Here is a 57,931-nt window from a genome sequence, read left to right on the forward strand (position 1 = left end):
TTATGCCACAGTTTGCGTGGTCAGGAGTCTAGGCTTAGCTTAGCGGGGTCATTTCTTTAGGGTTTCACAGGCTGCACTCAAGGTGTTGTCTGGGCTGCGTCCTTTCTGGAGCTTGGTCCTCTTCCAAGCTCATGTGGCTGTTGGCAGAATCCAGTTCCTTGTAGTTGTAGGACTGAGGCCCTCAGTTCCTTGTGACATGGCCCCCTCCATAGGCAGTTTATATCACCACTGTTTACTTTTCAAGGCCAGCATGAGAATCTCTCTCCAGTCTGCTAAGATGTAGTCTTATATGACATAATGTAATCATGGCAGTGATCGCATCATGGGAGGTTCCCATTGCTTTTGCCATATTCTGTTGGCTAGAATATGGGTCTAACCAAGTCATGGGTTCCTCCCACACTCTAGGGAAGGGGGTTATGCAGGGTGTGACTCATGGGGGGTTGTCTTATGGTGGGATGACACACCAGGTATTTTACAAATCTTATTATCTCAAAAGAGCTTGAGGAAGAGATTGGCAGAAGCATCAACAGAGTCAAATGAGGACGTGTCAGAGGAGGCAGAGGACCTGGAACCTCTGGAACCAGACGACAGTGGTAAGAAAGTCACCCCCTCCCTGCACTCCTGCCTCATTTCGGCCACTAACTCCTGGAGGGCAAGTCTTGGTCAAGATCTCAGGTTCTCCATCTGTACAGTGGATAGGAAGGTCCCTGCCCAATCATGCCCCAGGCAGAGCTAGAGCTGTGCAGGTATCAGGGAGACCAGATCACAAGGAACAAGCCCTGTAATGGTCATCTCGGCATCACACCTGTGCCACCTTTGTCTCAGGTACCTTCCAACAAGTCACAAACCTCCTCAACATCATGGACAGCGAGTCAACCAAAACGGGCGCTGCTGGGGCAGGTCCTGACATGCGGAAGATGCCGGCCTCAGTGATCATCAGGGAGAGGGCCGCCACTGAGCCCTCTGTGGTGATGGGCGCTCTCACCCGCTGCCTGCAGGTACCAGAGGTAGGACCTCCTCTCCCTCAGCCGTTCCCCTGAGCCTGGCCACCTGTTTGCGTGTCCGTCCACTGCTCAGCACACATTTACTGATTGTTGTGGATGTAGGCTAGGTTCTGGGGTACAGACAATGACCAGACTATGAGGGTCTCAGCCCTTGAGACCCAAGTGGGGCCTGGGCCACTCACAGGTTTTCAAAGCTCCTCAGTATTCTGACGCAGTGGGTTTGGGAGTCACCATTCTAGAGCAGGTGAGCTGAGTTGCAAAGATGTTGAGCAGGGGTGAAGCAGGTAGATGTGGGGGAACAGAGACACACCAGATGCAGGGTGCAGGGGTGCTTGGCCAGTGGGCAGGCTGTTTACTGGGGCAGAGGCTGGGGTAGAGGATGCTGATGGGGGTGATGGAAAATGTAACCGAGATCATGGTGGGCTTTGTATGACAGGGTAGAGTTTGGACCAGAGCATCGGTATCCCCTGAGGACTTGTTAAAACTTCAGATTTCTGGGGCCTATCGTGAGAGTTTCTGATTCAGTAGGTATGGGGTGAAGCCCAAGAATCAGCATTTCTAGCAAGGTCCCAGGTGACACTGTTGCTGGTCTGGGGACCACACTTGGAGAGCTGTTGAATTTTAGACTATTCTTGAGCATTTGAGAGTGGGTAGCAGAGCAGGTCCTTATAGGAATTCTTAATAGCAAGTTTTATTTTATAGAAAGAAGATACGTGGCAGCCTTGAGGGAGGTCGGGGTCCAGGAGCATAGACAAAGAATTTGCAAAAGTCTTTTTAAACATAGTTTTATTATTATTCGGGTATAGTGAGACCAACAGCTCAGGAGATGATTGCCCTTGAAAAGATGGTCTGTTACTCACAGATCCCAAGAGGCAGGGGCACGCCATGCCATGCAGGCCCACAAGGAAGAACCAGAGTCAGGCAGGAGGCAGAGGGAGCAAGGGGGAAATGTACGCAGGAGCGTTTATTGTGGCTTCTGTAGGGGAAGATCCAGCGAGGCAGGATGAGCAGATGTCGGATTGGCTAGCGTGGATAATTTCAGTGAGGTCTGGAGTGTAGGTGCCGCCCTGAGTCGTCTGGTGCCTGGCCCTGGGGTGATTAGAGCAGGTGTATAGTGGTCCAGAGCGTGAGAGCCTGATAGGAGAGGTGGCCAGTACGTGGAGCCTGGATTCCTTGCTTGTATTTGACAAGCTTGCTCGTGAGTGGGTGAGCTGTTTGCCATCTCTAGGAATTGACTAACCCTGGGCAGTCTCACCAGGGCCCACAAGGCCCCAAGAAGTCAAAGCATCAGGAAATATAGAAAATTTTAAAAACCATGGTTAATACCCAGGCCATGATAAATGATCAGTGGCAATAAACAGATGATAAACAAGTAGGCATATTTTGTAACTTGACCTGTGTTCAAGATTTTAGTTATTCTTTAATTAGTGAAGGAACCAGTAAGCTGTTAAAATCTTTTAAAATGACAATTTTACTTATAGAGATTTACATTCTTTACCAGACAAAATTCCTTTGCGTTGTCATGAACAGGAATCATTTTCAGCATCAGTTTCCTAAAACTTACCTTCTATCTCTGTGGAGACATAGCATAGCCTAGACTATCACAGGCGATCAAAGGCACACTCCCACAGGCCGGATGATCCTGCAGGGGCAGTCAGACAGCACCAAGCCCGCCTCTGGGAAGCCACCCATGCCTGTTTTATGCCATTTTCCAAGTCTTTGACAATTTTTCTCTTGCGCCCGTAAATATTCTCCAAAGATTAATTTCGATCGCTGAAATTAGGCTGGGCGTATTATAATTTGCCTGGCTGTTTACATATCTGCAGCAACAGTGTTAGCTACGCATCTAGGCTTCCTTGAGTTTGCCTTGAAAATCTAGAGCGTGAATTCTCAACGGGGTGATACTGCTCCAAAGCAGGTAAAATTGGTTCTCGCGGCAGTGGGGGCGGGAGTTGGCGTGTGCGAAGGGTATTTTAGTTTTTGATGTACAAAGCACTGATATGTATACTCAGCTATATTATATCTTTGTGGTATTACATTTTCATGGTGGGGGGCAATTAGGAAAAAACGCTTAAGAAGGCTCCTTAGGGGACAATAAAAAAGGAAAAAAAATGAAGAGGTTGAGAAAACAAGGGCCATCGGACTAGGCAGCGAAGGCCACACGGTTCTCTTCGGTCCAGGAGTTTTCATGAGGAATCTCTCACTGGAGTTTACACGCCTCTATTACTTGCTATATCGAGACTGGGAAAGAAAGGCCAAGACTCTCTGTACTGGATGTCATTCATAGAACACATAAATTTCATTGACTTCCTCTTCTCTTGAGGTCCCCAAATTTGCTAAGGTCTTGACTGTTGGTAAGTGACCTCCTTACCAGCCAGGGGAGGGGGCCATCTTCCCAGAGCGTTTTGCAGGTAACAGTCCCCGTGGAGAGGAGTCCACCCTTGTGACAAGAGCTATCTAAGAAGCAAAATAGATGATGTCCTCTTGCACTTGCAAGAGGGTCAGTGCCAAATCTGTGGAGGACCCTGTGTGCTGACCATTTGACACCTGCCTAGCTGAGTATGCTGGGCTGAAAACAGTGAGGAGAGGACAGATTTGCCGGCCACACTGACAGGGCCAGTTGCATGAGCCCGATGGGAGGAAGGGAGCGGGTGGCGTGAGAGATGGCGGAATCGGGGTCAGAGTCTTAGGCAGTTTCAGGATGGTGGGGTCATCGACCAGATGAGGCAATGATAATTCTGCATCCAAATCCAATGTGTGGGTGTTCCCCCCGCCACCAGATAATTCTCTGACACCAGCTAGGTGTGCTACAATTTAACTCAATTCTGACACTGTCTACCTGGAGATAGTGTCAGATCCCAGAGGTTAAGGGCTCAGTCCCATAAGACGACCCCACCCCCGCCCCTGCTTCAGATGCCAATCGTAAGTTTGGCCAACTGGTTATGGTTTGGAGGTTCCCATGACCTCCTCCTTGGGTTCAATTAATTTATGAGAGTGGCTCACAGAACTCAGAGAAACATTTTACCTACTAGATACTAGTTTATTTTAACAGGATATAACTCAGGACCAACCAGATGGAAGAGACATACAGGGTGAGGGTTTGGGAAAGGGCGCGAAGTTTCCAGGGCCTCTCTGGGCACGCCACTCCCGCCAAATCTCCTTTTGTTCACCAGTCGAGAATCTCTCCGAACCTGTCCTTTTGGGTTTTTATGGAGGCTTCATTATCTAGGCATGGTTGATGATATCACTGGCCATTGGCGATCGATTCCACTTCCAAAGCCTCTCTCTTCTCCCCGGAGGTCAAGTGGGTGGGAATGAAAGTTCCAATCCCCTAATCAGATGATTGGTTCTCCTGCCAACCAGTCCCCATCCTTAGGTGTGGACCGAAAATCATCTCAATATAACAAAAGACACCTTTGTCACTCTCATCACTTAGGAAATTCCAAAGATTTTAGGGGCTCTGTGCCAGAAACTGGATGAAGACCAAATATAAGTTTCTTACTATAAATCATAATCTCGCACTGTTTGGGAGGAGGACCCATAGGAGGGAGGGCGTGTGACTTCGTGTGCTCTGGCAGGGCCGGGTCCCTCGCAGCCTATACTGCCCCGTCCAGGACCTTCCCACCCGCCATACTCGTTCCCCAGATTTCCACTCAGGGCAAAGTCAACATCTACAGCATCCTGCAGGAGGTTCTCCAGCAGCAGGGGGAGCTGGAGGAGTGCTGCGTCCAGAGGCTGGTCACCATCGCCTCCAAGGAGATGAGGGAGATGCTGCAGGTAGTAGAGCCCTGCCTCCCACCGACCCAGGGGCTGGGCCTTGGTAGGTGCGGCCTGGGATGCCCGAGGCCCTTGTCCGGTTACCTCCTGGGGCAGGAGTACGCTGAGCAAGCCCAAGGGAGCCCAGCAGGGCTGGAGCAGGTGGTGACGCCACACATCCCTCTCCCGTCCCCTGGAGGTGGAGGGCTACGTGAGGGCAGAGGTGGCCAGCGACACCTTGGTGGCCCTGTCCCGAAACCACTTCAGCTTGGTTGTTTATGTGCTACAGCACTGCCTCAGACCCCTCAACCTCGCCGAAGAATTTGTCATCGTCACCCTGGCGAAGCTGGCCAATGGCAATGGTAGGGCCCGTGGGGCCTCAGCCCCAGTATCTGACCCCTTTAAGACCATCCCGTGTTCCTGCCGGGCCTCTGCCCTTGTCTCTGCCCCCACCTCCTTGCATTTCTTATTACCTTTCTCTGGCATTCCTCCTTTTCATCTCTGTGTGTCTCTCTGTCCCTCTTAGCCGCCAAGATTCTCTCTCTGTGTTTCCACCTCTCATTTCTGTGTCTTTATTCCTGTCATCCCTTCTCTTCGAAATCTCTCTCTCCTCTCTCCCTCTCTGGCCCCATTCTCTCACTTTCTGCTTCCCTCCCTCCCTTTCCATTCCACGAACATGTGCTGAGTGCTTGCTCCATGCAGGCCTTGGGGTGGGTGCTGGGCCACGGGTGAGTAAGACACCGTGAACCAGTAAACAAGAAAACAGATAATCATAATATGAGATGGCAGTTATGAAGAGGAAGCCAGGGGGCTTTTTGAGATCAGGATGAGGGCAAGAGGACCTCATCTCTGTGAGGCCCTCATGAAGGTGGCGATGCTTCAACTGTGACCGGAAGACTCACATGATGATTATCTGTGTGAAGAAGTAGATGAGGGAGCCATCCTGCACTGAATGTGCAAAGGCCCTGTGGCAGGAGAAAGCTTGGTTTCTCTGAAGAACTGAGAGGTCACTGTGTCCGGAGCTAGAGAGAGGGGGGTGGTGGGTGTAAAATGAGCTTGGAGAGTTAGGCAGGGCCTAGTGGGCGTGGCGAAGAGTCTGGACTCTATTTAAAGGCACTAGGAAGCTATTGAGGGATTTTAAGCTGCAGAGTTCCCTGATGAAACTTCCAGGAAGCCCATTCTTTTTTTTTTTTCTGGTACACGGGACTGTCATGGCTATGGCCTCTCCCGTTGCGGAGCACAGGCTCCGGATGCGCAGGCTCAGCGGCCATGGCTCACGGGCTTAGCCGCTCCGCGGCATGTGGGATCTTCCCGGACCGGGGCACGAACCCGTGTCCCCTGCATCGGCAGGCGGACTCTCAACCACTGCGCCACCTGGGAAGCCCCCCAGGAAGCCCACTCTTGCTGTGGTGTGGACGGAGGGGGGGGCAGGTGTGTATCTGTGAGGTGTCTGTGGCTCAGGCTGGGACTCATTAGGCAAGTGGAGGACAGACGTGAGTAGTAGATGGGGTTCTGGTCAGCGGACTTGCCCATGGAGTGTGTGTGAGAGACAAAGGAACAGAAGGACCCAAGAATGACACTCAGGTTTCAGGTTTGAACAGCTGCATGTATAGTGTGTTCATTTCCTGAGACCAGAAGCACTGGGGGAGAGAGAACCTAGGGCTCAGATGAATTTCTTTTGCGTGGATTGAGTTTGCATCCCTTGAGAGATGTCCAGGTGGAGAGGTCATCAAGGTCATTAAGCGGGAAGCAGAGTGCAGAGGGCAGGGGGCCTCGAGTGTACGTGGTGTCCAGAGTTGTTGTCACCAAGGGGGTGAAAGTACAGGGAGGAGAGAAGAGGGCCAGCACCTAGCCCTGAGGAACCCCGGAACCGAGGAGGCTCAGGGGGGACTGAACCGGAAGATCTAGGAGCAAACTGAGGGCAGTGTGGTGTCATGGAGCCTGCGAGAAGGAGAAGGACTCAGGAAGGGCCCAGGGGCCAGTCGTGGCCCATCCTCCTGGGGCGCCTGGGAAGATGAGGCTGGAGGCGGTGGCTTCCTGGGGACGGAGGCTGGTCGAGAGGGGGGCAGGCGAGGGATGGGGGCAGAGGCAGGGAAGGCAGGCGGGGAAAGAAATGAGATCGTGGCTGGAGGGGCTCTGGGGGCAGGGCGGGCGGGGCCTGTGTGTGGGCTGATGCCAGAGCCAGGAGAGGGGCAGAAATGGGGTCCAGCAGGCGAGGGATCTGAAAGGGGAGCTAGTGGGAGCGGGGCTGGAGGCGAGTGTGGTCTGTCACCGCTCCTCTTTCTCTCTCCCCCTCCCACTGCAGTTTCCCTTCTTTCTCTGCTTTCTCCTGATGACTGTTGCCTTTTCACTTTCTCACTCACAGCCTCTGGTTCTTCATCCCAGAACGTCTGTGGGACACCCAGAGGGGTCAGAGGCTGGAAGAGCCCACACTCTGCCTCCTCTCCCCCTTCCCTGCCTCCCCCTGCTCCTCCTCCCCCTCCCCCTCCTCCTCCTCCTCCCCCTTCTCCCTCCTCCTCCCCCTCCTCCCCTTCCTCCCCCTCCCCCCTCCCCCTCCTCCCCCTTTTCCTCCTCCCCCTCCTCCTCCTCCCCTCCTCCTCCTCCTTCCCTTCCTCCTCCCCCTCCTCCACTTCCTCTTTACCTCCTTTCTTCCCTTCTCACCCTCCTCCTCCCCCTTCTTCCCCCTCCTCCTCCCCCTCCTCCCTCCTCCTCCCCCTCCTCCTTCTCCTCCCCCTCTTCCTCCGCCTCCTCTCCCTCCTCCCCCTCCTCCCCTCCTTCCCCTCCTCCTCTCCCTCCTCCTCCTCCTCTCCCTCCTCCTTCTTCTCCTCTTCCTCCTCTCCCTCCCCTTCCTCCTCCCCCTCCTCTCCCTCCTCCTCCTTCTCCTCTTCCTCCTCCTCCACCTCTCTCCCCTCCTCCTCTCTTTCCCACTTCCTTCCCCCTTCACCGGCTTCCATCTCTTCTTACCTCCCCTGCCTCCCACTCTCCCCTGTGGCCCAGCCCGCACAAAGTGGCCCCCTGGCTCTGTGCCGGGGCTGGAGGTGCAGCTGGCGGGGCTGTCCTCTCTGCTGACTCTCCTGCCCTGACTCCTCGTGACCTCTGCCCGTGCCCCACAGAGTTTGAGTTCGTGCCATACATGGGCATCACCCTGGCTACCATATTCACCATGCTGAGGCTTGCCAAGGAAGCCAAGATGCGCCAGGTGATCTGCAGTGGTACGTATCCCACCTGGGCCCGCAGGTCCGGCCCAGTTGGGGTGCTGGGGGCTGGGGAGGTGGAGTAAACAGGTAGAGATGGAAGGGTGATGGGATTCACAGGAGGGGGCGACCGGGGACACGTTTCCAGGTTCGGCTTGACTTGGGCAGGTCTTTGATGCCATTTATATCTGATCACATTGCCCCAGGTTTTGATAACTTAATGTTTCTCTGGACCCAAATCCCCAATACCTGAGAAAATTAGGGCAAAATGTGTTTGCCACCCTCTGCAGTGGAATCCCCAGGATGTGAGTAAAAAGAGGTTTATTCCAGGCCCCGGCCTTGACCTCGGCACATGGGCATCAAGGGCTGGTGCCGAGTCACACCTGCTCTACCCCCTCCGGGGAGTCTTTCACACACAGACATGCAGGATAAACATTAGGGGGCTCTGAGGGAGTTGGAAGGGCAGAGAGGGAGGGACGCAGAAGAAGATTTTTCTAGCAGTGTCTGGCCATCTCAGTGACCTGCTAGTTATGGAAGTGCAGGAGGGCTCCCTCCTGAGAAGGTGGCCTGGGGAGACTTTGTCCTTCTTCCTGCCCCTCTGGGCTCACTGCACATCCCCACGGACAGCCATGGAGACCTTCTGCGAGACCATGCAGTTTCACCTGAGGCACCTAGAGGACAGTGTGTACCCCGTGATGACTGAGGAGCAGTTTGCTGTGAAGCTGTTCCCCATGTATCGCTATTTTGTGACCGTGTGGCTTAGGGACAACAACCCTGAGGTGAGACTGCCCTGCTCGGGGGTGGGGGGCCCGCATGGTCCCTGGGTCACGGCTCCTCAGCCTGCGGTGCTGGTGGGGCTGAGATACCGCGTGGTCCAGGGAGATGGGGAGCTGATTAATGGTGGAGCCACGTGGGCCTGGAGCCTCAGAAGGCGGCTTGATAAAGGTCCCTGGAGGTGCTGGATGAGGGTCCCTTTCACGTGCCTGCCAGGCGCTCTCCGAGTGGTGTACCTACGGGAGCGATTTCCATGCCAACTCTGTGCCATGGGATTGTTTCACAGCTGAGGAAAGTGAGGCATAGAGAGGGCAAGTGTCTGCCCAGTTACCTAAGTGACAGAGCCAGGACTTGGGGGAAAGTCTGGGTTCACTGCCCACCTCTGGGGCCCGGGGGAGGCCTGGACTCTACTTCCAAGGTCCCCTCTCTCTTGTGGATGGGGCTGACATCTCTGGGCCTTGCTGAGTCCTGGGCCCAGGGGTCTGGAGACGCCGCTTCTGTGGTAGGTGAAGCTGGGGCTCACCAAGTCCCTGAAGCCTATGCTGAACCTCATCCTGCCCAGCGACGACGTGCGTGAGCAGGTGTACGACTACGTCGCCCTGTTGCTGGCAGAGTACCAGGCCCACCTGGAGGCACTCTTCATCGCACAGGTGAGGGGCCGAGTGGGCAGCGGCCTGGGCTGGAGGCTTGAGTGTCCCGGGTGTCCCAAGAGTACCGGGTGGGGAGTGTCATCTGGGTGGGAGATAGAGCCGTGGGGCCTGGCACCTGTAGGGTTTCCAAGAAATGAACGCTGCCATTCCAGGTGGACAGGATGAGATCCCAAAGGGATCTAAAACAACAGAAATTTATTCTCTCATTGTTCTGGAGGCCAGAAGTCCGAAATCAAGGTGTTGGCAGGCTGTGCTCCTTCTGAAGGCTCTAGGGGAGAATCTTGCACCTTCCAGCTTCTGGTGGCCCCAGGCACTGCATCGCGGCAACCTCCTCCTCCATCTTCACATGGCCATCTTCTCTGTGTCTCTCTGTGTCCTCTCCACTTCTCGTAAGGACACCAGTCATTGGATTTAAGGCCCACCCTAAATTCAGGATGATCTCATCTCGAGGTCCTTAACTAATTACAAGTACCCTATTTCCAAGGGAGGTCACATTCTGAGGTTCTGGGTGGACACAAATTCTGGGGGGAACACCATTCGACCCCTGCCAGCCTTGAACTCCTGTGAGATGGAGCCTTTGCAAGGTTCTGAGTGGAGGCGTGACCTGGGCTGATGTATATTGTGCAAGGTGTCACTCATGTACAGACGAGGCGAGGCTCTTCGCTGTAAGAGCTGGGAGCAGAAATGAATGGCATGGGTTTGGGGAGCCATGTGTAGATCATTCGGTCTAAAGATGGGCTTCACCTCCCAGTGACTAGGAGAGAAAGGGGAAGAAGGCCTTGAATGTCACGCTTGGTGGCCCTAGTGCAGCCCTGCCCAAGCTTTACCGTGCGCGGGAATCACCGGGGGCTGGTTGAAACAGAGTTGGATTCAGAGGTCTGGGCAGGGCCTGAGACGTGGCATTTCTAACTAGCTCCCAGAGGAAGCTGATACCTCCGGTTGACGGAAAACACAGAGTAGCAAAGGTCTGGAGTTTGACCCTGAGTCGGTAGAAGGTCACGTGCCACCACTTCCCACCTTTTGCAGGTCTTGAGGCAGATCCTGGAAATGTCAGTGACCACTAACACCCCTGTCCCCCAAATGCAGCTGCACACCATCTTCACGGAACTGCATGTCCAGGTGAGGCTGGCAAGCTGTGCTGGGCGTGGCCTTCTCAGGGTGGGCCCATGGGAAGGGGGCCGTGGCAGGTGGCGTGGCCCACCAGGGCGAAGGGTGAGATGGTGGTGGGGCCCCCGTCCCGCTCACGTGTCTCCTACACCCCTCTGGGGGCGAGGCCGTGGTGCTCCTGCAGACTGCGTCCCTTGTCCGGCTGAGATCTCACCCACCCTCCCAGCGTGACCCCGCCCTAGGTGTGCTCCAAGGCCCCTGCCCAGCGGCAGTACAGCAGCCAGAGCCTGACAGAGGTGGTGCACTGCTTCATAGCCCTTGGTGAGGCTCCCCCAGCTCCGCTGTGAGCCCACGGGAGTCCCGGCCCCTCTGAGCACTGGGCCTGGGGCTGCCTCGTCCCGCTGCTCTGGCTCGGGGCACGACTAAAGCGGTCCTTCCCCCTGCAGCCCGCTCCTACCCCAAGGAGCTGATGAAGTTCTTCCTCAGCCAGATGGAGGTGAGCAAGGAGGCCATCTGAGTGGGGACCCTGACCCTGATTAGGGCAGCGGTGAGCACACATGGTGAGCGAGGGCAGGAAGTGGGACAGGGGTTAGGGGCGATGGGTCTCAGCCACATCTGCACCTCCTTCATTTCCTCTTTTATGGACACTACTGGGTGGGCCAAGAAATCACAGCTCCGGGTTGCTTCACGTTTTCTATGCTTGAACATAGCCCACCCTCCACACCCTCACCCCTTTCCTTAAATCCCGAATCCCAGCTTCCACCTGAGTCTGAATTTCAGGCTGTTTACCTGAATCCCCCAAAGCTAAGTCAAAGGCTGAATATAAAGCCTAGTTACACCACATAGACGTAGCCCTAAAGCTCTGTTGACCCAGTGCCGAACCTTAGTCTGAACCCCTGATTCTAAATCCCTAAGCCCAAATCCTAAACCTGGCCTTGATAAAGGGAAATACTGTCCCCAACAGCACCAGCTCAGAGAGCACCTTTGCGTGAATTTGAACAAGGTGCCTCCTACTGGCAGCATGTGGTCTTGCATGACTCGAGAAGAGCATGGGTGGCTTCAGTTCAGTCCTTCAGCTGGGTGCTCTTGCACGGTGCGCAAACTGGGCAACTGTACGTGAACACCTTCTGCTGCCAGTAAGCCCCTTTCTTAAAGAAATGCAAATTTAAGCAACAGTGAGACCCTTTTTACCCATCTGATGGGCAGAGATGATAAAGATAGTGACTAGTGTTGGCCTAGCCATTTTTCTGTAAAAGCCCAGATAACAAAAACATTTTCAGCTTTGCAGTCCACATGGTCTGTGACAATTATGCAACTGCATTGTAGAGCAAAAGCATGGTCTGTATAGACTGCAGAGAGTGGTGGTGTTCCAATAAAACTTTATCCACAAAAACAGGCTTTGGGCTGGATTTAGCCTTAGGGCTGTACTTTGCTAATCCCTGGTCTAGAATACAAGAAACAAGGCTTCTATACTTCATTGATGGGGGTGTAGATTGATTAAACCTTTCTGGGTTCTCAATTGGATAGGGCCCAAAACTTGGGCTCAAAAATCTAACATTTTGTCAATTGTCTGAAGGAAATAATTGCCCAAAAGCAACTGGATAAAGTTGTTCGTTATAACATTGGGCATAAAAGCCAAACATTAAAAACAACCTACATGTTCTTCTGTAAGGAATTTGTGGAATTAATGATAGTATAGCAACATGTGGAATATTATACAATCCACACTTTTTCATGGAAACGCTGCCCTTTATATATTAAGTATAATAATACAGTATGAGACAGTATATATAGCGTGACCTCGGTTATGTGAAAGAAGTCTAGGTGTTTATGCATAAATGAGTTTAGAAGGATACACCTAAACTGTTAAGGGTGGTTATCTTTTATTTTGATTTTACAATGAACAAATACTTTTTTTTTTTTTTTTTTTTTTTTTTGCGGTACACGGGCCTCTCACTGCTGCGGCCTCTCCCATTGCGGAGCACAGGCTCCGGACGCGCAGGCTCAGCGGCCATGGCTCACGGGCCCAGCCGCTCCGTGGCATGTGGGATCTTCCCGGACCAGGGCACGAACCCATGTCCCCTGCATCGGCAGGCGGACTCTCAACCAGTGTGCCACGAGGGAAGCCCAACAAATACTATTTTTATAATCAGAAAAAAAGTTTTCCATTTTGGAGATAAAAACTTTAAATTGTAACATTCTCCCTTTCTTTTTTTCTTTTTTATAATTTTTATCGGGATGTAGTCGATTTGCAATGTTGTGTTAATTTCAGGTGTACAGCAAAATGAATCTGTTGTACGTATACATGTATCCACTCTTTTTTAGATTCTTTGGTGCCTGAATACCTGCCACCTTCTACCCCAACCTCATTTCCGTCTGGACCCTTGGCGGACATGGTGTGTGCACGTGTACACGGGTGTGTGTACATGTGTGCATGCATGTGTGTTTACCTGTGTGTGTGTGTGTGTGTGTATATGGGGGGTCCTCCCCGGCCCCCTGGCCCACCACCCTACCCTGCCTGGCCGGGTCTCCCTGCAGGGTGTGATTCTGTGCTTTGGCCTGTGTGTCCGGGGCCAGGTGAAGACGGTGCTGAACGTGCTCCACGACTTTGAGGAGAGGATCCAGGAGTTGGAGCAGTCCTGGCAGATCGGCGCTTGGGGGGTGAGGCACCCTTGCTCCATAATCAGGTCTCCGGAGGCCTCTTGGAACAGCGTTCTCAGCCCCCAACCAAGGCTCTTACTAGATCTCAGTAAGAAATTGCCCTCTGTGTCTCCTTCACCAAAGTGAAGTGGGGAGTTGGACCCAGGCAGCCAGTGGCCAGCCTCTGGAGGCTGCTCCTCCCAGCCACGGGGCACAGTGCCCTGGGCTGGCTGAGCCCCCAGTGGGCAACCACCTGGAGTCACCGATGCCTCCAAGGTTTTGGCCTTGACCTCGGACCCTTGCCCTGGGGGTCTGGTAGTTTGGAAGGAGAGAATCAGGAGTGTCCAGGCTTTTCTTCGGCTTCTCCACAGAGTGGGACCTGAGGCCTGGATTTCTTCTACTCAAGGCCTGGAGAGCATGGGCAACCCTGCCCCTCCTTCCATGGTGGGTTGGGCGGCCTCTAGCACCTCCTCCCAGGAGAGCACGGCTGAGACTTTCTGTTCCCACTGGATCCCCAGCGACACAGGAACCCCTGGCCCAGAGTAGACGCTTGTCAGGTGAAGGTGTGAAGGAGGACACAACAGCCTCTGTTTAGGGGTTCCACACAAACCCCCTGCTAACGGGAGGTCATGGCCCTGGTCTGACTTGCTCATTACTGTACAGCCAGGACGTAGCATATAGTAGGTGCTCAATAAAGATGTGTTGAATGAATGAATAAATGAGCGAGCATTTCAGGCACCCAGGAAAAAGATGAAGGAACAGACCCCCCCCCCCCACCGCCAACACTTGTTCTTCCCCTTCTCATTGGCCTCACAGAAGGACCATCCCTGGAGGCGGGAGACAGTGAAGGGTGCCCTCATGGTGATGTACAGCTGCGTGGCCTCGTACTGCCACCCGCAGATGCTTCTAACCCACGTGGACAACCCCATCACTGCTAAGATCATTCTCCACTACTCCAGCAGCTGCCAGGTATAACCCCGGGACGCCATGGACCCACAGTGCCCAGGGGATGCTCTCTTTGAGCCAGGCTGGCGGAGAGTCGCTCTGTATCGTTATCTGGGCACTGCCATCCCCACCCAGGAGACAGCCAGGAGTCCTACCGGACACCCAGCATTTGGGAAGCCTATCGCCCCAATCTGTGCTGTTCTCTGCTGCAGTGGGAGTGGGGAGCAGCCCTCCCGCGAGCGCTGGGTGGGATGCTTGTGGGTCCCTGAAGACAAGCCCCCCCACTCTTCCCAGCCCCTCGCACTCCCTCCCTCACCTCTGCCCTCCACCCTGACACCTGACCCAAGCCCTTTCATAAGGGACAAGAATGGGCTTGTCTTCAGAGATGCAAAGGGACTGGCTACTTTCTTGGAAAGGCAAGGAGGAGAAAACACAGAGAATAAAGGAGAAATGACTTTATTATTATTGTTTTGAAAACTGTGGTAAAGTACACATCACGTGAAATTTGCCATCATAACCATTTTTAAGCATGCAGTTCACTGGTGTTAGGCACGTTCAAACTGTTGTGCAACTATCACCACCATTCATCTCCAGCACTCTTCGTCTTCTTAAACTGAAACTCTGTCCCCCTAACACCAGCTCCCCATTCCGCCTCCCCAGCCCCTGCCCCCCCCTTCTGCTTCCTGTCTCTATAAATTTGACACCCCAGGTATCTGGTATAACTGGAATCACACAGTGTTCATCCTTTTGTGACTGGCTAATTTCACTTAACATAATGTCCTCAGGGTTCATTCCTGCCTTAAAAGCAAAAACGATTTGATGTCCGTAACTTATTCTGCCTCTGTGGTGACGCACAGGGCTCAGAGCCCCTGGTCAGTGAAGGTGTCCCCTGACCGGCCTTGCTGTCCTCAGGCACAGCGTGGAGGGGTTCGGGCAGGCAGCACCTGCTGGGGGGCACTGGAGGGCTGTGCCCTGTCCAGCACCTGGCCCACATCTCCGCCAGGTGGCTGAAAGGCAGAATGGGGCTAGCCATCTCTCAGAGCGCTCCTGGCACCGCCTCTTCTTTGGCCTGGGGAAGGAGCATCCTATGCGGCTGCAGGGTCTGGGGGCGCAGGCTGGGGCTTGGGGTCTTCGGGGCTCCCTCACAGCCTGTCCCTCGTCATGGTCTGGGCACAGGACATCCGCCTCAAAATGGCCTTCATGAAGAGTGTGGTGCAGGTCACCGACGCCGTCAAGACCATCAAGGACCTGGAGGACTTCCAATTTGCCCCAAAGGCGACCCTTACTGCATTATCATGGTAAGCTGGGTTGGGGGGCTTCCTCCATCCTGGGCGGTTTGGGGGTTCTCACTCTGCTGACCGGCTTCCCCCTGGTCAGAGGTCCTGAGAGCATCTGAGGCACAAGGCGGCAGGCAGGGGTCTCTGAAGCCCCCCCGTCTCAGTTCTGCTTTGATCCAACTGAAGGAGTTCTGGGTATGACATGCGTATGTCCGATAAAGGGTTTCACGGCCAGGAAACATTCCGGAAGCCAGAGCTGAAGACCCTTCCCCTCTTGGGCCCTGATTTGCCACCGAGGTGGCTGGTTCAGGGCTGGGAGACAGAGGCCCACGGGCTCAGCCCTGAGGTTTCTCCATAGGCGGGACCAGGGGACAGGGCTCTGCTGTAAGCAGGACAAAGCTATTATTGCACAGAACTTTGTTAAGATCTAGAAAGTGTCAACTGTCCAAAGGCAAGAGGCGGTGGCAGGGGCCGATGAGACTGTGGGGCGACCACTGTCCCTCGTCCCCAGGCCTCCCCACTCCCTTGCAATGTCTTGGTCCCTGGAAATCGCTCCAGCTGCATTGGAAGCAGCCTGGACGGAAGAGAGATGCGGGTAGAACAGGAGGCGCTGAGAAGGAAACAAACATACCTGCTCGGGGCTGAGCGCTACACGCACGTGTAATTTCACGCCAGCCTGGCCCAGCCCTGTGAACCAGGCCCCCAAGTCCTCATTTTACACATCAGGACTCAGGCGGGGGACGTGATCTGCCCAAGGGCACACAGCCAGTAAATGCCAGACCTGAGTGAGAAGCGTCGGCCCATCTTCGCCCCACTCCTTCCACGAGACTTTGCTGCCTCCCCTAAAATGTCAAAGACCAACTGATGGTAAAAAGAATGGAAGCGATATGGGGTGTTAGAGCCCGTCATACAACGTCAGGTCCTCCTGGCTCTAACCCTGGGAGTGCGGCTGCCATCGTGGTCACTGTTGGCCCAAGCCCCTCTCTTGCCCATCCTGGGACTCTGGGTGGCTTGACGGCTCACTGCCCTGCTGTCTGGGCAGGTGATCATCAAGGCAGAACCAACTGACAGACTGGTTTCTCCAGTGTGGACCATGGCCATGGATGCCCTCTCGTACTTGAGGTGAGCTGGGCCCCTAACCAGGCCCCAAGTGCCTCTCTGGGGTGGAGGTAAAGTCTGAGACAACCCCTCAGTGCTTTTATGGGGAGGTTGTACCTCCTTTGCCCTCCCTTTTTGCCTTTGTAGCTGGAGTCTTGGGTGGCAGCTCCTGGGGCAGAGTGGGTCTTCCTAGGAGATGGGGGTCTGCTTCCACCTGCTCTTTTTTTTTTTTTTTTTAATAATTCTCAGCAGTATTTCAAGTTGGGCCCTTCTCCTTGGATTGGGAGGTGAATGGCAGGTGGGTGGGTTGTCCTTTGGTCCATCAGGGGATGTTTTGAGCTAGAAATCACACAGTGACACAGACTAGCACAGCCAGGAGATGGCATCCTTCAGGCCGGGGCGGGCTCCGTCAAGAAGTCTGTTTGTTGATACGGTATTGATACAGTTAATACAAAGTAACAGAATGCCTGATGGTTGTCTTCCTGGAATTGTCCATCCACTGGTGGGGCAGGGGGAGTGGGAAGAAGTCAGGCGTTTGTAAAATGAGTACTTGAGGTGGCTGGGTCGTTGCTAGGAATTCTTCTATTGGGGCAGATTCGTATTCATATTCATATTCGGCCCATAGCAGAACTATGTGTCGCTTTAAAAGGGTGTACATAGGCAGATTTTATTTTATTTATTTATTTTTGGCTGTGTTGGGTCTTCGTTGCTGTGCACAGGCTTCCTCTAGTTGCGGTGAGCGGGGGCTTCTCTTGTTGCAGAGCATGAGCTCTAGGTGTGCGGGCTTCAGTAGTTGTGGCACGTGGTCTCAGTAGTTGTGGCTTGTGGGCTCTAGAGCGCAGGCTCAGTAGTTGTGGTGCACGGGCTTAGTTGCTCCGCGGCATGTGGGATCTTCCCGGACCAGAGCTCGCACCCCTGTCCCCTGCATTGGCAGGCGGATTCTTAACCACTGCACCACCAGGGAAGCCCTAGGCAGATTTTAAATAAAATTCACATACATCCGTTTAGGGACTTGGAGATAAGAAATGCATACACAAGGAATTATAGGTCAGAGCTGAGTATTTGTAGGTGAACCACAAAGGAAAAAATCTAAGACCAAAAAGGGGGCTACTAACAAGATGTGATTCAGCTGATGGGCTGTCAAGGGGCTTAGCGTGGGAGTTGGCTTTTGACTTTTGACCTGGGCTTAAAAGAGATTACTGGATTTGGGAAGGAGCTGGAGGTCCCAGCAGGGTGAAATATAGGAGGCACAATAGAGCCAATGGGAAACCTGTGACAATTCCGATACCCTGCCCCACTGCAGACCTTTAAATGATTCCTGGAGCCAGGCATGGCACCTGGGCCCCTTAAAAAGCCCTCCTAGGAGTCTAACGTGCACGTAGGCTTGAGATCTATCTATGAAGGGGACAGAAAGAGAGAATGAGCTCGTGTGCATGAAGCAGCTAGCTACCGCCCCCGAAGGTTTATGAAGACACACGTGGCTGGGCTCCACTCCTGAGTTTTTGATTCAGTAGGTGCAGCCGTAGAATTTGCGTTTCTAATAAAAGCTCCAAGGGTCTGCTGCTGGTGGTCCAGGAATTACAGTTGAAAACTCCCGGGCTGGGACCAGCCTGGCAGGCAGAGCCTATGGTTGTGGTTCAGTGAGGACCAATGGAATGGTTCTGAATAGGAGAGGGGGAGGCTCACAGCAGGCAACAAGGAGAGAGGTGGCCTTGGACCCCTGAGTCTCCTGCTCAGTCACAGACAGTCCCTGGCCACCGGTGGGTGGAGCCGGGGCCCTTGGGGAGAGATGGTTGCCTGAACCCCCAACCAGAGGAGCTGGCCTCTCCCTCATTCTGTGACATGCCTCTACACCCCAGACTGGGCAGCGGGTGGCAGGGTCTCACCTCTCCACCGACCACTCCTCTTGTCACTTCTTTCCCTAGCAAACTGAAGCCTTTCTACTCCACAGAGGAAAACAGTGAGCTGGTGGAAACTAGTCTACACTCTGTCATTTCTCTCCAGCCCCCAGGAGAGAACGATGAGTCCATTAAGGTGGGTCCCTCTGGGCCACCTCATCTGCTGGGTCAGGACTTAGAAGTTTACGTTAACATGAGCAGTGCCGAGAGCCTACCATCCTGAACCTGTGAGTGGCCAGAGGCAGCGAAGTGCAGCAGGCTCTATCAGTAAGTGTAAGGTGATGCTAGCTGCTGTAACAGATAAACTCCGAAATCTTCATGGTTTTACGAGATGAAAGTGTATTTGTCACTCACGTGAAGTCCAGTTGGCAGCAGCAGTGGAGAGGGGGCTGCTTCGTGCAGTTCTTCAGAGACCTGGGCTGACAGAGGCCTCACCGTGTCTAGTGCATGGCTCCAAAGGTCCCTGTGGGTAGGGATAGCCAGCTTGAGAGAGAGGGCCTGGAGGATTTATGAGCTGTGTTGCCTGCCTTCCATTGGCCAGAACTCAGTCACATAGCTCCACCTACATGCAAGGGGTCCTGGGAAATGTAGTCCCTGACTGCATGGCTGCTTCCCAATAAGGCTGTGGAAAAGCAGGACAATCTTTTGTGGACAGGGAGCCATCTGTGTCTCAAGGTCCTGGCCCTGGATGAGGGGTCAGGAGAACTGGGCTCTGGGAATTCGGTTTCCTCCTTTGCAAAATGGGCTCCTCTTGAGGTTGTCTTATACGTCACATGAGAAGCTACGTATAAAGAGCTCGATCTGAGCAGAAATCAAAGGGCGGTTATCAGGCCATCTCACACTCCCTGGTGTGGACCGGCACAGAGTCCTGGTGTGTGGCTGTGTGAGCCCCCGTTGCCGCCCAGTTCTCCCCTCTCTTGGCCACAGACCCTGTATGTGAACGCCCTGTGTGCCCTGGAGCAGCTGATGGAGGGCCTTGTGCAGAGGCAGCTGGACCCCAAGGGGCTGCAGGAGATGGTGCACGTGAGTTGCCTGGCAGAGGGCGAGGAGCCAGGGATGGCCACCCCTCCCAGAACACTGGCCTGAGGGCCAGACTCTCAGTGGGAAACAGGGGTATGCATTAAAAATTGATTTGGTAATTTTATTTAGATAAAACTTCAAATTGGCTGAAAAGTTTTGAGAATACTACAAAGAACTCCTGTATACCTTTCACCCAGATCCACGATTCTTAAATATTTTTAATATTTATTTGTTTATTTATCTATCTATTTGGCTGCGTTGGGTCTTAGTTGTGGCATGTGGGATCTTCACTGCCGTGTGTGGGATCTTCCTTGCAGCATGTGGGATCTTTAGTTGCGGCATGTGGGCTCTTTTTTTTTTTTTAGTTGCAGCATGTGAACTCTTAGTTGCGACATGTGGGATCTAGTTCCCTGATCAGCGATCGGACTGGGCCCCCTGCACTGGGACCTTGGAGTCTTAGCCACTGGACCACTGGGGAAGTCCCCAGATCCATGATTCTTAATATTTTGTGACATTTTCTTTTTGTCTCTCTCTTTTTTTTTCTCATTACACACACACACACACACACACACACACCATTTTGAATCATGGAGAGTTAGCTGTAGACATCAACAACAAGAATGTTCTCATATAACAACACAATGTTCAAAATCATGAAATTTAACAATGATACCATGCTATATTCTAATCTACGTTCTATATTCATATTTCACTAACTGTCCCAATTATGTCCTTTACAGTTATTTCCTCCCAGACCCAGGACCCACTCTGGATTATGAATCACATTTCATCGTCATGTGTCTTTAGTCTTTCTCCGTCAGTCTGGAACAATTTCTCAGTCTTTGTCTTCATAATCTCGGTATGTTTGAAGTGTGCTGGGTGGGTTTTTTTTAAAAAATTAGACTGTTTGCTTTCTTATGATTGATTTTTCAGAGGTTGTACATATTCTGGAAACAAGCCCTTTATCATCTATATGATTTGCAGATATTTTCTCCTGGTCTGTGACGTGCCTTTTCGTTAATTTCACAGTGTCTTTTGAAGAGCAGAAGTTTCTAATTTTGATGAAGTCGAATTTATCATTTTTTTTCTTTTATGGATCATGCTTTTGGTGTCATGTCTAAGAAATCTTTGCCTAACCCAAGATTTTCTCCTAGTTTTCTCCTAGAACTTGGTATTTTCAGGTTTTACAATTACGTCTGTGATATATTTTGAGTTGGTTTTAAATATGGATCAAAGTTTATTTTACTTTAATTTTTTTTGGCATATGGATAACCAGTTGTTTCAGCACCATTTGTTGGAAAGACTGTCTTTTCTCCATTGCATTACCTTTGCATCTTTGTCAAAAATCAGTTGACCATATATGTATGGGTCTATTTCTGGACACCTATTCTGCGCTACTGATGTTTTTGTCTGTCTTTATACCAATGTCATCCTGTCTTGATTACTACAATATTATATAATAAGTCGTGGAATCAAGAGCAGAGAGTATAAGCCCACCAACTTTGTTCTTTGCTGCTATACCCCACAAATATTGATATGTTGTGTTCTAATTTTATTTTAGTTCAAAATGCATGTCAATTTCTCTTTCACTTCTCCTTTGACTCATGGATTATCTAGAAATTTCTAAATATTGGAGAGTTTTCCAGAGATCTTTTTGGTTTTAATTCCTGATTTAACTCCATTGCAGTCTGAGGACATACTTTGTATAATTCAAATTCTTTTAAATCGACTGAGACTTATTTTGTTGCCCGGGTATGGCCTATTGGTGAATGTTCTGTGTGTACTTGGAAAGTATTCTGCTGCATTGGGGTGGTGTGTTCCTAAATATCGGTTAGGCCAAGTTGGCTGGCAGTGTTGTCCAAGTTTTCTATATCCTTTCTGATTTTGTCTTCTTTTTTTTAAAAAAAAAATTTATTTAATTAATTAATTTATTATTTTTGGCTGCGTTGGGTCTTCATTGCTGCACGCGGGCTTTCTCTAGTTGCGGTGAGCAGGGGCTACTCTTCGTTGTGGTGTGCGGGCTTCTCATTGTGGTGGCTTCTTTTGTTGTGGAGCACAGGCTCTAGGCGCGCGGGCTTCAGTAGTTGTGGCACGCGGGCTCAGTAGTTGTGGCTTGCGGGCTCTAGAGCGCAGGCTCAGTAGTTGTGGCGCATGGGCTTAGTTGACCCGCGGCATGTGGGATCTTCCCGGACCAGGACTCAAACCGGTGTCCCCTGCATTGGCACCACAAGGGAAGCCCCTGATTTCGTCTTCTTGATCATCAGTTACCAAGAAAGATGTACTGAAGTCTCTATCATTGTGGATTTGTTTATTTCTCCTTTCGGTTCTATCAGTTTTTGCTTTGTGTTTTGTTAAGCTGTGTTATTAGATGCATGAACATGTAGGCCCTGGGGTGCAGGGTGGGCTGTGCTCCTGGCCTTTTTACCTCCAGACAAACATTTGGAACAAAGCCAAACACATCAGCCAAGCAGCTTCTTGGTGAGGATGCTGGGGCTGCTCTCTCTTTGCTCACAGCCTCATCTCCCTAGTGGGGCGGGGAAGTGGGGGTGGGCTGCTAAGAAATCAGAAGTATCTGGAACCTCCCAGAGCTTTGAAAGTCACACTCTGAGTGGGAAAGACAAGGAGAGCAGTGATGGTCAGGAAAGGGCTGGCCTCAGGATTTTAACGTCCTCTTCTGTGTTCCGGGCTCTCCCCATAGCTCCTGGAAAAGTTTATCTTGTCGGAGAAAGAATGGGAGCGGGAGAAGGCGATCAACCTCCACCTCCATCTCATGCACATCTACGTCCAAAGCGTCGGTGTCTGCGTGAGTCCAGGAGCCCCCGAGCCCCCAGCCTGCCGCCCTGACACCCACAGGGAAATGCCTGTCTGTATCCCAGAAGAGGAAACACTTTGGAAATCAAGTTCTGCCCCCTGGAGAGTCCCTTGGGAAGAGGCTGCCTCACTTGGCAATGGCGAAAGAGACCCTGGGAGATGCTGGCCCTGGGGCTTGGGGGTACTGAGGAAGAGGGTGGGCCGGGTTTGGTGTGGCTCCGGGTTCTGTGGGGCCTGAGGTTCACACGGGGTGAGGACTCTGTAAGGAAAAGGGGTACACAACTGTGAATACCATACTGCTTAGGAAAGTGAGTATTTACTTAGAATGAGAAAGTAAATCACTACAAAATCACAAATTTCACAAAGCTTGACAAATACCACTAATCTAGAAAAGCAACAAGGTTTTTTGCTGATCGAGCACGTGACACAGCTCCGTGAGACCTCTCTTCCTACATTTGCTGGCCTCATACTCTGACCGTCTGGTCATCAGGGGTGGCGTTGGCAGGAGGACGATGGTGTCCTGGAGCTGGGGTGTGGGGACAGGACTCGCATCTCGGGGCTGGTGAAGAGTGAGAGCAAGGTGGGCAGGACTCCAGTCCTGGAGCACCATTGAGTTGGGACCCAGGCCCAGTAAAGCGAAGCTGGGGCCAAGACTAGCGCTAAGTGACATTTGAGGCCAGGTCCCGTGCTGAGTGCACCACCTGGATTCTCTGTCGCAATTCTCAGGGCATTCCCTGAAAGAAGGGGCACCGTCATCATCTCTGAAGATAAGGAACAAGAGGACCCGAGGCTAAGAACCTACCCACGTCACACAGCTAGTGAGCGGGGAAGTCCAGATTTGAAGCCAGGGCTCATTTATAGGAGCGAGGCGGGTGCCCAGACATAGCACCTGGCCCCGGCCTGACAGGGTGCGTCCTGGGCAGACGCCTCAGATCTTGGCTGCTCGGCCTCCCGGGGCCCAGCTGTGGGACCTGGGGATGGAAGCTCGGGCTTCCCAGACGGGTGCTTTCAGAGCAGGGTTCACCCTCTCTGGCCACTGGTCGCACTGCCCTTGGTGTGCTCGGCTGGACAGAGCATGTGAGCCTTGAGGTCTCCCGTGCCTCAGATCCCTCTGCACCTGGGGCAGTTTGGCACTCTGGTTGGACTCATCGCCCCATGCACCTGTGACTCGCACAGAATCCGCCCGGCCTCCATGGAAGCCCTTTCCAGCCTCCTGGATCTTCATGGTACGGAGAGGGCACCGACACCAGGGGTGTCGGCTATGGGGCTGTCCTGGAGGGGAGTGTGTTCTCTCTGTGTAGACAAACAAGTGTGACCAGCAGGGATGGTGGAGGGGGTTCACAGCTCACTGGGAAGCCATGGAAGCTTCTGGAAGGAGAGCCTCCTTGGGTCACCTCGACTCACTGAGGGCATGTGCTGGGCACTGAGGGGCCCCAGTGGGACAGGGTCAGCTCACAGATACCAAGGATGCGGCAGAACTGGCCAGCGATGAGCTCAGAGGGGGATGCAGTGGGGAGACCTTCAGACGGGGAGAGTTGACCTCTGCGGTGGCTGCTGGAAGTTGGCAGAGCACCCACCTGAGCTGTGCACAGAGGGGCGAGGCGATGGGTTAGGATGCCCGGATGCTGGAGGGTAGTCCAGGCCTGTGGAACCAGGGCGCCCCGAGGGCTGGCGCAGGAGGCCCCCACGATGGGGACCCTTTGTCCTGACCGATCGTGTCTGAAATTGTATTCCCACCAGCAAGACAGACCTGCCCCTCCTGGCGTGCTTCCAAGGAGTTGGAGCTTGTGAAATGTAAGGCGGAGCTGCAGGGCTCGGACGTGGAGAAGATTTTCGGCGCGTCTTCCAGAATCGCCAAGGTGACGAGGGGAAGGTTGTGTGGGCCATAGTCTCTGGGGGCCTGGGCCACCTCTGGGGGCTGGGACCTTGCTCAGCCTGGCTGCTCAGCCCCCATCCTCTTCTGGGGGTCATGGCTTCCACGGCCCTTGGTCCACCTCACGCCATATGTATTTAAATGGCCTGTGATGTGTTAAGATCCCTACTGTGGCGCGTGGCATATGGTAGGTGCTTAAAGGACCCCAGCTCTGTTCTCGTTGTCCCTAGCATGTGCTACACTGAGGGGGCTCCACAAAGGATTGAACACGAGACCCTGCCCGCAGGTGTCAGCACACGGGCAGGCTGCTGGCACAGTGGTGACTGAAAGTGTCCAGAGCCATCCAAACTCTCAGGGTTGCAGAGCGATGAGGTCTCTTCTGCCTCAGGGGCCAGAGGGGGCTCTGTGCAGTGGGAGGCTTGTGCGTCGGCAGCGAGGCGCAGGGCATACCCCGAGGGAAGACAGCGAGGATCTGGGGAGGAGCTTCCTGCGTGGAGTTCAGTGGGGTGGGGGCAGGGGACGAGGAAAGGGAGGCGTTGGCATGCATCCCTGTGGCCTTGACGCTGAGTGACATCCAAGAAGGCCTGTGACTGAGACGCGAGAGGCTGGGGGGCTGGGCGGCGGGGAGGAGGCTGGAGCAGCGCTTTGAGAGAGGATGCAGCTGGGCTGGGGCTGTGACACGGAGCGGAAGAGCGGAGACTGGCGGGCAGGGGAGTCCTTGGGCTTGGTTGTCGGACCCCGGGAACAGCCTGCTCTGGTTGTAGGTGGCGCGCTTGCAGTTTAGCTGCGATGAGGTGGCCTCGCTCGTCCAGAAGCTCTATGAGAACCTCGGGGCCATGAACCTCCAGCATGACAAGGCCTCCGTCACCTGGATAGGCACCTTCCTCCAGATGCGGGCCAAGGAGCTGGAGGACACGGTGACAGAGCTGTGGCCGTGTCACCTGGGGCCTGCGGCTGCCTGGTGCACCCAACCTAGAGGGCCGGGCAGGGGCCCGGCCTCGTGTGCTGAGGATTCTCCAGCCCCGCCCCCAAGTCCATGGTTGTAAAGAGGAGGAGGAAGTAGGGTTCTAGAACAAGAAAGAATATGTTGAAGGTGACTCGGTCAGTAAGCAGACGATGGGCTGGAGGCCCGAGGCTCGCTCTCCTGGAGCACAGCCCCTCCTGCAAATTGGATAAAATCCTGGAAGGGACCAGAGGATGCATTGGAAGGGGTGCTGAAGGTTTAACCTACCCAGCGTCTGCTTGGGCAAGAGAAGGGGTGTGCGGTGGGGTGAGGGCAGGAGGTCCATGAGGGCCGGGCTGCCCGGTGATGCCCCACCCCTTCCCAGGTGGCGGAGATCCTGGGCGCCATCCTGGTCCACCTGCTGGTAGTGGATCACCTGGACGTGCGACACCCCCTTATCGAGGGCATCCTTCTGCTGGCGCGCTACCACCAGGAGACCGTCCTCACGTCCCTCCTGCCGCAGCCCCTGCCCATGGAGAGGTGGGTGCCCTGGGTGTGGGGTCACCCAGACTGTGCCCGACTCGCCGCCGCCGGCGTGTCCCAGAAGACCGGGGCCCGTCCGACCCTGGGGTGGGTCAAACCCTCTCCTTGCTTCTCCGTGGGAGGTGCAGCCTCTGGGAACCTCGGACCCGGAGCCTCAGCATTACAGCTGCATCCTATCAAGCTGGAGTTCGGATCCCATAGCGTCTTACATGTCCTGGTCCCCGGCTCTGGGCTCTCCCTTCTGCAGCCCTTTCCTCCCTGAGGAGGACAGAGCTCCGGGCCGGATAGACCACAGGACATGGGCCCCAAGGCCCGAGCAGACCACTGGAGAAGCTCCGCTCTGTCTTTCCTCCTTTCCAAATGGGGCCCTGAGAGGGAAGTGACTAGTCCAGGTGCCCAAGGGATGAAATGACAGAGCCTCAGGCCCCTCAGGTGGCCTCACAGTAAAGCAGTGCACACCCTCCTTCTTGCGTCATTTTGATGAACAGTGCCCAGTCGCTGTGTCTCTGTCACAGCACCGCACAGGCAGCTGGTAGGATCTCACCAGTCTAGGGAGTGAGTGTGCTGGGATGGAACTGGAATTCCCTGAGGAGGGCCCAGAAAGGGGTGGGCAGGTGTCCCCAGAGCAGCAGAGACCAGGGAGCAAAGGGCAGCCTTGAGACTTGGTGGAGAGAGACGTGGCAGATGGCACAGAAGATGCTGTGAGCAGAGAAAAAAGTTTCGAGCACAGGTGTCGGATCCAGAATCTCCCGGGCTGCCCTGTGTGAAATGCAGGCCTGGCTCTGCCGTGGAGCTGCTTCTCATAAGGTCAGCCCTGCCCCGGGTCCGGGTAGGATGGCAGTGCAGCAGGTGGCTTGATGTAAGGAGAGTTAGCTCCTCTCATAGCAGTGCTGAGTGGGGCCTCTGGCTGGCTGGCTTTCACTGTATTGGTTAGCTATCACTGCGTAACAAATTGCCACCAACTTGGGAGCTTGAAACTGTTAACAGCCATTTATCATCTCCTGGTTTGTGTGGTCAGGAGCCTGGGCTCAGCTGAGCTGGGGCCTTTGCTCAGGGTCTCAAGCCCGAGTCAAGGTGCTGGCCGGGCTGCGTTCCTTTCTGGAGCCCAGGTCCTCCTTCAAGCTCGCGTGGCTGTTTCTTGAGTTACAGGACTGAGTTCCCACTTTCTTGTTTCCTTACACTCCTATGTTTTCCTTCTGAGAAGGTGTTGTGAATGAGCGTGTTGTGCCCACCCTTCCATGCAATTCCTGCCACCGGGCCCCAGCTGCATCTCGCCTTCCCCCCTCAACAAAACTCACCTCCGCACTCGTGTATTTGGTTTTGTGGATTCAAACAGGCAGGTTGATCCTGCTGGACTCACGGTTTTAGCCCTTCAGAGCCCACCAGACCCCACCTGCCTGTACCTGTGCACAGAGGCTCATTGCATCGCTGTGCCGGGAGCCCTTCCCTTCTCAGCAGGGCCGTGGGCTTGGACTTGGGGATCGGGAAGCCGGCTTCAAGCTGTAGCCTGGCATGTTGTCTGACCTCTGCGGGCCTCATTTCCTCTTCTATGGAAATGGAGATGAAGGCGCCTTCCACATACATGTGTTGGGAGGAGTAAGTGAGGCACACCGGCAAGCTGCCTGGTGCCCGCCTGACACACCTGGGCACTGGGAGGCTATGAGCGGACATGTCCACAAAGTCATCACACAGCAGGCCCGGTGGGGACTCCCGGGGTCACCTAGCAGCAGAGCTGGGGCTCCAGAGAGGGGCTGTGGCTTTCCCGGGAGTACCGTGGGCGGAGGCATGTCTCTGAGCGTGGAGTCGGGACCAGGCTTCTGGTTGTGCACTCTTTGGCGGCTCATTCCACCTCCTTGAGATCCAGTCTTCCGAGTCCAGCCCCTACTCAGGGGGCCGCCTGGGAGTCCACAGGGGCTCTGACCTGCCAGGGCACATGGCCCCAAACCCACAGTCCTTGTCCCCTGTCTTTGGCTAGCCACCTGACGGAGGTGTGGCTGACTGTGGCTGAGAACTTGCCCTTTGCCCGGATGATGCTACACGTGCTGATGGGTCGGCTGCAGTCGAGGTTCACGCCCAGGGCCGACGCCACCTCCAAGGCTGACATCTGGCACCTGGCCGCAGTGGACACTCTGATGGTGAGTCACAGGGCGCGCCCTCCTTGGCGCCTCAGTAGGAGTCTTCACGCCTCCCACCCTTCTATCTGCAGACCCTGTGCACCATCCACCTTCTTATTGAGAAGATGGACCAGGATGACAAGCTCCTGGACCTCTTCCCGGACCTCATCTACACCCTCCTGCTGCAGCTCGGCAGCAGCCAGGGGCCGGAGGCCATGTCGCCTGTCCTGAAGATGTGGAGACTCGTCCACACGGGGACCCTCCCTGAGGAGATCAACCTGCAGAGGTGCTCTCGAGGGTGGGGGCATGCGTGGGGTGTAAGGCAGAGGGCCTGGGCTGGACGCAGCCTCTTAGAAGTCACTGAACTCCAAGCGTCACCTCCACCCAGAGGCCCTCATCTTCCCCTCCTGGTGGGGAGAACTTTCTGGAAGCTGATCTTTCGATCTTCCTTCCCATGAGTCCAGCATGGTGTGATTTTCGGAGTTTGCAGACCACCGTCTCACAAGATTGCTCTTGGCCCCTTGACCGAGGCCCTGCGTATATCGGGTGCCCCTTCACAGACCTGGGTGCGGAGCTTACCTGTCTGAGGTTCTGTGGGTGCTCCCGGCGGGGTAGCCGCGTCCTGATGGGGCCCTGCCTTCTTCCAGGATCACGATCAAATCCATGCAGCTTTTGTTCCGGAAACTCAACAGCGAGCCGCTGCCTCGCACCCTGGAAGAGCAGGGCGTGTGGACACTCCTGGAGAGCAGCTCCACATTCCTGCAGGGAGTGAGCCTGCTGGCCAGGTGGGCGCCCGGCTCCGCGGGGCTCCATGTCCTTGATGGAAGGTCTGGGTCGTGGCTGCATGCCTCGCTCCGGGGGGTTGCCACGTTGACCTGCATCCCAGGCTCTGGGTGGCAGGAGGGTGCAGGGCAGAGGGAATCTTTTCTTCCAGCCCTTCCTGCTCCAAGGCAAGAAAGTGAGGTCCGAGGTGGGTGGGGATGCCCGAGGCCACACGGGGCTTCTGAGCTGGGCCAGGATGGCAGGACTGGGAGCTCCTTCCCGGGTCCTGAGCTCTCCTGAGTGGCCCTCATTCTGGTGCCCTTTTATGAAAAGCAGATGGAGAGTCAGTACTTCAGTGACCCCATGGCCTAGGAGCTCTGCCCCCTGGGCGCCCTGCTGCAGAGCAGCTGTGCCCGGCAGGAGCTGAGAAGTCCCCACTGCGGTGCTGTCCCTGCAGGCTGTGCGTGCGGAACGCCGAGGGCTACCGGCAGAGGCTGTCGGAGCTGGTGCTCAGGGGCGTGGCCTCGGAGGCCCTGAGCTATCGCATCAGCAGCACGGCGGCCTGCGTGGAGGTGAGGCTGCGGTGCCGGCGCCGAGGACTGGGCGGGCGGGGCGGGGCGGGTTAGGGTGGCGCTGTCCTGGGGGCTCATCTCAGGGCAGGCGCACAGGCTCTGAGTCAGGGGTCGGGGGGAGGGGCGGGTGGGCAGGCGAACATCCGTCATTTGTGTGTTCGTTCACTCATTCACTCCTTCATTCGTTCATCACGTGGATAATTCGGGGCGGGCACTGTGGGGAAAGAAGGGCTGAGACCCGGCCTGTGCCCTCCAGCATGGCAGCCAAGGGATGTGTGACGTGGTGAGTGCCAGCAACACCCGGGGGCCAGAGGAGGTCTTCCCTGGGGAAGGCCTTGCACGAGGTCTCTGAGCGGCGAACCAGGCTTTGCCAGGCAGGAAGGCCGGGAAGGGAGTCAGAGCCACTGGGGCCCAGCTACCCTTCCACGCAGCTGCGGCACTTATGGGGTCCTGAGGGAACTGGCCAGAAACCTTTTAGGAGAAATTTTCTTGGCTGCCTGATGCCCAGTATGTCGTAAGAACCAACCTTTGGCCTGCTGCAGGGGCTGGCAGACATGCTCTGTAAAGGGCCAGAGAATCAATTTTCAATTTGAGGGCCACCAATTTGGTGTGAAGCTTTCTTACGTTTTAATAAAATACACTCATATGTGTGCGTGCACACACAAGACACGCATGCACACACGCGTGCCAGAGGGCTCCCTGTAGGCCTGAGTCCCTGGCATCTTGGGTGCTAGAACAGTAGCGACTCTCTGAGTCCCAGGTGAGTGGAATCCATGCTTCCTGTGCTTTTCTGCTCAAACACAGTGGGCGTGGCTCTTGTGCTCAGTGGCCATTCGCATCCTGTTAACTGAAGAAATAAATGACGGATGAGTGTATTAATATAGGTCACACTCACCTAGGATTTCCCACGTATTTCCTCATCGGATCCTCACAGCGACCCTATGAGGCAGGTACTGGTGTCGCCCTCTTTTTACAGATGGGGAAACTGAGGCTCAGAGGGGTTGAGGCACTTGCCAGGGCCCCACAGCTGGCAGGCGGAGGAGCCCAGAGCTGGTCCTGGGAGTTGGGGCTCAGAATCCTCTCCTGTTCACAGAGAGACAATTCCGCGCACTGAATGTCACCACACGTCCTGTTTTGTGGCTGAGAAATGGGCCTCTCTGAGGGGTAATTGTAAGAAGTTCTCCTTTCCAGTTCATGAGTGTCCCGATCCTGTACCAGGAGAAACTGCTGAAGCCGGCAGTGCTGATGCTGGAGAAGGGCGTGGACCAGGACGAGGCCCTGCGGGTGCTTTCCCCACGCGCCCTCGGCAACATGGCCCTCCGTGCCCCCAAGAAGGTCTGAGGGGCCGATGCCGGTGTGTCCCGGGGAACCAGGCTCGGGCTGATGGCTCCCGTGCCCCCCAGGTGAGGCAGTACCAGAAGCTTTTACTGGAGAAGTGCCTGTGCCCCCTGAGGGGGCCTGTGAGCACCAGCGTGACCTCTGAGGGCATGGAGACCCTGGCCAAGGTCCTGGCTGAGCTGCGGGAAGGGGACGTGGGGTCCTTCCGTGCCATCTCTGAGCGGTGCAGAGCCTTCTTTGACCACGTGAGTCCGCACTGGAGCCTTGCTCAGCCCTGGCCCTCATGGGGGCCCCTCAGAAATGGCTGCTGAGTGGATGAGTGGCCACTTCTAATCCCCTAAAGAAGAGACGCACCCTGGAACAAAAAGGGGCACAAGGTCTGACTTGTTGCTGATGTTTCGATTGGCTGATCATGGCATCCGATAAAAAATAAAAGATCTTGTTCTAGAGCCCATGGGACCCTTCTCCCCGATTTTAATTCCTTGCAGCCACAAATGCTCTTTGGACAGCTGTGGCATGCGAGATGGGGACTCCGCTAGTCGGCGGTGGGCAATCAGATCCGGCGCAGCCCTCATCTAGGGAAGAGAAGATCACAAACACCAGAATAACGCCCAGTCCCGAGAGCCCTGCAAGCGAGACTCCATCCTGATGGAATGACCCAGAAGGCTTCGCAGGGCCCGAGGCATTTAAGAGGGTCCACCCCTTAGTGGCTGTGGTTTTGTTGGGCTTCCTGCTTCCCAAGTTTCAGAAATTGTTTGTCCACCTCTGCTGCAGGAGAGCGAGCTACTGCGTTTAAAAGCCTTCGTCCTCTTCGGGAAGCTGGCAAAGGTGGTCAGGATTTCCAAGAAGCATTTCTTCAAAGAGGAAGTGAAGAAAGCCTGGGTCCCCCTCATGCTGCAGGATCCCTGCTCCAGTGCAGCCCAGGTGAGACACACCTGGGCTTTGTGTATAAAGTCCAGGGCCCGCTGTCCCCAAAAGGAACACACGCTTTGGGGCTGCCAGCCCGGCTAGCTGGGGTGCCCCCTTCCTCGCTCAGTCTTCCCGAGACCCCAAAGGCCATGATCTGCTGGTTCCTCGCACCAGGCTGGGAAAGGCACCAGTCGAGATGACCCACACACCGGCTTATTGAGGAATCTGGGCTCTGGGGCGGGGGGAAGCATGGTGGAGTTTCCTTCTTCTCCAGGGGCCTTCACCAGCCGCCCTTTCTTTTACCAGATTCTATAAGTTGCTTTCCCTTTTGGGAATTATGACTCAGTCAGGTTTAACACTCCCCTTAAATCTGTCCTCTCTGGCTCCCTGTGGGGCAGGCTCGTGCTGAGGTTGCCGGGAGGACTGGAGGGTGCCTAGCTTTCCCACCCCTTTTCTCCCCCTTCTCCGAGGCCCGGCTGCTCTGTTGCTTTGGGGTCGGGGGAGGCCCACACCCCCTCGCTTAGCTCCCGCCTCTCAGGCTAACACGGCTGCCTGGGGACACACGTGTACGGAGCCCCTCGTCCCCTGTGCCGCCCATGACCCTGACCTCTGTCTCCCTGCTCCCTGTCTCCATGTGTGGACTGGGGAGGGGATGGTGGCTGAGATGAGGGGTGGTCCTGCCGCCCCTCAGGAGCCGTGGGGATGCGGCTGGCCCCAAACGAGGCGTCCTCAACAGAGCGTGTTCAACTACCGTCTTAACCCCGCTTCTGGGGCCACAAGCTTAGTCCCCTCAATCTTGCTGCTGAGAGCTGAGGCTTCCACGTAGGGGTGGGGATCGAGGTAGGAAGTGACAGCACACCCAGAAAGGTGACCGAGAGGGTTTCATGAAGGGGCCACAGAGAGGAGAGACCAACACGGCTTGGGGCCCCAGCGGGTGCTGCCCGTCCTACTCCCGGGGGAATAGAAACCCCAGCCTCCCTCCCGGCCCTCCAATCAGCATCTTCCTGTGCCTAACCCCGCCGGAGGCCGGAGACTGGGGGGCCTGGTTGCTGCAGGGCACAGGGACAGGCAGAACCGGTGGAGGGGATCCGGGGGGATGAGAGAACTCACTCCCATCGTGGCAATCGCAGCCAGGCCCCTGACCCCCAGTCTCCTGGAGGGGCAGGTCCCCGGCGGGGCTGCTGAGGGCACCAAGGCACTGGCCGATGGCTGAGGGGGCGAGTGTGGCTGCACCGCTCCCAAGGGGTTTTAGTAACTGTGCACACAGGCATGACATGGGCTGGTGGGCCTGGGTCCCAGCATCCTCCCAGGGCCCACCAGCCTGCCCTTCTTTGGCTCTCTGAGGCTTTTGGGGGCCGCCCTCGAGTTTACTGACGGAACGCCAGTCCTGGCAGCCCCACCCCTTGTGTGAACCCCCTGGGTCTGCCTGACACCTCCCCTGCTGTCCTGTCCTGTGTCCCTCTAGGCCTGTGTGGCTACCATGTTTCAGTGTGTGCACTTCTGGGGCTGGAAGGCCCTGGAGAGCTCCTCGGACCAAAGTGATGCCATTGCCCCCAAGGACATGACCAGTTTCCAGATAATCCTGTGCTCTGTCTTGGTGAGGAAGCTGAGGGGGAATGGCCCCATGGGAGGTGGCCCCCGGGGGCTTGGGGTTTCATCCTGTGACCTTGCGTTCACCTTCTGGACGTGCGGTGTTGAGACCAGCTCTGTCCAGCAGAAAGAGAATGCAAACCACGTACATACCCATTTTTAAGATTTCTGTTAATGTGAAAAGAGGTGAAACCAAATTTAATAGTAGATTTTATTTAACCCAGTAGATCCAAATCATCATCATTTCAACATGCAATCAATATAAAATTATAAATGTCATGGTTTACCTTCTTGGGGTAGTGTCTTCAATATCCAGGAGGCACTTTACACTTAATTCAGACTAGCCACATTTCAGGTGCTCAAGGACCAGGTGTGGTCAGTGGCTACCATATTGGACAGTGCAGGTTGTGGGCAAATGTAATCTCTCTGGGCCAGAGAAGAATAACTGAAGACTGAAGGTCCTTAAGTTGCTCAGCTACAAATCTGCTGTGTGACTTTGATATGTGCACTTGCCCTCTCTGGGCAGACCCTTCAGCCTCAGACAGATAGGACTGCTCTTTGTGAGCAGCTGGTCTCCAGGATCTCATCCTCCATGGCTCTGGGCGCCACTTGTTTTTTGCAGACTCAGAGAAAGCCTGCCGTTCTCTACAGCTTCTTGCTAGAAACAATGACGTATGTTAAAAGTAACTTGTCAAGGATCAGAATCGCTGCATGTAACCTGGCAGGTGAGCAGGCAAGTGTTTCCTGATGCAGGAGGGAGCTTGAAGGCCATCAGGTCAGACCCAGACCTGGAGCAGGGGGACAGGTGTTGGGACCTGGGTTCAGGTGGAAGTCCCTGTCTGTGTGTCCCAAGGAGCTTCCTACACGCCCTATTCTCAACTAAGCATCCTCAACTAAACCCTCAACAGGGACCCTCATAAGGTGAAACCAGATCTCTCACTGACCTAATATTCGTGTGATGAACATTTCCTGGCTATCATTTCAGGAATCATTATGAAGCAGATGTCTGCACGTTACCTGAAAAAGCTGGACTTTCCTACATTACGGAATTGTAAGTAATGGAGACTCAAGTATGAGTCAAAAATGAGTCCACTAAGCTCATTTGGGAGCTTAGGGAAACTGCCTGAGGGGAGAGGCAGCTGACCCTGGTTGTCTTTGGGGGTAGGGGTGTAGCCAGGGCACAGAGAGGTGGATGAGCGGGACGTGCGATGGGCTTTCCAGCAAGACAGCTCTGAGGGCTCCCTGTGCTCTCTGCCCGCTCCCTGCCACAGACTTTGATGAAATAACTCGCCCTGATTCCTGTGGCTGGTCCACACAGCAGTTGGGTCCTGTGGGTGGTCTTTCTGTCCCTATTGATGTAACGGAAGCCCCCAGAGATGGGAGATGTGTGTGGAGACGTGGCTGCACCTGCCACCTTCTGAATTCACACACAGTGGGGTGAAGTCCACAGCCCCTGTGAGCCCCTCGCCCCGCAGTCAGCTCCCCGGGCAGGGCTTTCATCAGCACACACTGCCTAGGGCAGGCGGAGGGCGTGGGCCTGGCCTCGAGGGTCCCCATCCTCTCCTGATTAAGCGCGCTCTCAGCTCTCCAGGAGCTACAGCCGGACTCGGATCCTGGGGTCCGGAGGGCATCCCTGGAGACTCTCAAAATCTTGGATACCTGTAGTCATCACTGGCTTTTGGCTTCACTCTAAGGAATTTCCTAGGTGGTCTGAATACAGAATGTACCTGCCTCTCCCCAGTGTGCCAACCCCCCCACGGCGATGCAAACCACTTTTAATTTAGTTTGTAAGAAAAGCATTGTTCTTAAATAATCAGTGTCCCTTTCTTTCCTCCCATTGAAATAAACCTCCCTTGCCATTTGGAGAGCAGATTCCTGACTGTAAGGTGATGTCGCCCCAGAGCCAAGACAGTGGAACAAAGGGCAACTTCACTCCCGCTTCCCCCGAGTGTGTGTACGTCCGGCAGCTCCTCTCAGCCCAGAGGATCTGGAGCCCCCCTTGTGTCTTCACCGCATTTCAGCTCCACAGTTCCACCCATGTGGATGGTGTGTCCATTGCCAGGCACTGTGCTGGGGTAACCAGAGGAGCCCAGCTGCTGTCTGGACTCTGCTTCCAGGGACCCCGCTCTTAAAGGGACAGGAGGCATCTACCAGTGACCATGATACGCATCATGGTGAGGGAGGGTGGCCGCCAGTGGGGGCAGTGCTGGTGCCCGTGCAGCGCACAGGGAGTGTTCACAGCCAGGAGGTAATCCGGGGGGGTTTCAGAGAGGAAGTGACACCACACCCTCTACCCTCACCCCTTCCACATCAGGGCCTGCTGGACCAGGATGGGGAGGGACCCAGCAAGGCCTGGAGCAGAACCCAGCAGAGGGTCAAGAAGGAGGAATTATCTCCAAGCCCAAGAAACAAGCAGGCACCACCCTGGGCACCATGGGCGGAGGTGCTGCTGAGCAGTCCCGGAAATCAACCTGCACCAGAGGCTTCCGGGAAGCGTGCTCTCACACTGTTTGGCGGCTCCCGTGGAATAGACAGTGAAGTTATTTCCCGCCAAGTGATGAAGATCGTTGCTGCCGGAAGACTTGAGTCCCACTGACACAGTTGAAAGGGATGTGCCCTTCGGTACAGGTCCTGGGGGAAGCCATACAATTGTAAAATCAGGTCTCTGATCAATTCCCTTAATGCCCCTGCGAAACATTTCCAGATGATTTATAGACCCAAACTCAGAAAGCAAAAATTTAAGACAACATAGTATTGTCTTAAACCTACTCTAGGTTTTCCTTTAAAAGTAATAGAAGCCAGCAAAAATAAAGCATCAACTTTTCTATGTTAAAATATATCTTCTGTACGATAAAATATCATAAAGTCAAACAAGTCGCAGATGGAAGAAGTAACTTGCAATTTATATAAAACTAGATTGATTCATATAATTGGATTGGCATACAGAATACGCCCACATCAGTAACACAGCAAATTAAAAAGCAGTGTCATGAGAGTGCTTGAAAGGCCAGTCCCCCCAGGAAGGCATGCGAACTGCAATGCTGTGCATTTCACACCCACAACAGTGGCGCTGGCTAGTGGCAGCGGTGTGGGGAAATGGGATCTTTTATTATTGCTGGATGGAGTGCAAATGGGATTAGGCATTTGGGAGAGGACTTTGGCAATAATTATGGAAGTTGAAGACATGACCAAGTCACCTCTGGGTGGGGCTGCAGGTCGATCTGCACATATGCACAAGGATGGTGGCTGAAGAGTATTCTTAGCAGCAAACACCCAGTGGGACAGTGGGACACACCAGCTACCTAAGGAACTCTACAATGAGACCCATGTTCATCAGTCAGCTCCCGTCAAATGCAAACACCTCTTGGTGAGACAAAGTTGCACAGTGCATACAGCCCCGAGTTATTTATGTAAAAGTTAAAAACACATACCATTCTGTATAGTTAATGGGGTCCTTTATTGGCAGATCCTATAAATTGGCTGAGAGGATCTAGCCAACTTCCTCTAGGCCCTTCTGCCACACCGTCCTCCCCTAGGCCATACAGCATCACAAACTCAGTTTTCCAGCCTCTGGCAGCTAGGCCTGGCCAGTGAGACTTCGCACGACTGCTAGGTATGGAGGGCGGGGGAGGGAGGCCAGGCACAAGCAGTTTTGGGCAAGGATGATAGCTTTCCTGTTGAAGGAGAAATGGGGGTTGTGCTCTTAGGAAGCCGCAGGCACGCGGGAAAGGTCTAGAATTGCAGGGCCATACCCATCCAGTCTGAGCCAGCAGTCCCCTGCCAGCCTGTACTGAGGGAAAATGAACCTCCTGCAAGGTGTAAGGCTCTTGGCCAGGCTCTCGGCTCCAGGCAGTGCAGGCCCTCCCAGTTCACAGGGCTCTGGGCTGAACGTGGCCCCCCAGATTCACAAGTGGAAGCCCTAACCCCCAGTGTGATGGTAGCTGAGACAGGGCCTTTGGGAGGTAATTGGGTTTGGATGAGGTCACAAGGGTGGGGCCCCCATGACGGGATCAGTGCCCTCCTAAGAGACACCAGAGCTCCTCCTCTGTCCACATGACACGGCAAGAAGGTGGCTGTCTGCGGGCCAGGAAGTGGGTCCTCCCAGAGCCCGACTGTGCTGGCTCCCTGATCTCAGTCTTCCAGCCTCCAGAAACAAACTTCTTTTGTTTAAGTACCCAGTCTTTGGTATTTTGTTACGGCAGCCAGAGCTTAGTAAAACACACAGGTAATGTCCTAGTGAAACAAGGTGTGGGTGGAAAGCGTACATCAATACAGAGAGAATGGTCATCTAGGGACGGAGGGTGGGAAGGAAAGGTGTGCAACTCAGTCTCATCTCTAAACTTTTACTTAAAAAATCCATTACACACAGCAATATGTTAACCATTTACTCAGGATGTTGGTACATGGGTTTTTTCACTGTGTTCTGAGTACTTGAAATATTTTATCTAAAAAAGTCACTGTCCAAGGCCAAGTTATAAGGGGGGAATTTATACTTGGAGATCATTGAAATTCCACCAGAGAGAGATGCGAGAACCAGTGAATTGCCAGAGCTCCCTACGTTCCCAGTGTCTACCTTGGCCCATTCCAGTACAAGCCAATAAGCCCTCTGTACCTTATGGTGGCCCAGATGAGAAACTGTCTCTATAGCCCATTCCAGTACAAGCCAATAAGCCCTCTGTACCTTATGGTGGCCCAGATGAGAAACTGTCTCTACAGCCCATTCCAGTACAAGCCAATAAGCCCTCTGTACCTTATGGTGGCCCAGATGAGAAACTGTCTCTACAACTGAACAAACAAAAACAAGAATTAAAAAATTTAAATGTTATGTGTATCAAAAATATGGACAAAATTAAAGGGCATAGAAATTAAAACAATCAAAAAACCAAAAAAAAAAAAAAAAAAAAAAAGAAAGTCACTGTGATAGACTATTATAAACAGCTCCAATAAAAATCATGAGGTGTCATGGGTGCTGTGTCATGGGTGCTGAGTGGCTACAAGTGTGTTTTGGGACCATCACAGGACTGTTTATGTTTTCATCTAAAAATATTAAAATATTAGGAATTACTTTTATGGGTTAAGTTGTACGATGGTTCAATTTGCTACCTCCTATTATGGAAGATACCAAGTCCCATGGGTCTGAATTTAAAAGACTAAGCAGCTGTATTTTCCTTCCAGGATCACCGTATCCAGGGCTGAAACTTAGGTTTCATAGAAAACGATTTCTCTAAGGAAATAGGAAATATAAGGGAGGATTCTCTAGTCACATCTAAATGTAACAAAGAAAACATGAGAAAAATCGGCCTATAAAGAATAACATTAAAATTTTTAATTGGTCAACTTTATTCAAATAATTTCCAAGAACCCAGAGAGTCATCTCAACGGAACCAATTTCATAGAAATTTGCTTTGAAGGGCAGATAAGCAAAGCAAGTTGTCACATATTCTTGAGAATTTAAAAAAATACACAAAAATCAGAGAGGAAAGAGGGAATACTTCAGAATAACTTGGCAATAGATTTTCAGCTTTGAGGTTTTCTAACACGAAATCACTTTTCTCTTCCATCCTGAAAGATGTGTTGTTCTTTCCTCTAAAAAAAAAAAAAAAAAAAATGGATTTCAGTATAATTCTATTTTAATTCCCATTGCCTGCCCTCAAAAGCTTAACTGTTGTATTCAACTCCATCGAATATATATAAATATTTGAGTCATTATAGAGAATGCTATGATGCTTAATAAATACCCGACAGAACGTAAAGAAAAAAAAAAAGTAACGGTAACCCCTCAGGCAGGCAGTGCAAACTGGTTGTTAAGGCCACGGGCTTTCGAATCCTGGCCCAGCCATGCACTGCCTGTGTGGATTCAGCAGTTAAGACTACATTTCCTTATTTATAAGAAGAGCTAGCACTGCCTATTGGACAGAACCTATCTAATCAAAGTGTTCACATGGGGATTAAGGAAGGAAGGTGTGAAAAAGGCCTGGAGCACAGAGGGCACTCAGAGGTTGGCCCTTAAAATTCCTTGCGTTCACAGCTCATGCAGATTCGGTCCCTTTCCTCAAGAAATTTATAATGTTAAGTAGAGAAAGAAAAGAAAATACAGAAAAATGGTTAAGTATGTTTATATTGTAGTTCCAGAAGGAGCCGGCCAAACCAAACTCAGTCAGATCCCATCAGCCAGTGGACAAGTGACATGGACTCGGGATACATCGCCCAAATCCCTGCGTGCGACACGCTGAAATGCATGCTGGGAAAGCTGGCACCCACGTGAGAAAATTTAACCACTCAGGGCGGCTTCCCTCTGGAGAAGATACAATGGTGCATGCAGGGTAACGCTTCAGCTTAAGGCACCTGCACAAGCTAAACCGTGTCCAAGGCTGGGGAGCAGATGGGCTTCAGTGGGGAGGACAGGAGACTGTGGGCCGAGCAGCAGCATGTGGTCCGGCCCCTCACGTGTGTGGGATGCTGCTGGGGGTTCTCCAAGGGCTGACTCCTGCTCTGTCCCCAGGAGGGATCCAGAAGGGGTCAGAGTTGTCAATTCTAGATCAGTTTTGCCTGCAACAGCTACGTTCTGTGTGAGGTGAAGAGGCTGGAAGTGACAGTTTGACAAGGATGGGATAGAGTGTCTTAAGGGAAGCTTTTTAGAAACATCCCCTAAATGCATTCCAATAGAAAATGTGTAAAAATGCTGATTTTAGAGGAAGGGAAAGAATTTGGGAGAAAGTTCGGAAAATTAACACCTAAGGATCCTGTTGCAAAACACCCACATTCGACAAACAGAAACGTACCTTCTTCTCTTCCCAGGTGGCCTATACAGAGCCAGCCTCTTCCCCAGGCCTCGGGATGGCTCTGCCCACAGGTGAGAAATCCCAGGGTCCAGTCCACCGTCTGCACACCTGAGGGTCTGATAATCGGCGTCGCTTTGTGGGGACTTGGTGGCCCCAGCTGGCATCGAGAGCAAATCCTGTAGGTGGAGGGGCCCTAATTGTGTTTGAGCCGAGGGGACTCTTAATGCTCTGCTGGGGTGATGATGACAAGCTTGGGGGGCGCTGGGAGCCAGAGTCTGGACGGAATTTTCCTGAGAAGTCTTCTTTTGGATACCGAACTCCCACACTTGCTTTATCTGGAGATGCTCTGGTACCTGAAGGCACCTGCGTCTGCTGAAGCGATTTTTGGCAATACTTTTGATGAAGCTTGTCAAATTTTTCTTTAATGTCATCGTAACGATCCCTGGCACAGCCTGGAGGCTGTACCCTGGGTACTGAAATGGCTTTGTTGAGTGATACCGACTTCCTAAATCCTCCCAGATCATTTCCTTGACAAGCAAGGTCAGAGGTCTGCTCCGAGCGGCCCGGGCTACATGTGGAGTTGGTCTTTGAAAGGGAAGGGAAGGAATCACTCTTTGGTGGGCAGCTACCCTCTCTGATAGATCCTTTGCCCAGGCTTTCAAAAGCCTCACTCAACCTCTTAGCTTTTGCTCTGCGGAGAGGGCTACTCGGCCTGTGGGCTTCTATGCCCTGGGGGCTCCCAGGCCTTGCTGGACCACCTCTGTACACATCCACAGACGAGGAGCCGGGAAGGTATGTCAGGCAGGGCTGCTTCCTAAGATTCGAGCAATATTCCTGATGAAGCTTGTCAAATCTGATTTCGATCTCCCTGTAACGATTCCCTCCCTCACCCGGCGGTACTCTGGGTCTAGAACCTATTTTTACAGGAGAAATCAACCAGTTTAATGCCATGAATCTATTTTCCTGATCAAGATGATACACTGCATTGGCGTCTAAGTAAGTCAATGAAGAATGATGCTTCTGAGGCGTTCTCGGAAGCTCCTTCCAATGCGAAGCGAATGCGTGGATCTGGGGTTGGTTTACTTCAAGAAAAGCCCTTCCCAGTTTTAAACCCGTCTTATGGCCAGAAACATCGAGTACGTTCTCGCGATCTCTTAACACTGCCACGTCCTTCGCAGGTTCAGAGCCGGGTGGACGTCTCTCCCGGGGGCTCCTCCGAGAGCGCCCGCCTCCTCTGCAGCTCGTTCTGTCCATTCTGCTCTTACACCTGTGCCTCCGCTTGGAGCTCCAGTGCTGGCGGATGAACGTCTTGGTGGAGATGACGCAGGAGGGCCTCACACCCAGCAGGCAGCTCATGGAGTGCAGCATGCCCGCATACAGATCGCTGAGCGTCGCGTTGCAGATGTCCTCAGCCTCAGAGCATGGGCCGCTTGAGAAGCTGCTGCCACCGGTCCCTCCCTGTAAGGAGATGCCATCACCCCTCGGCACCAGGGCCAGGCCTGCTGAGCTAGAGTGCAAAGCATCACCCTCTCTGGGCAATGAAGTTGGCTGAAATGGGCCACCGGGACTCTCTTCAGAGTTGCCACCGTAGTATCCTGGAGAAACACACACACAAGGCAAAGGCACGTTAACCATTTAAAACCGACCACATGCAGAGATCAGGGAACCGAAGGCTGGTTGGGGACCAGGGTTTTTACTTTTTTTTAATTATTATTTTTAATTGAGATATAACTGACATATAACATTATGTTAGTTTCAGGAGTATAACATAACATTGTGAGTTCTTTTTAAGCAATACGAAAAACAAAAGCAAAAGAAAAATTCAGAAATATTTGGGAATAGACTCTTCTCAGAGATTTCTTTCTAGCTACCAAAACAATTTACTCTCCACTGACCTTCCTAAAAGGAGTCTTCCTTCCCTGTGTGATGGTTTGGAAATCGGTTGCCTTGTCAAAGATTAATTAGAAACCAGAAAATAATGACCCTGTTTGCCTACAGGGCTGGGTGGGGAAGGGAGAAGCCTCCTGAACACACCTCTTCACACGGCTTTGACTTTTGCATCATGTTAAATGTTTTACATATTAGAAAAATAAAATTAAACCAACAAAGATGGGGATAACTCTAAAACTGAATACAGACAGGGAACATGACCCTGACTGTATGTCAGACTGACAACAACCAAAGGAGAAAACAGAATCCAAATAGCTCTGAACGCGCTCCCTCAGTGGGATGTTATCTGAGGATGACAGTGCTGCTTGGAGATCTGGAACCTTCTTCAGCACGTTGTTGAGCAGAGTGGTACCAGGTGTTGTGATTCTGAGGCCACTTTGTGCTGCACGACTGGCCAAATGAGCCTCGTTGTTAAGGAGGAGCCAGCGGGGGCTGGGGGAAAACGCTGGAATCAGGGTGGGGGAGGAAGAGCTCAAAACCCCACGGGGACAGGTCGGAGGACGCAGAAGCCAGCACGGAAGGGGCTCCTCCAGGCTTAACGGGTGATGAAAACTGACAACAGATTCTTATGTGAATTAAAAAAAAAAAAGAGTCCATGAGTTCTTACTGATTCTGGAAAAGTTAAATAAAGAAAAAGCATGTTGGGGAGGATAAAGGAAGGGAAAAAAAGAAATGGAAGGGAGACAGCTCAGCCTTCTTTATACAGGAATGCCAACGAATGCAGGCAGGGGGAATGGCAGAACCAGAAAAGGCCTGTGTTCGGCCCCAGCTCAGGCAACGGTCATGGCGAGATGCTAAAAACCATGGGGTGCGAGGGTTCTGGGGAAAAGGCTACGAGGCAACTTCAAGGGGTCATCCACAGATGATTCCAAGGATAAGAGGCACTTCTGCTGTGAGAAAACTGGTGGGGTCTCTGCCTCAACTGTGCAACCAGACTCAAGTCACCAACAATGGGACAGGCTGACAGGACGTTCCGAGAGGACAAAAACGTCACCTGTGTAGTATTTTTGCCAAAAATGTTTAACATAAACTTAACCACATATAAGTCCAAATTGAAGGACATTCTGCAAATCTACTGGAGGCCAGGATTATTCAAGAAAGTCAGTGATGGCAAAGATGACGATGGCGACAACGGCAAGGCCGAGGGGCCCTTCTGGACTGAAGGAGACAGTCAGCACGACAGGTGGTGCCCCAGTGGGTCCTGAGCTGGTTCAACAAACAAAAAAGGCTGCAAATGACAACAATGGCACAACTGGGTAAAACCGTATCGTGTCACTGTGACATTTCAACGTGTGCCAAGTTTAATGTGGTTCTGAGGGGACTCAGCCTGTTCTTCGGAGACACTGGAGCATTTAGGGATGGTATATACACGAACGCAAATACATACACACACGTGTACATGCGTGTATGTCGGGAGTGATGGAGCAAACGTGACACAATGTGAATTGCTAAATGTAGGGAAAGGATGTTTATTGTACGAGTCCTACATTTCTGGAGATTCAAAAATTTTCAAAATGCTAAGTTGGGATAAAGAGCTAATTAGCAATTAGCATGCGGGTCCCAGAAGGAAGGAGCGCTTTGTTTCTTAACACGTAATAATTTACCTATGACGTGCACGTGTCTCTCACAGTTCGTGGTGATGAAACATGCCCAGCGCAGGGCGCCGTGGCTCTACCACAAGTGAATGGTCCGTGCAAAGTTTCTACATCGCACTCACCTCGGGCAGGCCTGGTGGGCGAGGCCAATGAAGGGACCAGGGTCGTACGGGTGTCCTTTCCCTCTCCGTAACTGGCATACTGAAATCAAAGCAGATGACTTTAACAAAGGAGTTGTCAGGTGTCGGCTCGGGCTTCCTGCCCCAACTGCTCTCCCAACCACCGACGGCGCATCCGTTTGCGGCTGCAGTGGTGACACGCGCGACCATGATGACAGACAGCGGCCGGCTGGGCCTCCAGCAGTGGTGGGAAGAGCTGTCTTAGCAAGATCCAGGAGCTCTGCCCCCATGGCTTCCAGGTACCGCCCCCTGCCGCCCAAGGGCCACCACTGCCCCACGTCTGCCAGAATCTCTCTCGGGAGGTCTGGCGGCTTTTCCTCCTCCACCGTTATCCTCTGACAGCAAGGACGGCCGGTCCAGGTGGATGGAGGGAAGGAGAACCTGTTGCTGGGACAACGGAGCTGGTCCCGGCCGTGGCCTCCTTCCCCGACCGGCAGGGCGACCAAAAGGCCACGCTTGCTGCTTCCAGACAAAGGAAAAAGGCGTTTCCCGGACATCCGCTCGTTCAGATACAGGCTTCTCACTGTCAGCAGCAGCCTAAGAAAACATCCATGCTCCTGTTAAGTTGGCTGCCTCTGAGATGAATTATTTATTCCAGAACACATACTTCCTAGTTATTTGGTATTAAAATGTCCTTTGGGGGCTTCCCTGGTGGCACAGTGGTTGAGAGTCTGCCTGCCAATGCAGAGGACACGGGTTCGAGCCCTGGTCTGGGAGGATCCCACATGCCACGGGGCAACTGGGCCCGTGAGCCACAACTACTGAGCCTGCGTGTCTGGAGCCTGTGCTCCGCAACAAGAGAGGCCGCGATAGTGAGAGGCCCGCGCACCGCCATGAAGCGTGGCCCCCGCTTGCCACAACTAGAGAAAGCCCTCGCACAGACACGAAGACCCATCACAGCCAAAAAACAAATAAATTAATTTAAAAAAATGTCCTTTGTTTTAGGAGATGAGACTGACAGGACTTGGAAAACTAAAGAGTTGGCATCCTTGTGTGAACTCCATATTTAGCCTTTTGCTCTCCTTCAGGCAAAGCTCTAGGAAACTGTCTGCCAGGCCTGGGAGAGGGGCTGATGAGCTGCCCACCTCCCACGGGGTCCACCGCAGCCCCCGATCTCGCCAACATCACCGCCAAAGCAGGCAGAACAGGTGCCCTGTGGCCCGTGGCAGCCCCGGTCACGGCAGGGAAGGAGGGAGGTGGGCGCTACAGCTTCCCTAATTCTGTGGCTTAAAAGCCCTCTGCCTGAGGGTGGGGGCCCTACTAGATCCTGTGAGCTGCCCAGAGCATAGCAGGCAGCCGATCCCGCTGCCCGAGGGTCCCAGAGTGTCTACTGAGGAAGAGCGGCAACTGGGGAGCCTGTGAGCGAAACGGTTTGGAAGCAGCCGTTGAAATGCTCTCTGCAGGCTCTGTAGCGAGTGAACAAGACGAGATGACACCTCAGTGTGTCTCTAGTTCATGGTTTACTTATATGAAGACACGCCCTAGGAAACATTACCTCCAAACACCCTTCATCCTGCAGCAGGATATCCACTTGTGTCAAGTACTTCCTCCTTAGCTCATTTTTCAATGGGCTCCAGGGCACTGCAGGCTGACACCAAAGAGAAGTCAGTATTCGTAAGAGCTGCTGGGTACGGCCGAGCTCTGGGATCCTGGGACACACTGGCAAGCCCGTTAGTGTACATGTCTTTAAATGAAGTTCCTCGAAGTCACTTCTTCACCTCCTACTGTTAGCAGCACAAAGTGGTCCAGCCTCCTCTGAAAATCTACCTCACCCTGGAATCCGACTTTAGGGAACTGACCCAATGGTAACAATCCGAAAGAAAATAGAAAGACAAAACATACCAGTTTGGAGAAGTTTATGACAATATTACTAGAACAAGAGAAAAAAAGAAACAATATTCTTCGGCGAGTTTAGGACACAACTACTGGAATTGACCCCAGTTGGTATGTTTCTAAGAAAAGAAGTTCAGTGTCCAACTCAGGGGACAGGAACCCTTGCCTCTCCTCTCCCTCACCTGCCATACACTGGAAATGGGGGGCCTCAGCCTCCACTGTGCACCCCGGTGGGGCTTAGTCAGGGCCTGGGGCTGCAGACTGGGGGGACACAGGAACACACCGGGGAATGGCCGACACCTTGGCCCTTTACTGTCAGGGCCGCCTGCTCCCCTTCACTGCCACCCCGACACAACACCTCACAACGCACCCCTTTCCTCCCCCAGGGCCACCACCTAATTCTAGGTAGACACTACAAGTCACACACGGGTGTGTGGGCAAACCTCTGTACAAAAGTAGTGCTTTTAGAGGAAAACCACATGCCAGCTGTTCTGGCATCTGACCCAGGGGTGAGGTCAGAGGCTCGGGTGGATTCCGTCCTGTGTGTTCCCGTCCATCCCGAGTGCTGACCTGGAAACGCTCCCCAGAGCACCTCCCTTATGACACCGTCTCTATGGGGAAAGACCGACTCAGAACCCAACTTTCTACACCGTGAGGTCGGTCAAGGCCCAGGGCACACCGGGATTGTTCTATTTGCAGAGGGAACGTCACCCAACATTTACGTAAGTTCAGTAAATCAGGCTTGAACTGGGGCAGTACGTGCTGAACCGAGAAGGGGTGACTTGCTACCTTAGGGGATCTGAACGTGGGGACAGAGACTTGAGGGGTGATGTCAGCAAAGAGCGAGCCTCAGAAGGGGACTTACAGGAAGATGCAGGTCATGAGAATGTGTACTTGGTCCCCAAGCCTCAACTCTGTCCCTTCATTACAAAAGACAGGTCTTACCATCAAGTTACCAGCAACCACATCTTCTTGGAATAAAGTTGTATCAGTGTCACTGCTTACTGAATCTGAAAGCAAAGGAAATTTCCATCAGAATTTTTAAAGAAAGCTTGCATTTTTCTCTCGAGGATAGTTTTTGCACTGCTTGAGTACACCTTACAGTGAAAACTCCTATTGCTTCAAGTGGCCCCCTTTAATAGGGACGTGGCCATCTGTCGCCATGCAGAGAAACCATCAGAACAGGAACACGCCCAGAGTCGGGGAGATGCGGGAAAGCAACTTCTGTATCACCTCTGGCTCTTTCCATGGCCTCCGATCCTGGAAGCTGAGTCCCTCTAGGCCAGCACTGTCCAGTAGAACCTTCTGTGATGGCGGAAGGTCCCCCAGCTGCTGTCCAGGATGTCAGCCACTAGCCACACGTGTCTGTTGAATACGTGGAATGCAGGTAGGGAGGCTAGGGAACTGAATTTTAAACTTCACTTAATTTTCAGTGAATCTGAATAGTCACAGGTGGCTAGTGGTTACCACACTGGACAGTTCAGCTCAAGAACTATTTCTACTGATTTCAAGCAGTGCAGGAAATTCACGGACCCAAGGCTTTATGGAGTTAAAATTCAGATTGATACAAATAACACCCATGAGTAAACATCTCCATCAAGTTCTTTCTAGTTCTGATGCGAAAGACCACCGGTTTCCCCTTTAGGACTCCACCCATATTTCTGACTGCCCAGTGTGGGCAAGGGCCTGGGCAGGGCGGCCAAAGGCTGCAGAAAGGCCAGTCCCACAGGACATGGGTGTTCAAGAACAATTACAGAGTCTGTAATTACTCAGCTGGTTAGCTGCCACAAGGGGAAGAGCCAGGTGTGGAGCACACAGGTAAAAGTGGAAGTCTGCTCCGATCTGGGGACCAGGGGGCTTCCAGGAGGCAGCGAAAAGACAGTGGGCAGGTCAGGCATGGTCTGAACTCTTTTCACTCTCAGAGGAATGGGCAGCCATTGCAGTGCTTTGAACAGAGAAGCCACGTGACCAGATTCGCACGTTTAAAGGTGTCAGCGGGGTGGAGGCCAGGTGGAGACAGGAGCTGGCACCGTGGGGGCATGGGGCAGAGCGGCAAGAGAGACGGTGGTGGCAAAGGCACGGGACAGCGCTGTCTCAGGTATGAGGAAGAGGGAGGGGCTGAGGCCAAGAGGATGCTGGGTTTCTGGCTCATTCTACAGGGAAGACGGTGGTGGCCTTGTCCTGAGGACAGGTCTGTTGGGTTGGCTTTTTGAGCTGAGATATGCAGAGTGCAGACAAGAGTTCAAGGAGAGAGGCCGCTGGCAATAAACACACCCAGAGGGGGTCTGGGCACGGGATTCCACTGGAGTGAGGGAAAAAGATGCCAACTCTCGGGAAAGGGCACCAGCGAAGGTGGGAGGTGGGACGATAGAGGGGCTGACAGGAGGGAGAAAGCCCGGGGAGCTCAGGGGCACTGAGGTCACGGCCAGACTTTCCAGAAGCTTTGAATGCTACTGAGAGGACAACAGGATAAAAATCAAAGAATGCCAACCGGATTCAGCCACGGGGCCGCCGGGAGCCTCACCACAAGGTGTGCTTTTGAACCGGAGCCAGAAGCCAGAAGGGGACCAGCTGAGGCGTGCACGGGGGCAAGAACACCAGAGGCGGTGAAACGGGCCACTGGTACAGACTGGGTTGTGAAGGGAAGGTGAACACAGGGAGGCAGCTAGAAAGGGGCCCGAGACGGGAGATACGAATTCTGTTCTGTGTGTTCAAGGTGAGAGCTGATGGGATGTACCCAGGGTAGAGGGAGAGGCTGGGACAGAAAGAAAGATGATGGGTGGATTTCTGACAAAACAGACTGGGCCAGGGGCTCAGCAGCACGGCTAGCCTGAGGAAGGGAAAGGAGGCCCCACGGAAACAGGAAGCGGGAGAAAGGATGCCTGCAGGGCGCGTAGGAGTTAGTGGTCCATGACACCAGCCCGCAAGGGCACATCAAAGTCTTACTGTTAATAAATTCTTGAGATTAATCTTTTTTTTTTTTTTTTGGCAAAAGGTCAAAACAAAACAAAATGGGTGGGTGGGGGTGAGGGCTTTATTATTCTAGAATATTCGAGTACCGTTTATGTGTCAAGTACCACAATGTAACTGTGAACGAGACAGCTCCTTAGAAGAGCTTAGAAAGAAGTAACAGGGTACTTTCAAATGTTTTAGTTTTTAAAATACACCTTGGAGAAAGTCAGAGTGAGGGATCTAGACTTGAAACGTTCTGACAAAAAACCCATGTCCCTCCGGACCTGGCTTTCTAGTGCCAGGACACTCACCCTCAACTTGTGTGCAGGGCAAGGGAAGCTCATGACCTCCAGCTGGGACTCGCGTGGATCCATCTGTCCTGTCGTCTGTCTTCACCGGGGAGCCCTTGAAGTCGATAAGATACGCTTGATTCGGTCATAACACATTTCAAAGCCACTGTCAAGTAACACACCGACAATCCTTCCTCTTCCTTTAGCGTATGAGAGAACAGGAAGTTTCCTGGGGCTTCTCTTCTAGAATATTATGGTACAAAAGGCCTCAAAACTCCTAGCAGATAGAGAAGCTTTCCCTTGGAAAAAGAACAGAGCTTTCTTCCTCTGGCCGTGCCAAGGGCTGCTGCCTCAGAAACCACTTGGATGGTAAGTGATGGAGCAGGGAAAGTGGGGAAACAGGGGCACGGAGTGGACAGGCCCAGGACGCCCTGGCCTGGAGGCGAGCACAGGGCCAAGGCCAAAACGAAACAGAACACAACTGTCACCAGATCCTCAGGTAGAATCCGGAAATTCCAGAGGCCCCTGGGGGACTTTCTGTGACTTTTTTATCTTAACAGTGAATTTATCTCCATGTCACGAGACCCACAATTCCTTTAAAAGCCTCAGCATGTGGTGGGACCCCGGCTTGGGGAGCCACTTTCAACCTGAGCTCTGGCCACGGGGCGGTCAGCTGTCCTGACCAGGGCTCAGCCCACAGGGCAGTCAGTGGGCCGCCCCCGAGGAGGCCGTGCTTCCCTCTCGAGAGCCTCAACTGCACAACTGGCCTCTCTAACAACCATAACGAATGCCATGGATGGGCTCTCATTAGGGAAACTGGAGAATTCAAGATGCCAGATTGGCTAAAATATTTTTAGGACCACCCCAGCCTTGCAAGAACAGGAGTGAGAACGTGGTGAGGCCTGTCCCTTTCGGGGCAGTGCCCAGGCATCATCTCCTAGGTGTCTGTGAATCCTGCCTGGGGGATGTCACCACCTTTGCCTTGGGGGAGCTGGGATGGGGCAAAGTGTCCGGAGCTGTTTTGTGTCTGGAGGCATCACAGAACTTCATGGGGAAGCAGCCAATCGGCACCAGCGTCTAACTACAGGCAGCTCTGGGGTCGGAAAGAGAACCCAGGCCATGTGATAGGACAAACCCTTGAGTCAATGCACAGCCCACGGGGCCTACTGCCTCCACAGCCCCAGGGCGGGCAGCAGGTGGTGACCTGAGTGAGGCTGTACATCTGAGTTGTCATCACAGACCACGCCCAGTTTTCTAATCCCAGGAAAGGGGCTTAAAATTCCGTAGATTCCAGGGAGGGCTCCTCCTAATTTTAAGTAAAAACATTAAATAAATGTCCAGATGAGAACTCTTTGCCACCAAGACCATTCAAGCACTGGCTGATCAGTGGGTACCATTATTATGTATAATTTAAAGAATGCATATCCTTTGACATAATGATCCCACTTCTTGGCATTTACTGAACAGGGGTGACAGCACTGGGAAGAGATAAGAACGGTTCTCTGTCTCTATATAATAGGGGTCTAAATAAAGTTTTTTGGAACATAGCTGTAGCTGTCTGTTCACCTATTGTCCTTGGCTGCTTTCCCCTTACGATGCAGAGCTGAGTGGCTGCAGCAGAGACCCCATGGGCAGCAAAGCCTAAAATATTTATCATGTAGACCGGCGGTCCCCGACCTTTTTGGCACCAGGGACTGGTTTCGTGGAAGACAATTTTTCCATGGACTGGGGCGGGAGGGTGGGGGGGTGGGGGTGGGGGGATGGTTTGGGGATGATTCAAGTATATTACATTTATCGTGCACTTTATTTCTATTATTACATTGCAATATACAATGAAATAATTATACAACTCACCATAATGCAGAATCAATGGGAGCCCTGAGCTTGTTTTCCTGCAACTAGATGGTCCCATCTGGGGGTGATGGGAGACAGTGACACTTGAAGTGTGTTGCTTATGTCCAGTCTAGTCCATAAGATGCAGCTTAATTGTCACTTGTCACTCACTGATAGGGTTTTGATATGAGTCTGCAAGCAACTGATTTATTATGGTCTCTGTGCCGTCAAACCTCTCTGCTAATGAAAATTTGGATTTGCAGCCGCTCCCCAGCGCTAGCATCACCGCCTCAGCTCCACCTCAGATCATCAAGCATTAGATTCTCACGAGGAGCGCTCAGCCTAGATCCTCGCATGTGCAGTTCACAGTAGGGTTTGCGCTCCTATGAGAATCTAATGCCGCCGTTGATCTGACAGGAGGCAGAGCTCAGGCGGTAATGTGAGCGATGGGGAGCGGCTGTAAATACAGATGAACCTTTGCTGGCTGGCCTGCCGCTCACCTCCTGCTGTGCGGCTGGGTAGGGTCCATGGCCCAGGGGTTGGGGACCCCTGATCTAGACTTTTGCAGGAAAAGAGCGCTGATCCTGACTTATAATAAAGGAAAGTGAAAATAGCTAAATGACTAGCAATGAGAGAGCAAGTTTATTTTTAAAAAGGAGATTGAATTATACAACAGATGACAAAGAGGAGTTTTCACAAGATGTATCAAGTGGAAAAAAGAGGGTAAAAAAAAGTGTATTTAAGAGAAAAAAGGGGATAAAGAAATGTGTATTTATAAATACATATACAGGTGTCACAGTATGCTAAAATATTATTATTATTAGTGACTATCTCATCTCTGCATATACAAGTCAGGTTAATTTTCAGTAGTTATATGTATTTCTAACATTTCTATGACTAAATGTATTATGTGTTAAAATAACCAATCAGGAGGAACTTTGATTTCAGATTTGCTGTTAATTGTTATGTAACCCTAATGCTGATGTTTTCATTCTTGGGCACCGGCTCCCCAACTGGCCACGAGGAAGCACCACATGGTGAGAAGTGGTGATTAAGAAGATACCAGACATCCTTACAAAAGTCACTGCCACAAAAAATCAAGACGCCCTGGGTCTCACAGTAGGAAGGCCCCTCCCATGAAGGTAACAGATCACACAGCTGCTGTGTCCATGGATAAACTCGGGAAAAACACACCTGGGTTTTAAAAGGTAGTGAACGGCACAGGGCACCCTCTCCCTAATCTCTTGCTCCTTTCAGAAGAGGGAAAGATGCCTTTTTGCTTCCCAGAAGGACCTGGATTTGGTCTTTCCTGTACGGACCCGGCAAAGCAAGCTGGTAGCTGTGGCTGCAGCTGGGGATGGGGGAGGTCTATCCAGCTGGCTCCACCTTACAGGTGGGTTCCAGTTGTCAGAGCCCTTGGTCCATGGCAGGGGAAACACAGGGGGATGCAAGGGGCAAGAGCATCACAAGCTCCTACCTGCATTTGACAAGCAACAGAAGACATGCGTCTCAGTAAATCCTTACACACAAGAAAACAGGGCAGTCAGGGTGAGAGAACTGTGGAACGACACCCTGCAGTGGCCCCTGGGCGCAGTTCCAGCTCATCTCCACCTTTATTCACATCAACCTTCCTCCACGGCAAGGCATGGTGGCAATAAAATTTGACATTGAATACCTGGATTTGTCCCGTATTTCTTTCCTTTATTAATCTTCCTCCCCAAATTCGCAATCCTTAAGAAAAGAAATAAAAATGACTACTTAAGTAATCATGAACACTGAGTTTCTGTTCAATCTGAATTCAAAGAAAACCAAAGTGACAGGCAACAGCAAGATCTAATATAACCAAGACATAACCAAGCCATGTTCCTGATATTCTGCTGTTTCTCGTCTTTGTGAGGTTGAAGGTTTTTCAAAAATCAACACTAGACAAAAATCTGTCGTTAACAAAAATCTCTCCTACCTAGTAGGTAGCAAGCAGCTCGTTGAACCCAGCATTAAAGCCACAAATTAAATGGAAACAACAAACGTATGTATGCCAAGCACTGTCCTCAAAATACATATACTGAGAGTAATCCATACACTACAGAGAGAGATCACTTTTCGAGGGCAACCTCTCTACCCCACGTACCATGCAAGTGCTTTCTCAGGACAATGTACATGTTACAGAGCAAGCCCTCGGCACAGGGGGTAAACACTGAGCTTTGGAGTCCTGCACTTACTAGCTAGCAGAATCTGGGCAAGATACTCAATCTCTCCCTAAACCTCCGTTGGCTCGCAGGTAAATTCAATCATTGGGTTGCGAGGCTTGAGATGGTGGTTGATGATGGTAACAGCAGCAATAATTACACGGTGCTCACTCTTCCAGGCTCCAGTCTATCCCTTTCCAAGTACACCTCATTTACAACTCACTGACATATAACTCGTATGGTACTCTTAATTCCTTTTGGATAGATACTCACCAAGTTCACTGTACAGATGGGGACAGAGGCAAGGAGAAGGTGAAATAACCAGCCCAGGTCATTTGCCCATGTGGTGAGGCCAGGCTGTAAGCCCAGGGGAGTGACTCTCTGGGGTCCTGACCACTGAGCTGTGTGGCCTTTCCAGAACAGAGCGACGCTTGAACAGAGGCGCTTGGAGTCAAACCAAAGCTTTGCCACTTTGGCTAAGTGCCACAGGCAAGTTCCTTAACTTCTCTCTGCTGTATCCTCTGATATGAAACACTGATGATTCTAACAGTGCCCACCTCGCAGGGTGTTGAGAAACCTGAGACTCTTAGAAGCACAGGTATATGCTTAGCTGTCAACATGTGAATGACTCTTACTCACCTGCTGTCTTCACCATAATCAGTGTGGTTGTTAGCTCCAATCTACCCCCTATGGTTTTGCCTTAAATTGCAGGAATTCACCCTGTAAGAGTGGCCAGCTAGCATTTAATCAAAAAGTCCACTTCCTCACTGAGTGCCTCTCCAGGGGAAGCTACAGGTCTAGGGAGCTGCACTCCCGTCAGCTAGAAATTTGTTAGCACACAGACCCACCGAATCCACATCCAGCATTGCTGTCAGTGGCTCCAGGAATCTGTTTCCACAAGCTCTTCAGCAGGTCTTCCACATGCTAAAGTGTTTGATGCTTGACTACTGTTCTCATCAAACTGGAGTCTGAAATGAGTTTTCACTGGTGAAATTAGTGGTGTTCAAGATATGTGAACTGACCAAAACATTCCAGACACTGCCCATCCTTGCATGAAGAGGCCATGAGAACACTGTGAAGCCCGTTGACAGCACCCTTAGGAATGATTCCTACACACTCCTGAGTCCTGCATCCCGGTTAGACTTGTCACCACCTGACAGAGGCCAGAGTAACAGAAACCTACTACTGGAATACCTTAGCTTCTGCCTGAATAAATTTTTCACCCAGGGCATGGCTAGGCCAGCTGGAAAAGCAGAGATAGGATTTCATTTAATTACAAACTGTTTTGTGTCTGTCTGTCTGGTGCACAGCAGAACCGGGTCTGAGATTCACTTTCCTTAGTAGGTAATACTGAGTTGGAATGAGGCTGAATGGCAGGCACTGACCTCACCCAGTGCAAACTTTCTCCAGCTATTTACCAAAGAGAATCCATGAGATTTAAGTCAGTTTGCAGCATCAACCATTAAACAGAATGGGTCCTTCTCCTTAGATTCAGGTCAAATTCCAAAGTACTCAGAACGTCAAATAACAGTCATTACGAGTGTTTACTAGTGCCAGGCACTGTTCCAAGAGCTTCATCTTCTGTAACTGTCACAATCTCCACGCCAAGTAAATATTATTGTCATCATCTTTCCATTTTACAGGTGAAGAAACTGAGTCACAGCCTGGCTAAAGCAATGGGCCCAAGCTGACATGGCTATTAGACGGCCAGCGGGGATGCCAACCCAGGCGGGGGCATTTTTAATGAGGATGCATCTATGTGTCATCAGAATTCTGTCTTAATAAGTAATTCTGTTGGAAATAAGTAATTTATACGTTCAGGGGAACTAGTGACAGTTTAGTACCTACTAGGTGAACAAGGTTTATTTTCAAGAGACCAGGGACAGCATTTCAAACTCTAGTAGGACACTATTCTAGTTACACTCTTAACCGTAAATATTCAGAAAGGGGGGCTGACTCGTACCCTGGGGCGTCTCGTAGGTCAGCGTGGACATCTGCACCACCGGGGCGTCCTCGAAGGGCTGGTTGTACTGCGGGAGAGGAAGAGGCATCCCGTCAGATCGGAGGGCCGAGGGGAACCCCTGACCCGGGCTGAGAAGGCGCCAGCGCGAGGCTGCAAGTCTCGGGGGTCCCGAACCCCCGTCTCTGCCCCCCAGTCCCCAACCCTGCCTCCTCCTCCCGCCCCTACTCCTTCCCCTTCCGTCCCGCTCCCCCTCCCCTCCAGCGGGGGGAGCCGCACCTTCTCTATCAGCTGCTGCATGCGCCTCTGGAAGCGGCGGCGGCTGTCCCTGAGCTTCCGCAGCAGCGTGTCCTCTCCCAGAACCTCGCCCTCCATGGCTCGCAGACAGCCAAATTCTACTTCGACGGGAAGCCGAACAGGGGACTGCTCTCCGCGCCGCGGTTCAAATAGCGACTCCCGCCCTTCCGGCCCGCCCCTCCGATTTTCCATTGGCTGTCTCGGAAAGGCCGGGCGCCGATTGGGCCTTTCAAACAGGTTGTCGCAGCTTTCTCCCAGCCAATCCTTTTCCGAGCTTCCGACCCCGCCCTGCCCGGGGCGCGCGCACTGAGCGGAAAGGGGAGGCGGGGAGCCGCCGCCTAACGCTGGGAGGTCGTTGGCGTGACCTTCCCTGCGCAAGTCCAGTGCTTGTTAATCAACAGGACCACCCGAGTATGATTTCCCCAGTCGTGCACCGGAGATGTCCAGGTGACTTGCGCTGGGACTCGCCGCCAGTGGGGGGCAGCCCCTCACCTGAATGTCGCCCTGAGGCCTGCCCCGGGCCGGCTTTCTCGCCCAGGCCGCCTCTGGTCTCCGCGCAGTTACGAGAGCGGAGAGCCGAGAAAGACATCACGGAATAACGAATACGAAAGGAGGCAGGAAAGTGAACATGCATTTAGAAAGGAGCAATACGATAAACGTCACTGAATCCAGGAAAATATAATACGGTATTTTTTTTTTTTTTTGCGGTACGCGGGCCTCTCACTGTTGTGGCCTCTCCCGTGGCGGAGCACAGGCTCCGGACGCGCAGGCTCAGCGGCCATGGCTCACGGGCCCAGCCGCTCGGACTCTCAACCACTGCGCCACCAGGGAAGCCCATAATACGGTATTTTTATTAACCTCCTGGCACACCTTTTTCGTACATAATTTTTATTGCATACTCGGCTCCATTGGTATTAATTTTGTAATATTTTCTCTAGAGAATGGATGATTCAGCATCATCACTGAGCCCTATTTATGTGCTTGTGCGGTTACCACAATGTGTAATAAAAAATGAGTATAACTTTGAGCATGATTAGGACCCTTAGATGGGGCTCTTCACCTCCTGTCAGCCCGCACCCCAATCCTATCATGGGATCCAGCGGAAATTAGGGGAGAAGGGGGGTGTTAGAACATCAGGGCTCATGTAGGAAATATATTGTGATGGACACAGAGATGCTGCCTAATTCCCAGGCCACCCTCAGGCCGCAGCTGCCGGGAGGACTTCTCCCCCTGCGCCTTCTGCTGTCGGCCTCTTCAAGGATTGCCTCGGTTGTAGAGAGCTCCTCACCCACGATCCTGCAACCCCAGGGTGGCCCAAATCCAACGACAGATCCAGGTGGGAACCTGAAGCCCTGGCCGTTTCAGCCAGTGAAGGACAATCTAATGGGCACCCAGTCTTTCCCTTCCTTTCACAGCCCCCAATCTGAAGGGCATTCCCTAATAATAAACATCCTGCATGGTAACTCCGTCCCCCTGTCTGCTCCCTGGAGAATCCCACCTGTAACAAAGGACCTTGCTGCAAGTGGCCGCTGAATCCACACATCCCATTTGTAACTTTCCCAGTTGTCACAGATAGGCTCAGTTTTTTGTCTCCTCCTCCCTTGGGGGCGCTCATAAATTTAGCTGCTGTTCCCTAGACTCTGTTTCCATATACGTTAGTTTCAAACACTTAACTCATCTCATTTAGAGACTTGGGACGTCCAAATTGACCTCTCCTAGGGCTTGGTCCCCGCTCCTAGGACACCACTCCCAGGTTTCAGGGCATCCTTCCCTCACTTCACTGACTCTCCGAGGGTCTGCTCTACCCCAGGGGCTCATGGATAGGTTCATGGAAACGATTTCTCAAGTTCACGTCTTTAACCGAAGGTCCAGAAACATACCCACTTTTTTTTTTTTTTGAATTTTATTTATGTTTTTATACAGCAGATTCTTATTAGTTGTCTATTTTATACATATTAGTGTGTACATGTCAATCCCAATCTCCCAATTCATCCCCCCCCTCTCCCGGGCACTTTCCCCCCCCTGTGGTGTCCATACGTTTGTTCTCTAATTCTGTGTCTCTATTTCTGCCCTGCAAACCGGTTCATCTGTACCATTTTTCTAGGTTCCACATATATGAGTTAATATACGATATTCGTTTCTCTCCTTCTGACCCACTTCACTCTGTATGACAGTCTCTAGATCCATCCGTGTCTCTACAAGTAATGACTCAATTTAACACCTTTTTATGGCTGAGTAATATTCCATTGTATATATGTACCACATCTTCCCTATCCATTCAGCTGCTGATGGGCATTTAGGTTGCTTCCATGTCCTGGCCATTGTAAATAGTGCTGCAATGAACATTGGGGTGCGTGTGTCTTTTTGAATTAACATACCCACTTTGGCCACTCCCCTCTGAAACAGCTAAAGCCCGTGCATTGGCCCGCTGGTCTCCCAGTCCTTTCTGACCAGCTTTCCCCATGCCATGGTCCAAAGTAGTGGCCCAGCTCAGGAAGAAGGAGCCGAGAATGATGCTCCTAATTTGACACCATCCCTACGGAACACCACTTCCACCCCGCACCCCACCCTAGTAACTTAAACCTGTGGCCTCTGGAACCAGACCAGCTATGCAGACTCCTCCCCCACCACCCCCATCGCCCAGTAACGGGGAAGGATCACAAATCAGCTCCTTCCCGGGCAGCGGAAGTAGCTGGGTGCCGCACCTCTGAGTCTCTCGGGGTTTTGGTCGGCGGCAAGGAAGACGGTGACGCTCAGCTGGGCAGCAGCATCTCCGCCTCTGGCTGCACTCGCACAGCGCCCCGTGCTGGCCCAGCCAGAATTCTCACCCCTCAAAGCGCTGTTCAGATTATAGGTATACATAGGAAATAATTCTCATTTGAATGATTTTATGTCAGCTCTCATAAAATGTGCCTCAATTTTATATAATAAGTGGAGATTTATTCTGCACAGAGTTGCTGTGTGCATAATTTCGTATTGGAAAGGTGTGGAAATGTCACCACCAGTGATATTTCTGGGTTGGAGAAGCACAGCTTTTGGCTGGTCCCTTTGTTGACACAGAAACTGCTGTGTAACAGTGAAAACGTCGTTCCGGATGAATTATCAACCACAACCATCAGGGCGATACGTTTGGCTGCCAAGAAAAGGGTTCACTTTCTTCCGTTGTTTCAGGGCTGATGGAAGTGCAGAGGGTGTAAATAGCCAACAACAAATTGACTTTCCAAAAGATGTCAGTCAAAGCTCACAAAATGTGTTT

General features: G+C 52.6%; 2 protein-coding genes across 5 annotated transcripts; one reads left to right on the forward strand and one right to left on the reverse strand.

The window, feature by feature from the left end:
* Window positions 1-322: 322 nt before the first annotated feature.
* On the forward strand, window positions 323-34,523 carry MROH2A (maestro heat like repeat family member 2A). The gene is given in 33 exon segments (XM_049712196.1): window positions 323-329; window positions 468-593; window positions 826-1,007; window positions 4,650-4,781; window positions 4,960-5,122; window positions 7,874-7,972; window positions 8,582-8,733; window positions 9,235-9,378; window positions 10,405-10,497; window positions 10,728-10,806; window positions 10,932-11,032; window positions 12,811-13,146; window positions 13,942-14,094; window positions 15,247-15,368; window positions 16,368-16,469; window positions 18,371-18,479; window positions 19,271-19,366; window positions 22,062-22,166; window positions 23,280-23,400; window positions 23,915-24,033; window positions 24,812-24,964; window positions 25,376-25,530; window positions 27,509-27,668; window positions 27,740-27,933; window positions 28,295-28,432; window positions 28,867-28,981; window positions 30,173-30,316; window positions 30,385-30,564; window positions 31,094-31,243; window positions 32,694-32,825; window positions 33,441-33,543; window positions 33,804-33,869; window positions 34,402-34,523. Coding segments are annotated over 33 exon segments (4,353 nt in total).
* A 3,617-nt stretch (window positions 34,524-38,140) lies between these two features.
* HJURP (Holliday junction recognition protein) lies at window positions 38,141-54,793 on the reverse strand. 4 transcript variants are annotated; one of them, XM_033430915.2, is made up of 9 exons: window positions 54,658-54,793; window positions 54,382-54,448; window positions 51,908-51,963; window positions 48,421-48,514; window positions 46,103-46,167; window positions 44,820-44,912; window positions 43,268-43,346; window positions 39,601-41,195; window positions 38,141-38,404 (listed from the first exon to the last, which is right to left on the reverse strand). In XM_033430915.2, the coding sequence occupies exons 1-8, from the start codon at window positions 54,751-54,753 to the stop codon at window positions 39,622-39,624; spliced, it is 2,124 nt and encodes a 707-aa protein (XP_033286806.2). In that variant the 5' UTR covers window positions 54,754-54,793; the 3' UTR covers window positions 38,141-38,404; window positions 39,601-39,621. The 4 variants fall into 4 exon arrangements, with proteins under 4 accessions (XP_033286806.2, XP_049568249.1, XP_049568250.1 ...); XM_049712292.1 differs by lacking the exon at window positions 44,820-44,912; XM_049712293.1 differs by lacking the exon at window positions 51,908-51,963 and having other exon boundaries at window positions 54,658-54,713.
* Between the last annotated feature and the right edge of the window lie 3,138 nt (window positions 54,794-57,931).

Source organism: Orcinus orca, chromosome 7 (assembly GCF_937001465.1).
Source record: "Orcinus orca chromosome 7, mOrcOrc1.1, whole genome shotgun sequence".
Classification (NCBI taxonomy): Eukaryota; Metazoa; Chordata; class Mammalia; order Artiodactyla; family Delphinidae; genus Orcinus; species Orcinus orca.

Excerpts from the sequence above, each read along its gene's own strand:
- HJURP (XM_033430915.2), bottom strand. The coding sequence starts at position 54,753 with ATGGAGGGCGAGGTTCTGGGAGAGGACACGCTGCTGCGGAAGCTCAGG. Across the intron at positions 54,449-54,657 it reads TGCAGCAGCTGATAGAGAAG|TACAACCAGCCCTTCGAGGA; the intron begins GTGCGGCTCCCC and ends CCTCTCCCGCAG. Across the intron at positions 43,347-44,819 it reads AGGATGAAGGGTGTTTGGAG|TATGCCAGTTACGGAGAGGG; the intron begins GTAATGTTTCCT and ends CTTTGATTTCAG.